Below are 66,056 nucleotides of genomic sequence, written 5' to 3' on the forward strand. Positions count from 1 at the left end.
AAAGACCTGCAGAGAGCTGGGACCAAAGTAACAAAGCCTACCATCAGCAAGGGCATTGAAGATGAAACGTGGCTGGGTCTTTCAGCATGACAATGATCCCAAACACACCGCCCGAGCAACAAAGGAGTGGCTTCGTAAGAAGCATTTCAAAGTCCTGGAGTGGCCTAGCCAGTCTCCAGATCTCAACCCCATAGAAAATCTTTGGAGGGAGTTGAAAGTCCGTGTTGCCCAGCAACAGCCCCAAAACATCACTGCTCTAGAGGAGATCTGCATGGAGGAATGGGCCAAAATAAAGAAACCGCCCAGGGATTTCACCACTTACAGAGTTTAATGGCTGTAATAGGAATGCTATTTTATTTTATTTTTATCAATTTTAGAATAAGGTTGTAACGTAACAAAATGTGGAAAAAGTCAAGGGTTCTAAATACTTTCAGAATGCACCGTATATACAGTACCAGTCAAAAGTTTGGACACACCTACTCATTCAAGGATTTGTCTTTATTTTTTACTATTTTATACATTGTAGAATAATAGTGAAGACATGAACAGTATGAAATAGCACATATGCAATCATGTAGTAAGCAAAAAATATTGAACAAATCAAAATATATTTTAGATTCTTCAAAGTAGCCACCCTTGTCTTTGCACACTATTGGCATTCTCTCAACCAGCTTCACCTGGAATGCTTTTCCAACAGTCTTGAAGTCTCATCCCAAATCAACAGTCTCATCCCAAACCATCACCCGTTGAGGTCGGGTGATTGTGGAGGCCAGGTCATCTGATGCAGCATACCATTATTCTCCTTCTTGGTCAAATAGCCCTTACACAGCCTGGAGGTGTGTTGGGTCATTGTCTTGTTGAAAAACAAATGATAGTCCCATTAAGCACAAACCAGATGGGATGGTATATCGGTGCAGAATGCTGTGGTAGGCATGCTGGTTAAGTGTGCCTTGAATTCAAAATAAATCACAGACAGTGTCACCAGCAAAGCACCCCCACACCATGATACCTCCTCCTCCATGCTCAGTGGAACCACAAATACGGAGATCATCCGTCTCACAAAGACACAGCGGTTGGAACCAAAAATCTCAAATTTGGACTAATTGCAGAAGTATTGTCATCATGGCACATTTGCTGCACAGTGATGATCATCACATTAGTATATGTGTGGAAACAGCACCAGATATGGAATGCCAACCCCGAACAATCATCCCTGCAGTATCCTCTGTCTGTCCACTTGATCATCCTACACCTGGTAAACTGGCTTTAGTAGAAAGCTGAGAAGGGCTCTGTTTAAGGTTGTTAACTATGGCAGACTGATCCTGAATGAAGAGCTGGGTCTGGAGAGCAAAATACATTCAGATTTTACTGTAAGCAAATTATTTTGCCCTCTACTTTACATCACTGTGACATCACTAACCTTCTCTAACTGTAACATCAATGTGACATCACTAACCTTCTCCAGCTCTGACATCACCGTGACATATGCCATGTTCAAATGCTAAGAAACTCTAAAATTTCCAATTTGCTGATTTGTTGACCGTGGCACTTGTATAACTACAACCAGTTAGCAAGTCGGAAATGCCAGAGTTTCCTAGTTCCGACTAGCAAGTTAACGTGGCAATAGCTGACCTTTAGCTGTCATCACTAACCTCCTCTATCTGTAACATCACTGTGACATCACTGACCTTTTCCAGCTGTGACATCACACACTGTGTCACTGTGTCATCGATGGCTACTCCCTCTTCCTACCCTGCGGTCCCACCCATCATGTGGTAAAGATTAAAGGTTACCACTTTGGTTTGGCCCAATAGAAGTGTATCCTTCCCTGCTTTGATTTGGATGTGGTACCATGTGCTCACCTGAACCCCCCCCCCCCCTCCCCACGGTTTATAGTCTGTATAGAGACACATGGACTGTACTATATGGTAAATCTGGGACCCATCTAAAGGACTGTGAGTGTGTGATCAGAGAGTGTTGACGCGTATCTGGTCCAGCTCTGTCTGTAGCTGAGACAACAGGTTTTTCTTCTGCAGAATACCGCAGCTCTGCTGGTCTGTGTATCTCTGTTGTGCCCCCCGGTTGGCCGTCAGCCTGATTGTGCACCTGGACCCTCTGCTGCAACTGCTCTCTGATGGATAGCAGCGTGGCAAACCTCCCCAGCAGCAGCAATATCTCTTCATACTAAATATACAGTTGAAGTCGGAAGTTTACATACACTTCGGTTGGAGTCATTAAAACTAGTTTTTCAACCACTCCACAAATGTCTTGTTAACAAACTATCATTTTGGCAAGTCAGTTAGGACATCTACAAGCCATTGTATTTACAGAAATATCATTTCACTTATCATTCACTGTATCACAATTCCAATGGGTCAGACGTTTACATACAATAAGTTCACTGTGCATTTAAACAGCTTGGAAAATTTCAGAAAATTATGTCATGGCTTTAGAAGCTTCTGATGGGCTAATTGACATAATTGGAGTAAATTGGAGGTGTACCTGTGGATGTATTTCAAGGACTACCTTCAAACTCAGTGCCTCTTTGATTGACATCATGGGAAAATCAAAAGAAATCAGCCAAGACCTCAGAAAAAAAATTGTAGACCTCCACAAGTCTGGTTCATCATTGGGAGCAATTTCCAAACACCTGAAGGTACCACGTTCATCTATACAAACAATAATACGCAAGTATAAACACCCTGGTACCACGTAGCCGTCAAACCGCTCAGGAAGGAGAGGTGTTCTGTCTCCTAGAGATTAACTTACTTTGGTGCGAAAAGTGTAAATCAATCCCAGAACAACAGCAAAGGACCTTGTGAAGATGCTGGAGGAAACAGGTACCAAAGTATTTCTATCCACAGTAAAACAAGTCCTATATCGGCACAACCTGAAAGGCCGCTCAGCAAGGAAGAAGCCACTGCTCCAAAACAGCCATAAAAAAGCCAGACTACGGTTTGCATCTGCACATGGTGACATTTTTGGAGAAATGTCCTCTGGTCTGATGAAACAAAAATAGAACTGTTTGGCCATAATGACCATCGTTATGTTTGGAGGAAAAAGGGGGAGACTTGCAAGCCGAAGAACACCATCGCAACCATGAAGCATGGGGGTGACAGCATCATGTTGTGGGGGTGCTTTGCTGCAGGAGGGACTGGTACACTTCACAAAATATATGGCATCATGAGGCAGGAAAATGATGTGGATATATTGAAGCAACATCTCAAAACATCAGTCAGGAAGTTAAAGCTTGGTCACAAATGGGTCTTCCAAATGGACAATGACCCCAAGCATACTTCCAAAGTTGTGGCAAAATGGCTTAAGGACAACAAAGTCAAGTTGTTGCCATCACAAAGCCCTGACCTCAATCCCATAGAAGATGTGTGGGCAGAACTGAAAAAGTATGTGCGAGCAAGAGGCCTACAAACCTGACTCAGTTACACCAGCTCTGTCAGGAGGAATGGGCCAAAATTCACCCAACTTACTGTGGGAAGCTTGTGGAAGGCTAGCCGAAATGTTTGACCCAAGTTAAACAATTTAAAGGCAATGCTACCAAATACTAATTGAGTGTATGTAAACTTCTGACCCACTGGGAACGTGATGAAAGAAATAAAAGCTGAAATAAATAATTCTTTCTACTATTATTCTGACATTTCACATTCTTAAAATAAAGTGGTGATCCTAACTGACCTAAGACAGGGACTTTTTACTAGGATTAAATGTCAGGAATTGTGAAAAACTGAGTTTAAATGTATTTGGTTAAGGTGTATGTAAACTTCCGGCTTCAACTGTACACATGCACACATTATACATTTGAACATGAAGCTAGGTTTAGGGTTGTGGTTGAGGATTAGGTTTGAACCAGGATGTGGACATGAAGTTGGGGTTAGGGTTGTGGTTGAAGCTGGGATTTGGGTTGAACCAGGATGTGGAAATTCCATTTGCAACAAAAATGAGCTGGTAGATTAATCAGCCCACATTTCCAAGAGAAAGCAAGTGTGCTAATCACACAAGAAATATGGATGTTTTTTTTAAAGTTAAGAATGTTAGCGGCATGTCCAGAGACCTAAAAGTTTAATAGATAAACACTTTTCTCAGGAGGGATGAATTGTGAAGGTTTAGCCATTATAACTTTTCAGGTCATTAACTGTAACTTTCCCAGAAACTTCAAACTTCAAATTGGCACAAATGAACATCCTGATATTATCAATTTTCCAGGTCATTTTCCCAGGTAACTTTCCCGAAAACTTTCTAGGTAATTTTCCCGGAAATCTCTCAGGCGCTGCATCCTCAGCTTAGTTGGTCAGAGTAGTAGTGTGAAAAGGCCTTAGTGAGTGCCAGTCTTGGGTACCTTGATCAGTCTGAGGACCTGTTCCAGGAAGGTCCAGTAGAGGGCAATCTTCTCCACCATGCACTGCTCAGTTTTCAAGCCTCCAGGAGCGCACTCTGTCTCTCCCTCCCTCTTTCTGACGCACAGCATCCCTCTCTCTTTCCGACTTCTTCTCAACATGGCCTCGCTTTGCCTCGTTCTCCTGCAAGATGGAAAATGTGACTATGATGGGTTTTCCAGTGTCTGTGTGTGTGTGTGTGTTAGCCCCCCAATGTGAGGAATTTGTCAAATTTGAGCAGACTCCTTCAGTTTCTCCTCCTTATCTCTCTGCCTTTCTTCAAACGCTCCATCTTAAACTCCTGTGAAACACACTATCCCAGGTACATACAGTATGTTAACTCCGATTGTCACATTTTTGTCACTTTGTTTTTATGAATGCTATGAATATTATCTGGAGCTGTTGATCCACCTCTCTGATCTGTGTCTGTTTCTCAATCATCTGTGTGATACACTCATCAGATCTTTGTCTCACACACACACGCACGCACGCACGCACGCACGCACGCACGCACGCACGCACACACACACACACACACACACACACACACACACACACACACACACACACACACACACACACACACACACACACACACACACACACACACACACACTTCCTATATAAACGTGGGCTTCAGGAAACAGCAGAGGGAGCACCCCCCCTATTAAGTTCCTTGGCGTACACATCACAGACGAACTGAAATGGTCCATCCACACAGACCGTGTGGTGAAGACGGCACAACAGCAACAGTGCCTCTTCAACCTCAGGAAGCTGAAGAAATTTGGCTTGTCACCTTTAAACCCTCACAAACTTTTATAGATGCACAATTGAGAGCATCTTGTCAGGCTGTATCACCGTCGGGTATGGCAACTGCACCACCCACAACCCCAAGACTCTCCAGAGGGTAGTGAGGTCTGCACAACGCATCACAGGGGGCAAACTACCTGCTCTCCAGGACACCTACAGCATGTCACAGGAAAGCCCAAAAAATCATCAATGACAACAACCACCCAAGCCACTGCTTGTTCACCTCGCCATTATCCAGAAGGCAGGAGGTCAGTACAGGTGCATCAAAACTGGGACCGAGAGACTGAAAAACAGCTTCTATCTCAATGCCATAGACTGTTAAACAGCCATCACTAACATAGAGAGGCTACTGCCAACATACAGACTTGAAATCATTGGCCACTTTAATAATGTTTACACATCTTACATATTCATCTCATATGTGTATACTATATTTTATACCATCTATGTCATCTTGCCTATGCCACTCGGTCATCGCTCATCCATATAGATTTGTGTGTATTAAGTAGATGTTGTGGAATTGTTAGATTACTTGTTAGATATTACTGCACTGTCAGAACTAGAGGCACAAACATTTCACTGCACTCGCATTAACATCTGCTAACCATGTGTATGTGACCAATACATTTTTGATTTATTTGATAAACAAAGACAAACACATACAAACACACACAAACACATACACACACATACAAACACATACAAATGCACATTAAGAGTTGTTCCTCAACAGTCTGAAAATAATCCTCTTGATCCAAGGTAATTTTATCTGGTGGGAGTTTCTGATTAGCAGTTAGAAACTTGAGAAACGTTCCCTTCGGACTGCCCTCTACCCTGCTGTACTATCCTGACTCTATGGCAATACATGGACAAAGCCTCTGTTGCCCCCAATGGCAAACTACTGACATAGAAGCTCCACTACAGTGTGTGTGTGTGTGTGTGTGTGTGTGTGTGTGTGTGTGTGTGTGTGTGTGTGTGTGTGTGTGTGTGTGTGTGTGTGTGTGTGTGTGTGTGTGTGTGTGTGCGTGCGTGCGTGCGTGCGTGCGTGTGTGTGTGTCTGATAAGGCATGTGGTCTGTTTTCCATTCTGTATCTCTGTGTCTCTCTCTACTTCTATTTATAGCCTACCTACATATCTATAAGGTCTGTATTTAGCCTATATAAACTCAGCAGAAAATGAAACGTCCTCTCACTGTCAACTGGGTTTATTTTCAGCAAAATTAATATGTGTAAATACTTGGATGAACATGACAAGATTCAACAACTGCGACATACACTGAACAAGTTACACAGACATGTGACTAACAGAAATGGTATAATGTGTCCCTGAACAAAGGGGGGTCAAAATCAAAAGTAACAGTCAGTATCTGGTGTGGCCACCAGCTGCATTAAGTACTGCAGTGCATCTCCTCCTCATGGACTGCACCAGATTTGACAGTTCTTGTTGTGAGATGTTACCCCACTCTTCCACCAAGGCACCTACAAGTTCCCAGACATTTCTGGGGGGAATGGCCCTAGCCCTCACCCTCAGATCCAACAGGTTCCAGAAGTGCTCAATGGGATTGAGATCCGGGCTCTTCGCTGGCCATGGCAGGAAATCATGCACAGAACGAGCAGTATGGCTGGTGGCATTGTCATGCTCGAGGGTCATGTCAGGATGAGCCTGCAGGAAGGGTACCACATGAGGGAGGAAGATGAGTTCTCTGTAACGCACAGCGTTGAGATTGCCTGCAATGACAACAAGCTCAGTCCGATGATGCTGTGACACATCGCCCCAGACCATGACGGACCCTCCAACTCCAAATCGATCACGCTCCAGAGTACAGGCTTCGTGTAACGCTCATTCCTTTGACGATAAATGCAAATTCGACCATTACCCCTGGTGAGACAAAACCGCCACTCGTCAGTGAAGAGCACTTTTTGCTAGTTCTGTCTGGTCCAGCAATGGTGGGTTTGTGCCCATAGGCAACGTTGTTGCCGGTGATGTCTGGTGAGGACCTGCCTTACAATAGGCCTACAAGCCCTCAGTCCAGCCTCTCTCAGCCTATTGCTGACAGTCTGAGCACTAATGGAGGGATTGTGCATTCCTGGTGTAACTTGGGCAGTTGTTGTTGCCATCCTGTACCTGTCCTGCAGGTGTGATGTTCGGATGTACCGATCCTGTGCAGGTGTTGTTACACGTGGTCTGCCACTGCGAGGATGATCAGCTGTCCGTCCTGTCTCTCTGTAGCGCTGTCTTAGCCGTCTCACAGTACGGACATTGCAATTTATTGCCCTGGCCACCTCTGCAGTCCTCATGCGTCCTTGCAGCATGCCTAAGGCACGTTCACACAGATGAGCAGGGACCCTGAGCATCTTTCTTTTGGTGTTTTCAGAAAGGCCTCTTTAGTGTCCAAAGTTTTCATAACTGTGACCTTAATTGCCTACCGTCTGTAAGCTGTTAGTGTCTTAATGACCATGCTACATGTGCATATACATGAACTGTTTATGGTTCATTGAACAAGCATGGGAAACAGTGTTTAAACCCTTTATAATTAAGATCTGTGAAGTTATTTGGATGTTTACGAATTATCTTTGGAGGACAGGGTCCTGGAAAAGGGACATTTCTTTTTTTGCTGAGTTTATTTCTCACAACACAGAATCTTTTCAGATCACCACAGATGTGCGTGTGTGTGCGTGTGCATTTTCCCCATCTGACCAACGGCTGCTGACAAAGCGGGAGAAGTGTAATCTCGTGATTTCAAGCTGTCTCACACCTGATATCACACATTTCTCTGTGGACTGTGCCACAGCTAATACATCCAGTCGTTTTTAGTGATTATAACTGATCTTCACTGACTAGTTGCTACTTGTGATCCAAAGAGCATTGTCATCTTCAGACTGAAGACAGTAAACAGCTCAGTCGTCACCTTTGTTAGACTACATTACAACATAACAGGAGACAGATGGGACTAATGTATCAGATGGGACTAACAATCATCTATTGTAGCTAATGGAAATACAGTATGATGTTATGCCTACCAGTTGACTGTAACTCTACTGATCATATTGTGTTGAAGATGGTGAGACAGACGAGAGGAGAGCAGCAGAACCAGGAAAATGCATCTACAAATGCAAACGTGACACACACACACACACACACACACACACACACACACACACACACACACACACACACACACACACACACACACACACACACACACACACACACACACACACACACACACACACACACGCGCGCATATTGTCGTGACCTAGAGCCATTGGAGGGAAAAAATAACAATATAGCGATGGAGGGAATAGGGAGACGCAGCTGTATGTATTTTTGATGAAATACACACTCACAGGCCACTCATGCATGGAGATGCCACACACACACTCATACGGACACACACACACATGATACATACAAAGTTGTTAATGCTAATGTAGCGATGCTATTAAAATAAAAGTGTGTTGTCGGGGATGACAGTGTGAGGTTGAGGAGATGGGGACCTCACACCCATGTAAACGCCACCAGACCTTTTAACAGCTGATTAATATTTGAAGGCCTCCTCTTGACTCTCAGGCTGATCATCTGTTATTGTTTGTCGTTTTCTGCTCCATCCATCCCTGGGTCTCCCTCTGTCACTCTGCTGTCCCTTGGGAGAGGAGAGGAGGGGCAGACACCACACACATCAACCTCCAGCCATGAATATACACACACTTCAGAGACACACATCACACATCCCTTTTTTTTTAAATATTTTATTTAACTTATTATATATTTTTTTGAACAATACATGGTCAAAAATAATAGACAACATAACATTTACATACATACATTACCACAAACATGAAAGCCATCACACTTGCTCAGACCCACATGTTCCCACAGTAACCACACCCAATGTTGTTTCTAATGCTTGTAAGACTGTGGCCCATATGACTTCAAATTGTTTTATGTTGTTTCTGTCTGTAGCCAGATTTTTTACAATTGATATTGAAATAATAAAGAATGTGATTCTTCCATTCACTTTACGTTGGAGTATCGTTTGACTTCCAGTGTTTAAGTAATAGCTTCTTCAATACTTATTGTCCGACTCATTGGGTGTCTTTAAATATGCAGATAGACAGATTAAAAGTAGATTTACATTATTCAACTTCTGACAGCCAGCTTTCTAACTGCCCATAACTTTTGGACTATATAGCACTCCCAGAAAGCAGGAATCATTGACTCATTGTTAGTTCTACACGTGATGTGACTCTGAAGATGTGCTGTGGGCCAATTTATCTGTGATTTCTGTAAAGCTATCCAAGGATTGTTCCAAAACGGTGTGTTTTTAGGGGGTGATATTGGTTATTGTAGAATGTGTTTCATTTCCTTCCATGTTGTTATCGTGTTCTTTACTATGAAGTTGTTCATGTTCTTAGCTCCATCTTTTGAAAACAGACAAGTGAAAAGATTCTGGGGATGAACATGCAAATCTTCCATTTGTACCCTTGGTTTGTCTTTAGTGCATTTCAATATATTTTGCAAGTAAAAGCCACCTAATGAGAATATGTACATATAAATATATGGATGAGCGATGGCCGAGCGCCATAGGCAAGGTGCAATAGATGGTATAAAATACAGTATATACATATGATATGAGTAATGCAAGATATGTAAACACTATTAAACTGGCATTATTTGAAGTGGCATTGTTGAAAGTGACTAGTGATCAATTTAATAAAGTGGGCAGTGATTGGGTCTCAATGTAGGCAGCAGACTCTCTGAGTTAGTGATGTCTGTTTAACAGTCTGATTGCCTTGAGAGAGAAGCTATTTTTCAGTCTCTCGGTCCCAGCTTTGATGCACCTGTACTGACCTCTCCTTCTGGATGGTACCGGTGTGAACAGGCAGGGGCTTGGGTGGTTGTTGTCCTTGATGATCTTTTCGGCCTTCCTGTGACATCAGGCCCTCTAGGTGTCATGGAGGGCAGGTAATTTGCCCCCGGCGATGCGTTGTGCAGACCACACAACCCTCTGGAGAGTCATGCGGTTGAAGGTGGTATAGTTGCCGTACCAGGCTGTGATACAGCCGGACAGGATGCTCTTGATTGTGCATCTGTAGAAGTTTGTCAGGGTTTTGGGTGACAAGCCAAATTTCTTAAGCCTCCTGAGGTTGAAGAGGCGTTGTTGCGGCTTCTTCACCACACTGCCTGTGTGGGTGGACCATTTCAGTGTGTCTGTGATGTGTACGCTGAGGAACTTAAAACTTTATACCTTCTCCACTGCTGTCCCTTCGATGTGGATAGGGGGTGCTCCCTCTGCTGTTGCTTGAAGTCCACAATCATCTCCTTTGTTTTGTTGAATTTGAATGAGAGGTTGTTTTCCTGACACCACACTACGAGGGCCCTCACCTCCTCCCTTAGGCTGCCTCGCAGTTGTTGGTAATCAAGCCTACCACTGTTGTGTCGTCTGTAAACTTGATGATTGAGTTGGAGGCATTCACAGGCATTCTACCTGTCCCAGACCTGCTGTTTTCAACTCTCTAGAGACAGCAGGAGCAGTAGAGATACTCTAAATGATCGGCTAAGAAAAGCCAACTGACATTTACTCCTGAGGTGCTGACTTGTTGCACCCATGACAAGCACTGTGATTATTATTATTTGACCCTGCTGGTATTCTATGATCATTTGAACATCTTGGCCATGTTCTGTTATAATTTCCACCCGGCACAGCCAGAAGAGGACTGACCACCCCTCATAGCCTGGTTTCTCTCTAGGTTCTTCCTAGGTTCTGGCCTTTCTAGGGAGTTTTTCCTAGCCACCGTGCTTCTACACCTGCAATGCTTGCTGTTTGGGGTTTGAGGCTGGGTTTCTGTACAGCACTTTGTGACATCAGCTGATGTAAGAAGGGATTTATAAATACATTTGATATGATTTGATTTGATGGCCATGCAGTCGTGGGTGAACAGGGAGTACAGGAGGGGGCTGAGCACGCACCATTGTGGTTGAGGGTCAGCGAAGTGGGGATGTTGTTTCCTACCTTCACCACCTGGGGACTGCCCGTCAGAAAGTCCAGGACCCAATTGCACAGGGCGGGGTTGAGACCCAGGGCCTCCAGCTTGATGATGAGCTTGAGGGTACTGTGGTGTTGAATGCTGAGCTGTAGTCAATGAACAGCATTCTTACATAGGTATTCCTCTTGTTCAGATGGGATAGGGCAGTGTGCAGTGTGATGGCGATTGCATCGTCTGTGGACCTGTTGGGGCGGTATGCAAACTGAAGTGGGTCTCGAAGCACTTCATGATGACAGAAGTGAGTGCTGCGCCCAGTGTTGCCAACTAATTTTCAGGGGGAGTTGCTAGAGGCAGGTCGATTTGTTGCTAAAAGTTGCTAAATGACGTTGCGATATCATTGCGTAATAACGTAAAACTGCGTCATTACGTAGAATACACAATAACGTTACTCAGATTGACTGGCTATCTCGGCGAAAAATATGATTTGACATTTGTTAGTTTAGATTTGTTTGTTTATCACATATTTTTATTTGTAAAAGTAATATAAACACAACGCATTTTATATGATCGGATAGTTTTATTTTTAAACACAACACATTTCATTTTTGAACAATTACATTTGATTTATTTTCTTTTTATCTAGTAAACCTACACATTCTGAACAATTATAGTTTTAAGCAGTGTATTGGTAGTTAGTTATCGTGACTGGCTGCAAAAATGCATTGTGAGTGACGTCAGCAGCAGACGCTTAGCTCCTGCACAGGCAGCTGCAGTCAGCCAACAATGATTTGCAATTTGCGGAAATTGCTGCTGGCCTGTGCATGAGCTGAGCACCTGCTGCTGAAGTCACTCACAACACACTTTTGAAGCCAGTGGCACTGTATTATCCTCAAAGCGGGCAAAAAAGGTGTTTCGTTTGTCTGGAAGCGTGACATCGGTGTCGTTTGTCTGGAAGCGTGGCGTGGTATTCTTTTTGTAATCCGTGATTTCGTGTAGAAATCTGCCACATAAATCTCCTGTCTGACCTGTTGAATTGCGACTCCTTGCGGAGGGAATAACTACATGGTTTATATTCAGCCATATTCCCAGACCTCTTTTCATGGTTAAATGCGGTGGTTCGCGCTTTCAGTTTTGCGCGAATGCCGACATCCATCCACTGTTTCTGGTTAGGGTAGGTTTTAATAATCACAGTGGGAAATGGATTTTGTAACCCAGTACATTGTAGTCGATTCTTGAATAGCTTTTCTTACTTTGAGAAAAAAAGGAGTAGCCTTTTGTAGTTGGGAATAATAATCCGGGTGTCCGGGTGTCCTGGAAAATATTGTATATTGATGGAATTGGTCAGCCTCTTTGGAGGCTTCTTGAATGTCCCTTTTCCATTTCTCTGTCTAACTGGCTGAATGCTTGATTTAGGTCACCTGCTAAACGAATAGTTCCAGTGTGGGTCTGATCTAATATAGCTTCAATTCTATCTAAAAACACCAGATTTGCCCATGGGGGATATACAATTAAATCAATTGCATTTTCCCCCCCTTGTAAGCTACAATTCAACATTTTAAAATGGCCTTGGTCCATGTGCTGGGATATAAGGGAAAAGGGTGTATTCTTATTTATCAGGATGCCTAAACATATTCTGTTACTACAGTAGGTGGCTGCAAAGGCCCCTCCAACCAAGCTCCTCTTTGAGTATTACATTTCTCATTGTTTGAAGTCTAGCTCTTGCGGGAAAACCACATCTGCTGACAATCCCTTTAAATGTTCAATAACCTTTTTTTTGGCATCATGAAGCCTGTGCACATTCCATATAATAAATTGGATTTTGTTGGCCTTCACTTATATAGAATCAAAGTCTAGAATCAAAACCTTGTCTGTTTCGTCTGTCATTGAAGAACCAGATAAAACATTTTATCAGACATGTCATATGAGGGCGGTGGACATCGCATGGATATGGAAGAGTTGAAGTATGAATACATTACATTTATAAAACGTGTGAACATGTAGGCTAAGCAAACATTTAACAGAGAACACACACAAAACAAAATGCAAGTACCTCTTTGTACTTTTGGGCACAATGCCCTTTTAGGGCTTTTAATAAGCTCCCACTCCTTCCCTAATGTACCAACGTCTGTGGATGATGTCATTGTAAATACATTGGAGAAAGACTGCCACTTAAATACTGTGGTCAGTTTGTAATACCTTGTGAATGTAATTAAAGTATAGTGGCTGGTGGGGCTCTACTTGTGGAGAGTGGGTCCACCAAGAGACCGAAGTGAGATGAGTGGAGGCACCACACACACTTCAGGGAAGTTTTTGATGCCCTCACAGCTGCCCCGTCCTGATCCTTCGGATTGAACCCATCTCCACTCTTGCCAATAACCATCATTGGATCTTAACTATAATGGCAAACAAGGAATAATAATGACTTTACTTCCTCTCCTAATTTGGCCAGAACTCTTATTCATTTTAAGCAGGTTTGCAAGTCTCAAAAATAAATTCAATTACATTTGCAGTATAGAGAAATCCTTCCTTCCCTTTTTCCCATCAAAGCTTGTCCCTCTCCACCTCATCACACATCTCAGCTCCAGCTACTTTGATGGATGCACAAACACAAAGCCTAAATCTGCAGTAACTAACAAGAAGTGAAGACAAACAAAGTGGATCTTCCTTAAAGATGCTTCCCTCTCTCCTCCTCTCTCTCTCCCCCACTGAGCGGAGGTGATAAACATTTAGATATCCATTATTAAAGGTCAACAGGACAGCCCAAACAAAGCGTGTATGTCCCTGAGAGGAAGTCTGTGTTTATGGTAATGATGCTCTTTGGGCTCATCGATTAGTGATGAGAGACCATATTTAAGGGACGCATGGAGTGTATGTGTGTGTATGTTTGGGGAGGGGAGGGGGGAGTAGGGGAAAATATGGCCAACAATGGGATGGTAAATAGGGAAGGCGTGTGTGTGCATTGGGGGATGTGTGTAGGGGTGTGTTTATGCGTTTGTTTGTTTATTGATGTTTTTGTTGTGTGTTAGTGTCTCTGCGGGGGTCTTGTCGGGCTGTTTGCCAACATCATGGAACATGGGTAACAACAAACCTCCAGGGAACACCTGGGGAATGCTGGGGAAGGAGCCTGCTGGCTGCATGTGCTGCCTGGCTGCTGAAGTAGGGCCTGAGGCCTGGACGTTACAGTCTCATCTGCAGTTGCTTTAAAGTTGATTGACATGAGACGTTATAATATAATAAATAATATAATTAAATACAATTATTTGAAGTCGCACTTGCTGGTTTTCTAGATGGTGAAAGAGGGTTGTGTGTATGTGTGTGTATGGGTGTATGGGTGGAGGGGGATGGGTGGATTAGCATGCCTCTCAACTCCCCTGTCTGTAATGAGACTGGACACTGGCTCCACGTCGACCCCCAACCCTCCAACTACTCACTGGGGGGTGCGTCTCCACTCGCTTTCCTCGCTTTCGTGTGTGTGTGTGTGTGTGTGTGTGTGTGTGTGTGTGTGTGTGTGTGTGTGTGTGTGTGTGTGTGTGTGTGTGTGTGTGTGTGTGTGTGTGTGTGTGTGTGTGTGTGTGTGTGTGTGTGTGTGTGTGTGTGTGTGTGTGTGTGTGTGTGTGTGTGTGTGTGTGTGTGTGTGTGTGTGCCTGCCAGTCTGTCTGTCTGTGCCTATTCATGTGTTTATGCGAGGGACGTTTCTGGGGTCTAATAGTAGTTTGTTTGAGTTTCTGGGCTGGTGAACAGAGCATGACTCTATTAGAGGTGGTTTGTCTTTTTGTGCATTAGGGGATCTCCTCATGGAGCGCCGCACTGTAGACATGCAGGCTGATCACTGGGCCTCCTCATGGAGCGCCGCGCTGGAGACATGCAGGCTGGTCACTGGGCCTCCTCATGGAGCGCCGTACAAGAGACATGCAGGCTGGTCACTGGGCCTCCTCATGGAGCGCCGCACTGGAGACATGCAGGCTGGTCACTGGGCCTCCTCATGGAGCGCCATACTAGAGACATGCAGGCTGGTCACTGGGCCTCCTCATGGAGCGCCGCGCTGGAGACATGCAGGCTGGTCACTGGACCTCCTCATGGAGCGCCGTACTAGAGACATGCAGGCTGGTCACTGGACCTCCTCATGGAGCGCCACGCTGGAGACATGCAGGCTGGTCACTGGGCCTCCTCATGGAGCGCCGTACTAGAGACATGCAGGCTGGTCACTGGGCCTCCTCATGGAGCGCCGCACTGGATCCATGCCGGCTGGTCACTGGGCCTCCTCACAGAGCTCCATGCTGCAAACAGATGGGAAATTAGGATGGATCTCAGTCCACCACTTGAACAGCCTTTGACCCTCTAAACCTGCAGGATTAGGGTTGTTTAACACATACATGCATCTATACTGCAGACTGTATGGACTATATAGAGCACTTGACCAGTGGCGGCCTGCTCCATTAGGGCCTTAGGGGTGGCGCCCCACTTGTGATTGGTAAAGATAAGTACACATATTTAAAAAATATATATATTATATAATTGATGGGTTATGTTTTAAATGCTCATAAAAGTGCAGTAAATGTGTACTTTTTCCTCTTTCAAAACTATATTGTTCAATACAAGCTGTTCAGTTACTTACTATTCTGCTCTTCAGTGACTGGCTGCAGCAGCTCCACCTCCGGGGCGCATAGGCCGTGAGAACATTACTTGGATTGTTTTGCCAACTATTTGCTCTGAGTGGGAACTGCCCCAATGAAATTGCAGGATTTCACAGCATAAATTATAGCAGTAAAAAGTAAATGGATCATCCTGGGACGCTCAAATGTGCTTTCAGTCAGAACTTTTGGGTCTGCTCTAGTCTCCCTCCAAATGAGTCTCTCGTGCCAGATGGTTTACTTCCTTCCGCACGCGAGACTAGATCTGCTCTATCAGGTACAGATGGCGCTAAAGCAAAAAGATACTTGTAATTTACTTGTAAATGAATAATCATAACAGTCATGGGAGCCTGGGTCTTGATAAACTAGACATCTAGATAAACCAGACATCTACATCCAACAAGAGTTGAAAGACAGAGAGATACAAAAGCTGGAACCTTTGTGGATCTGGTAGGACAGAAAAACATGACGGTGGCTGGCCAATTATATTGTGTCCCCCCATGTTGTTTATCAGGTTCTACTGTAGGTGACAGGGAAACATAGTGTGGACTAAAACAGCATAAAACCAGGTGTATCACAAAGCATGATCAATTAATTAGCCAGCTACAGTAATTTTGAGAAACATTTAGAAATAGTTTGCAAAATGTTAGAACCAGTTATCTACCTTTTTATAAGCAGCTAGCTAGCTATAGCTATCTGGCAGCTTGCTAGCTAGTTAGCTCACATGCCAATTTCAAGTCTTTCTAAACTAATATCTGAATAACTTATGACATATTACGTTATTTCAGAATGAAAGTTAGCTGGCTAGGTCATAATGATTTGTGACATTATGTAAGCTAGCTATCCCCAGTTAGATAATGTGTTTTCAATGATTGTATCTGCATGTTTGTTGCGTTCTCCTTCGTGCACTCGTTTGTTCGTGAGCTGGCTGCTCATTCTAAATAGTGTAATCTGATCTGTTCAAAACAGTGTCAGCATGTGCCGCAGTAGTCATTCGGGTTTTGACATGCAAAAGTGAAATATGCTGTTGTTCAAATGCCCAGATCGCGTTATACACTGAGTGTATAAAACGTTGAGAACACTTTAGGAGTTGCACCCCCTTTTGCCTTCAGAACAGCCTCAATTCGTCGGGGCATGGACTCTACAGGGATGCTGGCCCATGTTGACTCCAATGCTTCCCACAGTTGTGTCAAATTGGTTGGATGTCCTTTGGGTGGTGGACCATTCTTGATACATTCAGGAAACTGTTGAGCGTGAAAAACACAGCAGCGTTCCAGTTCATGACACACTCAAACCGGTGCGCCTGGCAAACCTGTGCGCCTACTACCAGACCCTGTTCAAAGGCACTTAAATCTTTTGTCTGGCACACATTCACCTTCTGAATGGCACACATACACAATTAATTTCTCAATTACCCTCAAGGCTTAAAAATCATTCTTTAACCTCTCCTCCCCTTCATCTACACTGATTGAAGTGGATTTTACAGGTGACATCAAGAAAGGATCATGGCTTTCACCTGGATTGACCTGGTCAGTCTATGTCATGGAAAGAGCAGGTGTACCTAATGTTTTGTACACTCAGTGTATATCTTCCCAAAGAAACTACCGGTAGTTCTAAAAACTTGGCATCATATTTCTGTCATGCTGCTTTTTTGACAACTCCAACCACGTCAAAGCCTGGGTATTTAGTGACCACCACTGCACTAGACCAGTGGTGAGGTATTACAACAGCCTTTCTAGATTCTCTAATGAAGTTAGTCTGACCTCCCTGACCTGTCTGATTGACCTGCAACCCCTCCTATTGTCTTCATGCTGCAGCTCACACAGTGTATCTGTGAGAGAGAGAGAGAGAGAGATTACAAGTTTATATAGCATCTCCATGGTTCCAGAGTTGTGTTTGTGTGCCAGACTGAGCCAGTGTGTGTGTGAGAGAAAGAGAGAGTGTGTCTGTGTGTGAGAGAGCGAGAGAGAGGGGGAGGACTAATGATGAGTTCAGCGTAATGATGATCAGTATTTATCTATCCTGTGCACAATTTACCAGATCTCACCCCCACTATGTTTTGTGTTTTTGTCTGTTTGTGTGCATCTTTATCCTTATAGGGGTAGTTTGGGATTTTGGCAATGAAGCCCCTTCTACATTTACATTTACATTTAAGTCATTTAGCAGAGATGAACTCATGGATAACATTTTTATGTATCTGTGTTCAGTTTAAAGGAAGTTGCTAAATAGCGTTAGTGCAATTGCTAATTACTGTTAGCGCAATGATTGGAACTGGAAGTCTATGGGAACAGTTAGCATGCTAGTAGATTTCCTTATTGTCAAAATCCAGAACAATCCCATTAACCCTACTCACAGAAACACAAATAGACGAGAGCTTCTGTATGAGCATCTTGTAATGGAGCTAAAAGTCTGAAAATGAAGTCCCGTCTCCCTGCCAGGGCGCAGTGCATCAGTCCACCTGCATCATATCTCAGTACAGCTACAATACACATGCACGTCTGCATGCCCAATGACAACTGCTTGTGTGTACACCCACCCCTGTGCTCTTTGCCCTCTCTTATCCCTGACAGCTTTGTATCCATATGAAGATCTACTCCAGAACAACCAAGACTATTTCAGCCATAAAGTCTCATTTGGGGTTATTAGCCTGAGTCTGGGGCTCGTTACTATGAACAGCTTAATGACATTACCACTCTCAGGGCTTTTAAACCATGGAATTAGAATTTATAGAACAGACATTATCCTTCTAATCAACTTTGCCTGGTGGGTGTACCATATTTGATACATACCGTTTGGAATGTTTGGTCGAATGATGTGGAACTGCCATCGTCATGGTACTGTAAGCAGGATATCATTGTTGCATGCAGCAGCTGTCGTGACTAACTGTAAAATATGTGTATAGCTACTAGCTAGCTAATGTAGCCTGGGTAACTGTTGGCAGATACAACTTACTTACGAGCAGTTACTTTTGTTCCAGCCTTACTGTAGCACACCTGTTTCTCTTACGCTCTATCCATGCTAATTCTATGTTTTAAACACACAGAGCCTGAGTTAGACGCCAAAGCCAGACGACCACCAGACCACTCTACTTCTGTAAGTGACTGACTCCTAGGACCTACTGCTGTAAGTGGAACATAATCAGCTTTTTCAATTACACTCCATTTCTAATGACTTATTTCCCCCAAATGATGTCATTAAGGACTGAACATCGCACAAATGCCTGTGTTCTTAAAGAGGATGGGTAAAACTGAAGATATTGATGTCAGATTATAATTAGATCTAATACTTGTGTAAAACCAAAACCAAGGAAGGTGGGAGAGGGGGATGTAGAGGGGAAGGAGGAGAGGGGGATGTAGAGGGGAAGGAGGAGAGGGGGATGTAGAGGGGAAGGAGGAGAGGGGGATGTAGAGGGGAAGGAGGAGAGGGGGATGTAGAGGGGAAGGAGGAGAGGGGATGTAGAGGGGAAGGAGGAGAGGGGGATGTAGAGGGGAAGGAGGAGAGGGGGATGTAGAGGGGAAGGAGGAGAGGGGGATGTAGAGGGAAGGAGGAGAGGGGGATGGAGGGGGATGTAGAGGGGATGTAGAGGGGAAGGAGGGAGAGGGGATGTAGAGGGGAAGGAGGAGAGGGGATGTAGAGGGGGATGTAGAGGGGGATGTAGAGGGGAAGGAGGAGAGGGGGATGTAGAGGGGAAGGAGGAGAGGGGGATGTAGAGGGGAAGGAGGAGAGGGGGATGTAGAGGGGAAGGAGGAGAGGGGGATGTAGAGGGGAAGGAGGAGAGGGGGATGTAGAGGGGAAGGTGGGAGAGGGGGATGTAGAGGGGAAGGAGGAGAGGGGGATGTAGAGGGGAAGGAGGAGAGGGGGATGTAGAGGGGAAGGAGGAGAGGGGGATGTAGAGGGAAGGAGGAGAGGGGGATGTAGAGGGGAAGGAGGAGGGGGGATGTAGAGGGGGATGTAGAGGGGGATGTAGAGGGGAAGGAGGAGAGGGGATGTAGAGGGGAAGGAGGAGAGGGGGATGTAGAGGGGAAGGAGGAGAGGGGGATGTAGAGGGGAAGGAGGAGAGGGGATGTAGAGGGGAAGGAGGAGAGGGGGATGGAGAGGGGAAGGAGGAGAGGGGGATGTAGAGGGGAAGGTGGGAGAGGGGGATGTAGAGGGGAAGGAGGAGAGGGGGATGTAGAGGGAAGGAGGAGAGGGGGATGTAGAGGGAAGGAGGAGAGGGGGATGTAGAGGGGGATGTAGAGGGGAAGGAGGAGAGGGGGGATGTAGAGGGGAAGGAGGAGAGGGGGATGTAGAGGGGAAGGAGGAGAGGGGGATGTAGAGGGGGATGTAGAGGGGGATGTAGAGGGGAAGGAGGAGAGGGGGATGTAGAGGGGAAGGAGGAGAGGGGATGTAGAGGGGAAGGAGGAGAGGGGGATGTAGAGGGGAAGGAGGAGAGGGGGATGTAGAGGGGAAGGAGGAGAGGGGGATGTAGAGGGGAAGGAGGAGAGGGGGATGTAGAGGGAAGGTGGGAGAGGGGGATGTAGAGGGGAAGGAGGAGAGGGGGATGTAGAGGGGAAGGAGGAGAGGGGATGTAGAGGGGAAGGAGGAGAGGGGGATGTAGAGGGGAAGGAGGAGAGGGGATGTAGAGGGGAAGGAGGAGAGGGGATGTAGAGGGGAAGGAGGGAGGGGGATGTAGAGGGGAAGGAGGAGAGGGGGATGTAGAGGGGAAGGAGGAGAGGGGATGTAGAGGGGAAGGAGGAGAGGGGGATGTAGAGGGGAAGGAGGAGAGGGGGATGTAGAGGGAAGGAGGAGAGGGGGATGTAGAGGGGAAGGTGGGAGAGGGGGATGTAGAGGGGAAGGAGGAGAGGGGGATGTAGAGGGGAAGGAGGAGAGGGGGATGTAGAGGGGAAGGTGGGAGAGGGGGATGTAGAGGGGAAGGAGGAGAGGGGGATGTAGAGGGGAAGGAGGAGAGGGGGATGTAGAGGGGAAGGTGGGAGAGGGGGATGTAGAGGGGAAGGAGGAGAGGGGGATGTAGAGGGGAAGGAGGAGAGGGGGATGTAGAGGGGAAGGTGGGAGAGGGGGATGTAGAGGGGAAGGAGGAGAGGGGGATGTAGAGGGGAAGGAGGAGAGGGGGATGTAGAGGGTAAGGTGGCAGAGGGGATGTAGAGGGGAAGGAGGAGAGGGGGATGTAGAGGGAAGGAGGAGAGGGGGATGAGGGGAAGGTGGGAGAGGGGGATGTAGAGGGGAAGGAGGAGAGGGGATGTAGAGGGGAAGGTGGGAGAGGGGGATGTAGAGGGGAAGGAGGAGAGGGGGATGTAGAGGGGAAGGTGGGAGAGGGGATGTAGAGGGGAAGGAGGGAGGGGGATGTAGAGGGGAAGGAGGAGAGGGGGATGTAGAGGGGAAGGAGGAGAGGGGGATGTAGAGGGAAGGAGGAGAGGGGGATGTAGAGGGGAAGGAGGAGAGGGGGATGTAGAGGGAAGGAGGAGAGGGGGATGTAGAGGGGAAGGAGGAGAGGGGGATGTAGAGGGAAGGTGGGAGAGGGGGATGTAGAGGGGAAGGAGGAGAGGGGATGTAGAGGGGAAGGAGGAGAGGGGGATGTAGAGGGGAAGGTGGGAGAGGGGGATGTAGAGGGGAAGGAGGAGAGGGGGATGTAGAGGGGAAGGTAGGAGAGGGGGATGTAGAGGGAAGGAGGAGAGGGGGATGTAGAGGGGAAGGAGGAGAGGGGGATGTAGAGGGGAAGGAGGAGAGGGGATGTAGAGGGGAAGGTGGAGAGGGGGATGTAGAGGGAAGGAGGAGAGGGGGATGTAGAGGGGAAGGAGGAGAGGGGATGTAGAGGGGAAGGTGGGAGAGGGGATGTAGAGGGGAAGGAGGGAGAGGGGGATGTAGAGGGGAAGGAGGAGAGGGGGATGTAGAGGGGAAGGTGGGAGAGGGGGATGTAGAGGGAAGGAGGAGAGGGGGATGTAGAGGGGAAGGAGGAGAGGGGGATGTAGAGGGAAGGAGGAGAGGGGGATGTAGAGGGGAAGGAGGAGAGGGGGATGTAGAGGGGAAGGTGGGAGAGGGGGATGTAGAGGGGAAGGAGGAGAGGGGGATGTAGAGGGGAAGGAGGAGAGGGGGATGTAGAGGGGAAGGAGGAGAGGGGGATGTAGAGGGGAAGGAGGAGAGGGGGATGTAGAGGGGAAGGAGGAGAGGGGGATGTAGAGGGGAAGGAGGAGAGGGGATGTAGAGGGGAAGGAGGAGAGGGGGATGTAGAGGGGAAGGGGGAGAGGGGGATGTAGAGGGGAAGGAGGAGAGGGGGATGTAGAGGGGAAGGAGGAGAGGGGGATGTAGAGGGGAAGGAGGAGAGGGGATGTAGAGGGGAAGGAGGAGAGGGGGATGTAGAGGGGAAGGAGGAGAGGGGGATGTAGAGGGAAGGAGGAGAGGGGGATGTAGAGGGGAAGGAGGAGAGGGGGATGTAGAGGGGAAGGAGGAGAGGGGATGTAGAGGGGGATGTAGAGGGGAAGGAGGAGAGGGGGATGTAGAGGGGAAGGTGGAGAGGGGATGTAGAGGGGAAGGAGGAGAGGGGGATGTAGAGGGGGATGTAGAGGGGAAGGAGGAGGGGGATGTAGAGGGGAAGGTGGAGAGGGGGATGTAGAGGGGGATGTAGAGGGGGGATGTAGAGGGGAAGGAGGAGAGGGGGATGTAGAGGGGAAGGAGGAGAGGGGATGTAGAGGGGGATGTAGAGGGGAAGGAGGAGAGGGGATGAGAGGGGGGAAGGAGGAGAGGGGATGTAGAGGGGAAGGTGGGAGAGGGATGTAGAGGGGGATGTAGAGGGGAAGGAGGAGAGGGGGATGTAGAGGGGAAGGAGGAGAGGGGGATGTAGAGGGGAAGGTGGGAGAGGGGGGATGTAGAGGGGAAGGAGGAGAGGGGGATGTAGAGGGAAGGTGGGAGAGGGTGATGTAGAGGGGAAGGTGGGAGAGGGGATGTAGAGGGGAAGGTGGGAGAGGGGGGATGTAGAGGGAAGGTGGGAGAGGGGGATGTAGAGGGGAAGGAGGAGAGGGGGATGTAGAGGGGAAGGAGGAGAGGGGGATGTAGAGGGGAAGGTGGGAGAGGGGGATGTAGAGGGGAAGGAGGAGAGGGGGATGTAGAGGGAAGGTGGGAGAGGGGGATGTAGAGGGGAAGGAGGAGAGGGGGATGTAGAGGGGAAGGTGGGAGAGGGGGATGTAGAGGGGAAGGAGGAGAGGGGGATGTAGAGGGGAAGGGAGGAGAGGGGGATGTAGAGGGAAGGAGGAGAGGGGGCTGTAGAGGGGAAGGAGGAGAGGGGGATGTAGAGGGGAAGGTGGGGAGAGGGGGATGTAGAGGGGAAGGAGGAGAGGGGATGTAGAGGGGGAAGGAGGAGAGGGGGATGTAGAGGGGAAGGTGGGAGAGGGGGATGTAGAGGGGAAGGAGGAGAGGGGGATGTAGAGGGGAAGGAGGAGAGGGGGATGTAGAGGGGAAGGAGGAGAGGGGGATGTAGAGGGGAAGGAGGAGAGGGGGATGTAGAGGGGAAGGTGGGAGAGGGGGATGTAGAGGGGAAGGAGGAGAGGGGGATGTAGAGGGGAAGGAGGAGAGGGGGATGTAGAGGGGAAGGTGGGAGAGGGGGATGTAGAGGGGAAGGAGGAGAGGGGGATGTAGAGGGGAAGGAGGAGAGGGGGATGTAGAGGGGAAGGTGGGAGAGGGGGATGTAGAGGGGAAGGAGGAGAGGGGGATGTAGAGGGGAAGGAGGGAGAGGGGGATGTAGAGGGGAAGGAGGAGAGGGGGGATGTAGAGGGAAGGAGGAGAGGGGGATGTAGAGGGAAGGTGGGAGAGGGGGATGTAGAGGGAAGGAGGAGAGGGGGATGTAGAGGGGAAGGAGGAGAGGGGGATGTAGAGGGGAAGGAGGAGAGGGGGATGTAGAGGGGAAGGAGGAGAGGGGGATGTAGAGGGGAAGGAGGAGAGGGGGATGTAGAGGGGAAGGAGGAGAGGGGGATGTAGAGGGGAAGGAGGAGAGGGGGATGTAGAGGGGAAGGAGGAGAGGGGGATGTAGAGGGGAAGGAGGAGAGGGGGATGTAGAGGGGAAGGAGGAGAGGGGGATGAGAGGGGGATGTAGAGGGGAAGGAGGAGAGGGGGATGTAGAGGGGAAGGTGGAGAGGGGGATGTAGAGGGGAAGGAGGAGAGGGGGATGTAGAGGGGGATGTAGAGGGGAAGGAGGAGAGGGGGATGTAGAGGGGAAGGTGGGAGAGGGGGATGTAGAGGGGAAGGTGGAGAGGGGGATGTAGAGGGGGATGTAGAGGGGGATGTAGAGGGGAAGGAGGAGAGGGGGATGTAGAGGAGGATGTAGAGGGGAAGGAGGAGAGGGGGATGTAGAGGGGGATGAGAGGGGAAGGAGGAGAGGGGATGTAGAGGGGAAGGTGGGAGAGGGGGATGTAGAGGGGGATGTAGAGGGGAAGGAGGAGAGGGGGATGTAGAGGGGAAGGAGGAGAGGGGGATGTAGAGGGGAAGGTGGGAGAGGGGGATGTAGAGGGGAAGGTGGAGAGGGGGATGTAGAGGGGAAGGAGGAGAGGGGATGTAGAGGGGAAGGAGGAGAGGGGGATGTAGAGGGGAAGGAGGAGAGGGGGGATGTAGAGGGGAAGGAGGAGAGGGGATGTAGAGGGGAAGGAGGAGAGGGGGATGTAGAGGGGAAGGAGGAGAGGGGGATGTAGAGGGGAAGGAGGAGGGGGATGTAGAGGGGAAGGAGGAGAGGGGGATGTAGAGGGAAGGAGGAGAGGGGGATGTAGAGGGGAAGGTGGAGAGGGGGATGTAGAGGGGAAGAAAGAGAAGGAAGGAGGAGAGGGGGATGTAGAGGGGAAGGTGGGAGAGGGGGATGTAGAGGGAAGGAGGAGAGGGGGATGTAGAGGGGAAGGTGGAGAGGGGGATGTAGAGGGGAAGAAAGAGAAGGAAGGAGGAGAGGGGGATGTAGAGGGGAAGGAGGAGAGGGGGATGTAGAGGGGAAGAAAGAGAAGGAAGGAGGAGAGGGGGATGTAGAGGGGAAGGAGGAGAGGGGGATGTAGAGGGGAAGGAGGAGAGGGGGATGTAGAGGGGAAGAAAGAGAAGGAAGGAGGAGAGGGGGATGTAGAGGGGAAGGAGGAGAGGGGGATGTAGAGGGGAAGGAGGAGAGGGGATGTAGAGGGGAAGAAAGGGAAGGAAGGAGGAGAGGGGGATGTAGAGGGGAAGGAGGAGAGGGGGATGTAGAGGGGAAGGAGGAGAGGGGGATGTAGAGGGGAAGAAAGAGAAGGAAGGAGGAGAGGGGGATGTAGAGGGGGATGTAGAGGGGGATGTAGAGGGGAAGGAGGAGAGGGGGATGTAGAGGGGAAGGAGGAGAGGGGGATGTAGAGGGGAAGGAGGAGAGGGGGATGTAGAGGGGAAGGAGGAGAGGGGGATGTAGAGGGGAAGGAGGAGAGGGGGATGTAGAGGGGAAGGAGGAGAGGGGGATGTAGAGGGGAAGGAGGAGAGGGGGATGTAGAGGGGAAGGAGGAGAGGGGGATGTAGGGGAAGGAGGAGAGAGGGGGATGTAGAGGGGAAGGAGGAGAGGGGGATGTAGAGGGGAAGGAGGAGAGGGGGATGTAGAGGGGAAGGTGGAGAGGGGATGAGAGGGGATGTAGAGGGGAAGGAGAGGGGGATGTAGAGGGGAAGGAGGAGAGGGGGATGTAGAGGGGAAGGAGGAGGGGGATGTAGAGGGGAAGGAGGAGAGGGGGATGTAGAGGGGAAGGAGGAGAGGGGATGTAGAGGGAAGGAGGAGAGGGGGATGTAGAGGGGGAAGGAGGAGAGGGGATGTAGAGGGGAAGGAGGAGAGGGGATGTAGAGGGGAAGGAGGAGAGGGGGATGTAGAGGGGAAGGTGGAGAGGGGGATGTAGAGGGGGATGTAGAGGGGGATGTAGAGGGGAAGGTGGAGAGGGGGATGTAGAGGGGAAGGAGGAGAGGGGGATGTAGAGGGGAAGGTGGAGAGGGGGATGTAGAGGGGGATGTAGAGGGGGATGTAGAGGGGGATGTAGAGGGGAAGGAGGAGAGGGGGATGTAGAGGGGAAGGAGGAGAGGGGGATGTAGAGGGGAAGGAGGAGAGGGGGATGTAGAGGGGAAGGAGGAGAGGGGGATGAAGAGGGGGAGGTGGGAGAGGGGGATGTAGAGGGGAAGGAGGAGAGGGGGATGTAGAGGGGAAGGAGGAGAGGGGGATGTAGAGGGGAAGGAGGAGAGGGGGATGTAGAGGGGGAGGTAGAGGGGAAGGTGGAGAGGGGGATGTAGAGGGGGAGGAGGAGAGGGGGATGTAGAGGGGAAGGAGGAGAGGGGGATGTAGAGGGGAAGGAGGAGAGGGGGAGGTAGAGGGGAAGGAGGAGAGGGGGATGTAGAGGGGAAGGAGGAGAGGGGGATGTAGAGGGGAAGGAGGAGAGGGGGATGTAGAGGGGAAGGAGGAGAGGGGGATGTAGAGGGGAAGAAAGAAGGAAGGAGGAGAGGGGGATGTAGAGGGGAAGAAAGAGAAGGAAGGAGGAGAGGGGGATGTAGAGGGGAAGAAAGAAGGAAGGAGGAGAGGGGGATGTAGAGGGGAAGGAGGAGAGGGGGATGTAGAGGGGAAGAAAGAAGGAAGGAGGAGAGGGGGATGTAGAGGGGAAGGAGGAGAGGGGGATGTAGAGGGGAAGAAAGAAGGAAGGAGGAGAGGGGGATGTAGAGGGGAAGAAAGAGAAGGAAGGAGGAGAGGGGGATGTAGAGGGGAAGGTGGAGAGGGGAAGAAAGAGAAGGAAGGAGGAGAGGGGGATGTAGAGGGGAAGGAGGAGAGGGGAATAAAGAGAAGGAAGGAGGAGAGGGGGATGTAGAGGGGAAGGAGGAGAGGGGGATGTAGAGGGGAAGAAAGAGAAGGAAGGAGGAGAGGGGGATGTAGAGGGGAAGAAAGAGAAGGAAGGAGGAGAGGGCTGGAGAGAGGAAGAGGGGGAAGGAAGGAGGAGAGGGGGATGTAGAGGGGAAGAAAGAGAAGGAAGGAGGAGAGGGCTGGAGAGAGGGGAAGAGGGGGAAGAGAGAGAGGGATGAAGGAGGAATGGAGGGGGAAAGGGGAAGTAAGAGAGGGAAGAAGTAAGGGAGTATAGAGGGAGAGGGGAATAAAGAGGGAGCGAGGAAGGGAGGGAAGAGGCAGGGAGAGATAACCAACTAGCTCTCAGTCTCACGTTAGAATTAGACTTTCATCCATGCTTCTCAAACGTCAAATTTTGATGTTGGAAACGTCAAATTTTGAAGTGTTTAAGGTTAGGCATTAACTCAGATTTTTTAAGGTTAGGGTTAAGTTTAGGCATTAACTCCTACATCTTAAGGTTAGTCATTAACTCTGAATGGTTAAGGTAAGAGTTAAGGTTTGGGATAGGCTTAAAACAAAATCTACAAACCAACTTTCTATCGCTGGATTCCAACTTGCAACCTTCAGAATCAGAGGCAAATGCTTACACCCATCCACCATCCCCATCCACAATAGAACATCTCTTTGAAGGTAACCGTGCTCACTGTTGCCCCTAGTGGCTGGTTTCCACATCATCTCCCGACATCCTCAGACATGGATGAACGTCGAATACTGATTTGTATCATGGGTGACCTGGCTGGAGATACCGATAAGCACCACTTAGGCTCTTTGATCATAAGACAGTCTCCAGACTGAACATTCAGCTTTTATAATATACACATGCACACAAGCATGCACACACACACACACACACACATACACAATCTTTGATGGTCTCAACAGTTACAGAGAGACATTTCTCATTCATAATCTGGTTGTTTCTTATCTCTGTCTGGAGAGCCCTGTTGTATTATTACGGTAGTGTACTGAACATTCCTCTAGGAGCTTGTGGTAGGGTGATTCATCTCCACTGTGTTTGTTTAACAGATGGATCAGGGGCCTCTCCACTCCCCCGCTCCTCCTTTCAGCACTCTCTAACACAGGAGAGGAAGGGTTAAGGAGGTACGGACCTTCAAAGGAGCTGTGTGCTTAACCCCGACCCCAGAGAGAGAAAGAGAGAGAGGGAGAAAGAGGGAGAGAGAGACACAGAGAGTAAGAGTGTGTTTACATTTTGGCTGTGGCAAAGTCTTGCAGAGAAAGCTGGGGAAAGTCAAGCTGACACACACGCAAGTGCGCATGCACGCACGTACGTACACGTTTCTCCCCCATGCACTGTGTGTGTCTGAGTGTCTTTGTGTGTGCTGTAACGGTCTCATCCTTTCCATGCACTGTGTGTGTCTGAGTGTCTTTGTGTGTGCTGTAACGGTCTCATCCTTTCCATGAGGTGTGGGCAGGTGTGAGGAGTCCTTAACCCCACTGAGGAGCAGAAACACGACACCTTAATGAGAATCACTTCAGGAGGCAAGAGAGAGGGACAAGAGAGTGAGATGGAGGACCACCAACAGTCCTCATGGTGATGCCCGCTCCTGCCCAGTCATCCCCACTCCTCTCTGGGCAGCAGGTCATCTGTGTGAGGGGGTACAGCTGGAGGAGAATGGAGAGGCCAAACAAACTGTCAGATAAGAGAAAACACACACACACAGCTGCACTCGAACTAGACTACTCTGTTTAACTTCCTTTATCAACACAGCTCAGCTCAATGTTCTTTAACCTGCACTGTAGGAGTTACTCCCTCCTCAGCCTTAGTGTGTGTGTGTGTGTGTGTGTGTGTGTGTGTGTGTGTGTGTGTGTGTGTGTGTGTGTGTGTGTGTGTGTGTGTGTGTGTGTGTGTGTGTGTGTGTGTGTGTGTGTGTGTGTGTGTGTGTGTGTGTGTGTGTGTGTGTGTGTGTGTGATGCATGTCTCTTCAGAAAGAACATAAACATGTCAGCAGATTGAGTAATTTGAAATTCTCTTCAAATGTATTTAAGTTCTGTAAATACATTTGTATATATACACACACACACATCAGAACAGAAAAAGTAACAAGCCATTTATTACAACCATGATAAATATTGTATTCAAAAGGAAATGACGGGAGGCAGAAAAGCAAAAAAATTAAAACTTCAATGGGAAACAAACAACTTGAACAATTCAACCAACACTGTAATTTCACCATCTTACAACAAAACCAGCCAAAATATCAAGGCCAATAAATACTATAAACAACAACAACACAATAAAGTACAAACACTTCTCAAATGATCACAGGACGTCTCTTTTTAAAGTATTGCTTTCACACACACACACACACACACACACACACACACACACACACACACACACACACACACACACACACACACACACACACACACACACACACACACACACACACACACACACACACACACACACACACACACACACACACACAAACCGCTCTCTGCACATACAGTGCTTACGTACTGATCCTCTGTGAACCAATATGAACTCTTCCTGTGTTAGTGTAAAACACCAGGCCATCACCTGGTTCCAACTAATGCACCCGCTGACTCTCAAGGAAAATAAAACAATATCTAGACAAGAACAATAATCATATGATGTCTAAATATGTTTTAAAATGTGACTATACACAACCTTCTGTGACTATATGACTCCCTTCTACTGGCTTGAAAGGGGGGTAGAAACCCAGACAGAGAGAGAGGGGCAGAGAGAGACAGAAATGTAGTGTTGATCGAGTGTTTATTGGTCAGTTCGGGGTAAAGGACAGTGTTGATTGATAGGTCAGTTTAGAGAAACGGAAAGTGTTAATTGGTCAGTTCAGAGAGTTTTGTTTGGTCAGTTCAGGGGTAAAGGAGAGGCCAGCAGTGACAGCTGCATGATGATGAGATGTGCATATACCCAAAATGCAATGGGAGTGTGTACAGGTCTTCTGCCATGCGGCAGCCTCTAAACAAGTTCTCTGTGTTTGTCAGTGTGTGTGCAGGTCTTCCTCCCTGCAGCCTGGTGTAAACTAACAGTTTATCTCTCTTCTGCTCTGCCTGTGGCCTCCGCAGCCCCTCTCAGCCGACATTAACTCACAGCAGCCCTGAGCTGAGCTGACACACAGATTAGAAATATGGTTTTGTCTGTTGGATCACAGGGATTTCGGTGGGTCACAAACCAACTGGGAACCACGGCCATAGAGAGACAGTCTCACATCTTCAGGTGACAGGGTGACAGGGTGACAGACAGGTCACATACTGTATTAAAAACAGTCTCAGGAATGCAGCTTGGAACGTTTTAGTTGATGGCATCATCTTTCTTCCTGTCCCTCTGGTTTGAATGCTTATCCACCAAGTTCCTCTAACATCAGTTCCTTCCAGAGAGGTCCCAGTCAGAGGAGGATGGACTTAAACATAACACACAGACCATCTAACGTTCCACCCATGGCACAGGGAAACACACAACTGGACAATTAAATATCTTCACACATAAAATGAGAACACCTCACATAAACATAACCCCAAGCCACCAATCAGAGTCTTTCCCCTACACCTGTGGTCCAATCAGGTGGCCTCGCTCCATTCGGAGACCCCTCCACTGACATGTGTGTGAAGGGTGTGGTACTGAGGAGGAGATGGGGAGGAGGGGTAGCGGTGGTACTCTGTGAGGGGTGGGCTGGGGTGTTGGGGTGTCTGGTGTGGTCCGGAGCTCTGGGTCTGGCCGTGCGAGAGAGAGTCCCCCAGAGGATGAGAGCCTTGGTGGGCTATGGAGCTCAGCTGAGCGTTCCGGGGACTGGAGGAGTAGGGCTGGTGGGGGAAGGTTGTGTAGGGGTCAGTAGGGGTCATGGGGGCCATGGGTGGAGTCAATGGGCAGCTGTAGGACCAGGATGTACAGCTGAGGTTGTCCAGTCTGGGCTCTGAGCCAGCAAACATACACGCCTGCCGCTGCCCCGCCTCTGACCTGTATGGGGAGTCAGAGAGACCAGGGGGAGGGGGGTGGACGGAGGGAGGGAGAGGGGGATGAGGGTAAGCAGACGGCTGATAGTAAGACTCGTCGTTGCTGGGAGAACTGACGATGTAGGGCTTCCTGTACTGGTGATTCTCTGCTGTAGGACAGCTATCATCCGCTGTGTGGAGAGAGAGGGGGGGTGTAAGATTGAGTAACACACTATAAAGGGGACTGGTCTTCCACTAACAATGACATAGAAACAAATCACTTCAGAGACTAAGGGGCAATACAAACTGCTCCAGAGACTAGGGGGCAATACAAACTGCTCCAGAGACTAAGGGGCAATACAAACTGCTCCAGAGACTAGGGGGCAATACAAACTGCTCCAGAGACTAGGGGCAATACAAACTGCTCCAGAGACTAGGGGGCAATACAAACTGCTCCAGAGACTAGGGGGCAATACAAACTGCTCCAGTGTTTACAGTGACAGTAATCGTACAAATGCAGCGCAGCGTACCTTTTCTCTTGTTGCAGTGGTACACCTGCATGTGTTCCTGTGTGTCTGGTTGGGGGAGGGTGTAGGGGGCTGGAGGGGGGATGAGGAGGTCCTGGGTGGTGCTGCTCACCCCATTCTCACAGGAATAGGGGTGCAAACCCAACCCCCTCGCCTCCCCCCCAAACGGACTCCCACTAGGACACACCCTCTGACGCACTGAGCTACGAGGAACCACCGGATACTCCTTACTGAGAGAGAGAGAGGGCGAGAGAGAGAGACAGAGAGAGCAAGAGAGAGAGGGCGAGAGAGAGAGACAGAGAGAGCAAGAGAGAGAGGGCGAGAGAGAGAGACAGAGAGAGCAAGAGAGAGAGAGAGAGAGAGAGAGAGAGAGAGAGAGAGAGAGAGAGGGCGAGAGAGCAAGAGAGAGAGGGCGAGAGAGAAAGAGAGAGAGACAGAGAGAGCAAGAGAGAGAGAGAGAGAGAGCAAGAGAGAGAGGGCGAGAGAGAGAGCAAGAGAGAGAGACAGAGAGAGCAAGAGAGAGAGGGCGAGAGAGAGAGCAAGAGAGAGAGACAGAGAGAGCAAGAGAGAGAGGGCGAGAGAGAGAGCAAGAGAGAGCAAGAGTGAGAGAGCAAGAGAGAGAGGGCGAGAGAGAGAGACAGAGAGAGAGACAGAGAGAGGGCGAGAGAGAGAGCAAGAGAGAGAGACAGAGAGAGCAAGAGAGAGAGGGCGAGAGAGAGAGACAGAGAGAGCAAGAGAGAGAGGGCGAGAGAGAGAGAGACAGAGAGAGCAAGAGAGAGAGAGAGAGAGAGAGAGAGAGAGAGAGAGAGAGAGAGAGAGAGAGAGAGAGAGAGAGAGAGAGAGAGAGAGAGAGAGAGAGGGCGAGAGAGCAAGAGAGAGAGCAAGAGAGAGCAAGAGAGAGAGACAGAGAGAGCAAGAGAGAGAGGGCGAGAGAGAGAGCAAGAGAGAGAGACAGAGAGAGCAAGAGAGAGAGAGGGGCGAGAGAGAGAGCAAGAGAGAGAGACAGAGAGAGCAAGAGAGAGAGCAAGAGAGAGAGCAAGAGAGAGAGACAGAGAGAGCAAGAGTGAGAGACAGAGAGAGAGACAGAGAGAGAGACAGAGAGAGAGACAGAGAGAGGGCGAGAGAGAGAGCAAGAGAGAGAGACAGAGAGAGCAAGAGAGAGAGGGCGAGAGAGAGAGCAAGAGAGAGAGAGAGACAGAGAGAGCAAGAGAGAGAGAGCAAGAGAGAGAGACAGAGAGAGCAAGAGAGAGAGGGTGAGAGAGAGAGCAAGAGAGAGAGACAGAGAGAGCAAGAGAGAGAGGGCGAGAGAGAGAGCAAGAGAGAGAGACAGAGAGAGCAAGAGAGAGAGGGCGAGAGAGAGAGAGCAAGAGAGAGAGACAGAGAGAGACAGAGAGAGAGACAGAGAGAGGGCGAGAGAGAGAGCAAGAGAGAGAGACAGAGAGAGCAAGAGAGAGAGGGCGAGAGAGAGAGCAAGAGAGAGAGACAGAGAGAGCAAGAGAGAGAGAGCAAGAGAGAGAGACAGAGAGAGCAAGAGAGAGAGGGCGAGAGAGAGAGCAAGAGAGAGAGACAGAGAGAGCAAGAGAGAGAGGGCGAGAGAGAGAGCAAGAGAGAGAGACAGAGAGAGCAAGAGAGAGAGGGCGAGAGAGAGAGCAGAGAGAGAGACAGAGAGAGCAAGAGAGAGAGGGCGAGAGAGAGAGCAAGAGAGAGAGACAGAGAGAGCAAGAGAGAGAGGGCGAGAGAGCAAGAGAGAGAGACAGAGAGAGGGGGGGGGGAGCAGAGATATATACTATTTGCAACATATATTCAAATCATCTTTTAGTCCAAGCACAGTAATGAGACAGCCTCCAGTATTAAGAAAACTAAACCACCACCCACTGGGCACACACTGGTTAAATTAACCTTCAATGTAATTTATCAATGTATTATGACGTGGAATCAATGTGGACAATACATTAGATTTGAAAAAAGTCATCAACCAGTATTGTTTTTATCTCATTTCAACCAGCATTATAAAAATTGAAATTAGGGAAAAACTTCAACTTAAATATATTGACATAACCTGACTAACAGGTTGTTACATCAATCTAATTTCAACATAATCATCAGAAATATGTATACATTTAAATTGCCTTTGACCTCGTTTCAATGATAGTAAAATGGTATGTTTCAATAAACATCATTGTTTCAACGGTTAAAGCTATCAACCTAAATAAAGAGGTATATTGAAATAAAATGTGAAGTCACAGTCCAGTGATTTCTGTCTGAACAGTGACTCTTTAAATGGTATATGAGGGGTAATGCACTTGATAACAAGTCTACCATGCAGATGCCTACCTCTATGTACCCTGCTTAGCTTTGGAAACAAGCTGTGCTTGTTTCAGATGAGCTATTATTTCAACACATTCAGACATTAATCAGCTTCCGTAGTCATTTCCGTAGACTACCTAAATAACATTGAATAGTTGAAGGTAACTCCTCTAACCTTTCTTACGCAATCTGTATGTGAAAGTAAATTCGAGTGAGGTTGCGTTGATGTAGGCTACATTGACATCTGATTTGCCCAACAAAGGACACCATCATTTCTACATGTAGGTAGGTATACTATCATTTATCCATGGTTGATTGGATCTTTGAAAGTTTAGAAGTAGTTATCATTAGCCCACGTGGATGCCAAATTCATAATATTAATAATACACTTTTATTGATGTACCATCTGTTAGTCAGGTTAAGTCAATGTATTTAAGTTGAAGTTTTACCCTAATTTCAATGTTTATAATGCTGGTTGAAATTAGATGTTAACAGTGCTGGTTGATTACTTTTTTCCAATCCAATGTATTTTCCACATTGATTCCACGTCATAATACATTGACAAATTACGTTGGAACTACGTTGATTCAACGAGTGTGTGCCCAGTGAGCAGATATATGAATATATTTTAGGCAAACAGTCTAATTAACGTAGATTTGAAAATATTGTCTAAGCTGCTTGCTAAAATATTACACAATAATTTACTTCCACCCGTTCTTCAATATCCTGTATATTTCCATATTTGTGATTCAAAAACCTCAATTACACACTCAGTATTCCTTTCTTTTTGTAGTCTCCCTCCCAGTTTACACACTCAGTATTCCTTTCTTTTTGTAGTCTCCCTCCCAGTTTACACACTCAGTATTCCTTTCTTTTTGTAGTCTCCCTCCCAGTTTACACACTCAGTATTCCTTTCTTTTGTAGTCTCCCTCCCAGTTTACACACTCAGTATTCCTTTCTTTTTGTATTCTCCCTCCCAGTTTACACACTCAGTATTCCTTTCTTTTTGTAGTCTCCCTCCCAGTTTACACACTCAGTATTCCTTTCTTTTTGTAGTCTCCCTCCCAGTTTACACACTCAGTATTCCTTTCTTTTTGTATTCTCCCTCCCAGTTTACACACTCAGTATTCCTTTCTTTTTGTAGTCTCCCTCCCAGTTTACACACTCAGTATTCCTTTCTTTTGTATTCTCCTCCCAGTTTACACACTCAGTATTCCTTTCTTTTTGTAGTCTCCCTCCCAGTTTACACACTCAGTATTCCTTTCTTTTTGTAGTCTCCCTCCCAGTTTACACACTCAGTATTCCTTTCTTTTTGTATTCTCCCTCCCAGTTTACACACTCAGTATTCCTTTCTTTTTGTAGTCTCCTCCCAGTTTACACACTCAGTATTCCTTTCTTTTGTAGTCTCCCTCCCAGTTTACACACTCAGTATTCCTTTCTTTTTGTAGTCTCCTCCCAGTTTACACACTCAGTATTACTTTCTTTTTGTAGTCTCCTCCCAGTTTACACACTCAGTATTCCTTTGTTTTTATAGTCTCCCTCCCAGTTTACACACTCAGTATTCCTTTCTTTTGTAGTCTCCCTCCCAGTTTACACACTCAGTATTCCTTTCTTTTTGTAGTCTCCTCCCAGTTTACACACTCAGTATTCCTTTCTTTTTGTAGTCTCCCTCCCAGTTTGATCATTATTTTTCTATTAAAGATTTGCATGTTATGATAGAATTTTACTCTCTCCCTCTCTTGAACACTGGCCTCTCGGTGACCTCAGTGGTATGTAGGGGACACACACACACACACACACACACACACACACACACACACACACACACACACACACACACACACACACACACACAGTGCTGAAAGATAAAATGCTACTCTAAAAATAAACTCTCATCCGCATGCCACTCCAGATACTCTCCCTCATCTCTCTCTCTGCTCTCATCGTCTCTCTAACACCCCAGTCCATTCCCTCTCTTCTTTTCACCTCCCTCAGTCTTCACCTAGAGCAGTACAGTGACTCCCCAGTCCTCCCTCCTCATCCCCTCTCCTCCCCTCCTCATCCCCTCTCCTCCCCTCCTCTTCCCTTCTCCTAAGTTTACAGTCGATTTCTGAGAGGACACTTACTCAAACCGCCTCACACAATATGCACAAAATAGACTGTCCTTTTCAGAGAGAGAGAGCGAGAAGGAGAGAGGGAGAGAGAGCGAAAGAGAGAAAGAGAGAGAGGGAGAGAATCTGTACTCACCCCTGTATCTTAGCCATGCGGTGCAGCTCCATGTCATCACTGCCTCTGAAGCCCTTAGCGAATGGGTTGTTCTCTATCTTCAGCTGGGTGATCTGACAGGGACACAACACACTGCCTTAGATCACCAAACACCCTGCCCAGCCCTTTGTGTTACTGTGCTGATCCATGAGACACTAAATGTTGAATCTAGACCTGAACAGTTGCTCGAATCTGGGATTCTGGAACACAACATGGAAATTCCACAGACACTAACCATGTACTGAAAGTATTCATTTTGAACCAGCAGAATCGCAGTGTAAACTGTTTCCCTAAACAGTTGGCAGGTCTAGAGATGGAATCCGCATTAGGAGAAACAGCGCCGCTGTTGGCCCACAGCACCTTTGTTATTGTTTCATGGACAAAACAGAGGTGAGGGGAAAAGAACTAAACAAAGTTAGTTGTTTGCTGTAATTCCTTTGTTGTTGTAATATCCCAAATGAACGTAGCAGTTTCACCAAGGACTCCAGCTTTAAAGTCCTTAAGTGAAATATAGTTGTTCTAGGAACATTTAGTTGTTCTAGGAGCATTTGGGGTGAAAAATAGGTATTTTCATTGACAATGACACGGTGGGAAACTTGCCGTTGGTTTGTGTTTTTCTTGTTAGACGTGGTGATGTGTTTATCACAGTGCAATTTGTGGTCAGGAATTCAATTTGCATTCAATAGTTTAGAATTTTGTATTGCACAAAATTTGAACTTGTATTTCATGTGTTTCAGTGTGTGTTTCAGTGTGTGTGTGTGTGTGTGTGTGTGTGTGTGGACAGAGAGAGAGAGAAACTACAGGTAACTGCCAAAATATAGTGCATTCGGAAAGTATTTGGACCCCTTCACTTTTTCCACATTCTGTTACTTTACAGCCTTATTCTAAAATGGATGAAGTAAAACAATGTCCTCATTAACCAACACACAATACCCCATAAGGACAAAGCAAAAACACGTTTAAAAAAAACAGAAATACCTTATTTACATAAGTATTTATACAAGTATTCAGAGCCTTTGCTATAAGACTTGAAATTGAGCTCAGGTGCATCCTGTTTCCACTGATCATCATTGAGATGTTTCTACAACTTGATTGGAGTCCACCTGTGGTAAATTCAATTGATTGGACAGGATTTGGAAAGGCACATGCCTGTCTATATAACGGTCACACAGTTGACAGTGCATGTCAGAGCAAAATCCAAGCTATGAGGTCAAAGGAATTGTCCGTAGAACTCAGAGACAGGATTGTGTCAAGGCACAGATCTGGGGAAGGGTACCAAAACATTTCTGCAGCATTGAAGCCACTCCTCAATAAAAGGCACATGACAGCCCACTTGGAGTTTGCCTAAAGGCACCTAAAGAACAAGATTCTCCGGTCTGATGAAACCAAGATTGAACTCTTTGGCCTGAATGCCAAGTGTCACGTCTGGAGGAAACCTGGCACCATCCCTATGGTGAAGCATGGTGGTGGCAGCATCATGCTGTGGAGATGTTTTTCTGCGGCATGGACTAGGAAACTAGTCAGGATCGAGGGAAAGATGAACGGAGCAAAGTACATAGAGATCCTTGATGAACACCTGCTCCAGACCGTTCAGGACCTCAGACTGGGGTGAAGGTTCACCTTCTAACAGGACAACGACCCTAAGCACACAGCCAAGACAACGCAGGAGTGACTCCGGGACAAGTCTCTGAATGTCCTTGTGTCCCAGCCAGAGTCCAGACTTGAACCTCATCAAACATCTCTGGAAAGACCTGAAAATATCTGTGCAGCGACGCTCCCCATCCAACCTGACAGAGCTTGAGAGGATCTGCAGAGAAGAATGGGAGAAACTCCCCAAATACATGTGTGCCAAGCTTGTAGCGTCATACTCAAGAAGCCGTCAGTGTGTAATCATTGCCAAATGTGCTTCAACAAAGTACAAAGTAAAGGGTCTGAATACTTATGTAAATGTGATATTTCCGTTTTTTAATTTGTAATAAATTTGCCAAAAAAATATAAAACCTCTTTTTGCTTTGTCATTTTGGGGTATTGTGTGTAGATTGATGAGATATATTTTTTTTAATTCATTTTAGAATAAGGTTGTAACGGAACAAAATGTGAATAAAAGTGAAGGGGTCTAAATACTTTCCGAATGCACTGTGAAGGAAACACCAACATAAACTGCCTCAATAGGGCGTTGGGCCACCACGAGCCGCCAGAACAGCTTCAATGCATCTTGCTGAAGATTCTACAAGTGTCTGGAATTCTATTGGAAGGATGCAACACCTTTCTTTAATGAGCAATTCTATCATTTGGTGTTTTGTTGATGGTGGTGGAAAGCGCTGTCTCCATAAACAGCCATAAGTGTTCAATTTGGTTGAGATCTGGTGACTGAGACACACATACACACACCATTTAAACCCCCTATGCTCCTTTGAGACCCCTCTTTCAAAGTCACTGAGATCTCTTCTTCCAGCCATGGTAGCCAAAATAACAGGCAACTGGGCATATTGATACATGACTCTAAGCATAATGGGATGTTAATTGCGTAATTCACTCAGGACCCACACCTGTGTGAAAGCATCTGCTTTCAATATACTTCGTATCTCTCATTTACTCAAGTGTTTCCTTTATTTTGGCAGTTACCTGTATGTGTGTGAGAGTGATTTCACTATGGCGCTGGAACAATAACATATATGATCAAAGGAAAGGAACAGGTCAGAGCTGCCCTGTGATGCGTAAACACTGGGATGTAATCAAACTGGACATGTTGAGTTGAGAACAGTGATCGCGGGGGAAAATGCACTGATTCACATGGCTAACACAAATCTATATACCCATAAGATAACTCTGGCCTGTACAACAGGACCTGGACAATTTAACTGTATCTATGCAAAAATAATCCAGAAATATCTGATCAAATAAGATGAACAAAAATGTGACTTCAATTTTTTTATTTTTTTTATCATTATTTTGTGTGTTCAGTGTTTTGGTACCTTGTGGTTCTGGTATGATGTCACGGCGATGAAGGCGGTCTCTGAGAACACGTGCGTGCAGAAGGCAGTGTTCTTGGAACCAAACCTGTTGTATTCGTCTGCTTTGACGATATGGAGGCGGGGCTGGTATTTATGCATGGAGTTTAATATGATCTGCAATAAAACAAAAACAAATACATTAAACCAATGCTCTAACTCAATCCCACTTGTAGAAGGATATATTCAATAGGCCAATCCATAAATGTGCCCTTGTGTCTGGGCGCATGCTATGCTGAAGCTAAATAGTTTATTTCCAAATGTGTGTCTTTATGTACCAATGCACTGTGCATATGTTTGTCGTGTCAGTGATTTTGTTCCCTCTCTGGTAGCCATGCTCCGTGTGTAATAGTAAAGTATTAACAGATAATAGGCCTAGCAGAAAGCAGATAATAGTGTGTGTGTGCGCGTGCGTGTGCGTTCATCGAGAGCCCTAATCCTAATTGGTGTGACGGTCCCACCAGGCATGGATGAGCTAATGACCCTTAACGTACCTAACATCATTATTGAGGTTACCACTGTTCTAACAGAACCACAGCAGACAGCAGCACTATCCCTTCACACACACACACACACACACACACACACACACACACACACACACACACACAGGGTAGAGAGGTTGAGGACTAACGTGTCCGAAGGGGTCCAGATGGTTGTTGGTGAGTTTGAGTTTCTGGAAGGAGACAAGCTGACGTGTCCAGTGGCTTCCGGTGGCCGGAGAGTCAGGATGGACGTACAACCTCCCTGGCATGGCCGGCTCCGCCTTCCCCGTCACAGACCTGACACACACATACACACAAAATTCACACATTGACAACTCAACCAAATATCAATCACAATTGGATGCTAATGTGAGAGTCAGTTGGCCCTGGTCTGACCCAGCCCTGTCCTTTTACCTGGCCCTCGTACTGTGTGTCTCGCTCTCTCTCTCTCACACACACACACACACACACACACACACACACACACACACACACACACACACACACACACACACACACACACACACACACACACACACTAACCTGGCCATGCTATTTACTGTGTTCGTCGTGCTGTCACAGGAGAGACATAGATCTGACATGCCATGTTGCGCCGCTGGCTGTATCTATTATTATTACTAGACCAACATCCTCCTCACACTTCAACTGCTTTTATTACAAAGAGACACCGCTGGCCCCTGTCTGTTACATCAGGATATGTTCATACCAATACAGGTGTTAATCAGAGCAATGAGGTACAAGCAAATTCCATGCATGTGAACATGTTTCCAAAAACTATTGCCCATGTAGGAAAAATATAAACGCAACATGTAGTGTTGGTCCCATGTTTCATGAGCTGAAAGATTCCAGAAATGTTCCATAAGCACAAAAAGCTTATTTCTCTCATTTTGTGCAGAAATTTGTTTACATCCCTGTTATTGAGTATTTCTCCTTTGCCAAGATAAACCATCCACCTGACAGGTGTGGCATATCAAAAAGCTGATTAAACAGTATAATCCTTACACAGGTGCACCTTGTGCTGGGGACAATAAAATGGCACTATAAAATGTGCAGTTTTGTCATACAACACAATGCCACATATGTCTCAAGTTTTGAGGAAGCGTGTAATTGGCATGCTGACTGCAGGAATGTCTACCAGAGCTGTTGCCAGATAATTTAATGTTAACTTCTCTACCATAAGCCGCCTCCAACGTCATTTTTGAGAATATGGCAGTACGTCCAACAGCCTCACAACCGCATATCATGTGTAACCACTCCACCCCAGGACCCCCACATTCGGCTTCTTCACCTGTGGGATTGTCTGAGACCAGCCACCCGGACAGCTGAAGAAACTGAGGAGGATTTCTGTCTGTAATAAAGCCCTTTTGTGGGGAAAAACATATTCCGATTGGCTGGACCTGGCTCCCCAGTGGGTGGGGCTATGCCCTCCCAGGCCCACCCTTGGCTGCACCACTGCCCATATGAAATCCATAGATTAGGGCCAAATTAATTAATTGACTGATTTCCTTATATGAACTGTAACTCAGTAAAATCATTGAAATTGTTGCATGTTTATATTTATGTTCAGTATATTTAAAACATGCTAAATGTTCTGTTTTGTTTTATAGTATTCCAGGCAAATCAGAAAGTAAACCAAATTGAACCAATTGAAAAGCGTTGACGACAATTGGAATTTCAGTGTACTTCCTGAATTGACTGGAATTTCAGTGTACTTCCTGAATTGACTGGAATTTCAGTGTACTTCCTGAATTGACTGGAATTTAATTGAATTGATCCCAACCTTGCCACTTTAATGACAATAGCCTATGCCGTGTTGTGCTTGTTATTGTCATGTGTATGACTCCTTAAGTTGGAATCTGTCAGAGAAGAATGTCCTCCAACAGGCAACAACTGGACCGAGCTGGCAAACATGTTCGCTGAAGTTATTCCACTTCTGTCAAATATGGCAGGGAAATGACAGAGCACCGCTGATATTTACAAACAAATAATCTACCCATGCATAACAACATTCACATTAGGCATTAACATAGTCCCTTGTCTAAACATATGACTGAAAATGGAGCGCCCATCGTCTGTTGTATCAGATGAATGACGTGTCCTTAAGGGTGCCAAGGGGCTCCATCATGTGACCAGGGAGAGGAGACATACGCAGCACGAGAGGGTTTATGCCGCATTCAAGTCATGTTAGAAACCTGGGACCTCCTAGTTAAAATGAGCGTAAATTATTAGCATAGAAATTCATATTGGTTGTATCTGATACTTCCCAGGAGGGAAACTCGGGTAAGATCTTTCTACAACGAGTAGTTGGAAATGCAAGTTGGAAATGTCTGAGTTTATGAGTATCCCACATCTGCCTTGCAGCCTGGTGCTGACCTCAGTGAAACCTAGCCTTTAATCTGCCCGCCACATGAACCCATGGTACTGAGACTGAACCCGGCAGTCAGGGGCAGGAGGTGTGATGCGCGGGCAGCAGGCTTACACAGGAAACTAGGCCACAGAGCACAGGGCACTGAGAGGGACCGTGACGTCACGGCAGCGGGTAAGCAGGCCGAAACATCCACATCCCTGCTCTGTGTTATGTTTCTCTCTCTATAATGCTGTTCAAATATATACTGTTTTTTATATTTCTTTTTAGCAGCTCAAAACACACAACATAGGCTATTTAAATATACAAAGTTTTGATATATAGCTAGCTTACCATTTATTATCTGCAAACTTGTAGCGGTGGTCATCCGCTGGCACGATATCCATGAGGAGGATGTACTTGGCTTTAGGGTTGAGGCCCGTAACCTTCACCTTGTAGCAGGGGAACATCCGCCTGGCGAGACAGCAACACCACAGACAGTCGGGATCATGGCAATATCAGTAGCCTATCACTGAGGCATAGCAGCCATTGCTGCAGTTGTGAGCAAAACCCGAAACGAAATGAGAAACATCGAAACAATTTATGGAGTGGCTGCGGTTCCAGATTTTCTGGAGGCCCAATTTGTTCTGGCTAAAGATACTGAGATTTCTGCCCTCCTAAAAAAAGATGTAGCTGCTGCCCACTGCTCTGTTGCCGCTTCCCCCTCCTTAAATCGGCGATGAACGACTGTCTGGTGTAGCCTACAAACTTCATGTTGTACACAAAGGATATGGTCGACATGTTCTCTCTATTGAATTCCATGCCTCAGTAGGATAATTAAGCATAAACATGATTTCATGTTCTTTTTTCCGGAGAGGAGTTAAGCAACATGCAGCTATTTACATGTTGAACACAAAAGACATGATCAACATGTTCGTACAAACCCAAGTGGGGAGTTGCATGCAGCTATCTAGGCAGCATATCAAACACAAGCAAGACACAGTCATAGTCCAATTAGCGTTTTAAAGTTATTTTCAATCATCATCGTAAACATTGGCTAAGCAGGAAGCAGACAGGCAGTCAAAGTAGCAGTGTTTTTTTCAGCAACTCTGGCTAGTGGCTTCCGTATGACAACTACAAAGATTAGCCTCCATCATCACACAACATGCAAATGGTTTTTTCTCCAATGCAATGTGTAGGGACTGCGTCCCTCTTGTGCAAGTGCAATATCCAATACAACAGACAGATATGGCTGTAGGCAGTCTTCATAAATCACTGCAGAGTTTTTATTTAAACTGTTCAGAAGTATGAGGCAGATACATAGCCCGCTGGGCACACCATGTCACTTCAATGTGGAAATGTGGGTAATATTTGGTTGAGGTGTTGATCAATGAGATTTCAACCTTTATTCACCCACTCAAAAAGACAGACAGAAGTTTGTTGAATTGCCAACGTGTCATCACTATGCTTTCAACACTTCTGAAATCACAGCCAAATTCCAATGGAAAAACAATGTCAGATGTTTGGTTTAGTGATCATCTACATGTGTTATCGCTGCTATCTTGATCATGCACGCTTTCTAAGATGACATAAAAATACATGTATAGTTACGTTAGGCTAAGCTCAAAATGTGACCATTTTAAGATAGAAAAAATACTGTTACTTTAGTTTCTAAAATAGTTTTAGCTTTAGGCTATTGACAACACAACCAAATATTAATATTTAAAGGATATTGAATGCTTGGATAGTTTCATCTGAGCCACAGCCTTAATCCTATTCTTTAAAGTTTATTTTTGGTTTAGTCGGAGATGTGAATCCAAACTTCAGGATCATTTGTTAACAAGTTAAAAGGCTATTTATTGCATTACAAAAGTGATATTGAATTGTGTTTTGTTGTCAATGCAACTAAATATCAACATTTGTATCTTTTGTGCCACTGATTTAGACTGGTATTAATTCCAGTATTGTCTACAAATTATTCATTGATCAATTGGATTCACATCTCCATCTCAACAAAGAATCAAAGTTAAAGAACATGACTAAATCAAATCTAACTTTATTTAAAGTGTATTTCAAATTTGATTGGATTTAGTACTATTGTTTAACTTAGATTTTTGTTTGAGATGCAGAAGTGGATCCAACATATCAATGAATAATTTGTAGACAAACTGGAATTAGTCAGTGGCACAGATGGAACTATCCAAGCAGAAGATACATCTCCTTCAAATGTTGATACTTGGTTACGTTGGCACAATTCAATATCCAGATAGTCTACAAATTGATATAGACGTCTTCACCTCAACCAAAAATCTATGTTAAATAATAGGACTAAATCTAATCAAACATTAAATGCACTTGAAATAAAGTTTGATTTAGTCCTATTCTTTTGCCTTGATTTTTGATTAAGATAGAGACTTGAATCCAATGATTAATTTGAAGATTACATTTCAAATCAACCAAAGCTTGAAACCCTAGGCCTATACCGTGCCTATACCGTGCCTATACCGTGCCTATACCGTGCCTATACCGTGCCCATACCGTGCCTATACCGTGCCTATACCGTGCCTATACCGTGCCTATACCGTGCCTATACCGTGCCCATACCGTGCCCATACCGTGCCCATACCGTGCCTATACCGTGCCTATACCGTGCCTATACCGTGCCTATACCGTGCCTATACAGTGCCTATACCGTGCCTATACAGTGCCTATACTGTGCCTATACAGGGCCTATACCGTGCCTATACTGTGCCTATACAGTGCCTATACAGTGCCTATACCGTGCCTATACAGTGCCTATACAGTGCCTATACCGTGCCTATACCGTGCCTATACCGTGCCTATACAGTGCCTATACCGTGCCTATACCGTGCCTATACCGTGCCTATACCGTGCCTATACAGTGCCTATACAGTGCCTATACCGTGCCTATACAGTGCCTATACTGTGCCTATACTGTGCCTATACAGTGCCTATACCGTGCCTATACAGTGCCTATACTGTGCCTATACCGTGCCTATACAGTGCCTATACCGTGCCTATACCGTGCCTATACAGTGCCTATACCGTGCCTATACCGTGCCTATACCGTGCCTATACAGTGCCTATACTGTGCCTATACCGTGCCTATACCGTGCCTATACCGTGCCTATACAGTGCCTATACTGTGCCTATACAGTGCCTATACTGTGCCTATACTGTGCCTATACCGTGCCTATACAGTGCCTATACAGTGCCTATACCGTGCCTATACAGTGCCTATACAGTGCCTATACAGTGCCTATACCGTGCCTATACAGTGCCTATACCGTGCCTATACAGTGCCTATACCGTGCCTATACTGTGCCTATACCGTGCCTATACAGTGCCTATACCGTGCCTATACCGTGCCTATACCGTGCCTATACAGTGCCTATACCGTGCCTATACCGTGCCTATACAGTGCCTATACCGTGCCTATACAGTGCCTATACTGTGCCTATACAGTGCCTATACCGTGCCTATACAGTGCCTATACTGTGCCTATACCGTGCCTATACAGTGCCTATACCGTGCCTATACAGTGCCTATACCGTGCCTATACCGAGCCTATACCGTGCCTATACAGTGCCTATACCGTGCCTATACAGTGCCTATACCGTGCCTATACAGTGCCTATACCGTGCCTATACCGTGCCTATACAGTGCCTATACCGTGCCTATACAGTGCCTATACAGTGCCTATACCGTGCCTATACAGTGCCTATACTGTGCCTATACTGTGCCTATACAGTGCCTATACCGTGCCTATACAGTGCCTATACTGTGCCTATACCGTGCCTTATTCACACCCATTTACTTATTCCACATTTGGTTGTGTTACAGCCTGTATTTAAAATGAATGAACCTTTCTTTAGATGTTATGTCACTGATCTACACACAATACCCCATAAGGTCATAGTGGAATTACGTGTTTAGACATTTTTACAAATAAATAAAATGAACAGCTGAAATGTCTTGAGTCAATACGTATGTAACAGTATAGCTTCCGTCCCTCTCCTCGCCCCTACCTGGGTTCGAACCAGGAACCCTTTGCACACATCAACAGCTGCCTACCACGAAGCATCGTTACCCTTCACTCTAGCCTATTGTTTTTTTTCTGATGGCGGATATACAGTGAGCTCCAAAAGGGACAAAAAGTACTGGGACAAATTAACTTATATGTATGTGTATTAAAGTAGTCATGCCTCTGTAACTTTCTAACTCATCAATATTCACAATTAATTCAGGATTATCAGTCATCATGGTAGCATCCACATTAATGTAGAAGTATTTTTAATCACATTCTTATTTACAATAAAAGTGAGTAAAAAATGACACAACACATTATTTACTGTTAATTTCTATTGGGCACAAAATAATCTGAAACACAACCAAAGCAAACAGCAAATGTATCCAACAAGTTTGTAGAGTCACAGGCTTGATGGAATCATTGCGTGCAAGGAATATGGGACTAAATATTATACTTTTGACTACCTTAATACACATAAGTGAATTTGTCCCAATACTTTTGGTCCCCTAAAATTGGGCGACTATGTACAAAAAGTGCTGTACTTTCTGAATGGTTCACCCGATATGGATGAACATTTCCTCAAATTAAAGCTGACAGTCTACACTTTAACCTCGTCGTCATCATATCATTTCAAATCCAAAGTGCTAGAGCACAGAGCCAAAACAACAAAGATTTGTCACAGTCCTCATACACAGCATATTGGCCAACTATGATTTTTCAGTGTAAACATGTTCCTGTTGATTCAGGAGTTAAACTCACTCTGTAGGAGTGAAATGAACCCTAAGTGGTGTAAAATAACCCCCAGCGTTGGTGTTAATAACCAGAGTTGTTTTGTACAGTGTGAAGAGTAAAACAGTCCCACCAAAACCCCGCTTATCATTTCATATCTCCAAGCATGCTCTACTGCAGGTAGATTTTTTAAAGATTATTTTTAATATCTGTGTTTTTGCTTTTGGTTTTGATTGATTTATTAATCTTATGCTACACAAAGATAAATAACATACAATCAATTAGTTAGATGTATTGTACCTGTTACTGAAATGGTTGTTCCAGTTTAAATGGTTTAGGTAGTCTTCTTCTCAACTTTCCTAAACCTGAAAGTCATTCTGAATGCAGGTTGCAGGTGATAAAAAAATTCCAGCTGTTGAATATCCTAACTCTGACTGGATTCCAATAGGAATTACACATCACTTTGCAAGCCAGCATAATGTGACTTGCAGGCCTGATGTGGCCTGTAAACCAGCAGTATCCTAACGCCACTGTGTACAGGTAAGCCATCATAGTAAGGCCTTATGATATATGTATTGTATTGTCATAGAGTTTAATTTGAATGATCACATATGACTAGGTACTCACTTGGTGAATGCCACAGGCCTTTAAAATGAAATAATGAAACAACCATGTCTCTGTCACTAACAAATACAGTCATGGGTGGAAACTCTACAATTCACTCAAAGAAAAGGCACCCGGGAAATATGCAAATTAGGCGTTTACACCATAGTGTTAAAACAACACCTAAAAAGTATCTACTGTAACACTAGAGGTGTTCATTTCTAACACTGAGAAAGTTTAACAGCATCAGCACTAAGCAAAGTGAGTCCAGTTTACTCTAAATGAAGTGTTTTACACTGTAGGTGTTGCATATGACTCTACAGTAGAGCTATGCAAACACCACAACCAAGTTCATTTGAACACTTTAAGATTTCAATTGGGAACAATGTAACAGAGTTAAATCTTTAACGCTTTCAAACGTGTTATTTTAACACTAGTTCAGTGGGACTCATATGTTCACTGAAATTAGTGTACATTTAACACTTTCAGAGTTAAATGTATTCCATTGATATTGCTGTATACTTTTGGAGCTCACTGTAAATTGAAGCTCCAAAGCTGTTTCAAAGGTACATATTCAACATATTTTAAACATGGTTTGTCTATGTGTTGAAGATATAACGTTGTTTCAAAGGTACATATTCAACATATTTTAAACAGGGTTTGTCTATGTGTTGAAGATATAACGTTGTTTCAAAGGTACATATTCAACATATTTTAAACAGGGTTTGTCTATGTGTTGAAGATATAACGTTGTTTCAAAGGTACATATTCAACATATTTTAAACAGGGTTTGTCTATGTGTTGAAGATATAACGTTGTTTCAAAGGTACAAATTCAACATATTTTAAACAGGGTTTGTCTATGTGTTGAAGATATAACGTTGTTTCAAAGGTACATATTCAACATATTTTAAACAGGGTTTGTCTATGTGTTGAAGATATAACGTTGTTTCAAAGGTACATATTCAACATATTTTAAACAGGGTTTGTCTATGTGTTGAAGATATAACGTTGTTTCAAAGGTACATATTCAACATATTTTAAACAGGGTTTGTCTATGTGTTGAAGATATAACGTTGTTTCAAAGGTACATATTCAACATATTTTAAACAGGGTTTGTCTATGTGTTGAAGATATAACTTTGTTTCAAAGGTACAAATTCAACATATTTCATACAAGTTTGTCTATGTTGAAAACTGGTTACAATGATGACATAATCCTGTGGTTGAAATGTCACCTTCCAAACAACAGTTGATTACTTTTTTTTCTCAAATCCTATTTCACGTAGATTCCACGTCACAATACATTGACAAGTTACTAGCTACGTTGATTCAACCAATCAGTTTGTGACAAGTGGGAGGATACATCATCATGGTTCGATCAGAAGAGGGTGAGTAAAGAGAGAAACGTGAAGGGGGGTGAAGTGTGAGCAGCAAGACAAAATGTGTGCGTAGAATAACACGTACAGGAGGTGATTTGGAGGCGTAGCTTTGAGAAAGAGGTTTCCCCAATCATTTATTAGGCTAATGAGAAAATTGTATTACTTGATAATGTGTACCCGGCCAATAGCCTATTTGTTATGGGCCTAATTATAAATACAAAACGTTATAAACAGTAGGCTTAATCACACAAATGTTACATGTTTAACAGGTCTAGGCCTAGTGGACACTTTTTTTCCCCCTAAATGTTCAGTTGTTAATTAACGGAAGCTCAAAAAACATATAGCCTAAGTAAGCCTAACGTAAAAAGAGAGAAAACCATATATACTCGTTTATAGGCTTAATTGTAGCCTATAATGGACACGAATGTTCATTCTCCTCTAATGCAAAAACACATAGAGCACGCATTTACCTTCCCGCTTTAGTGATAATCATCTCTGTTCCGACCTCATGGAACTTCTCCCACAGCTCGCGCTCGTGCAGGTAGACTTTTATTCCCTCCATCCCCTGAGAACAGAGAACAGATGAGATAAGATATATATATATACTAAATATTTCAACCAAAGTCCCGATCCCTCCTTGAAGGACGATCCTACCGATAGGCCTACATAAACTTAACTGAACATTGTAAAAACAGTTTAAAAAACAAACAAACGTAAGCCTTTACAGCCTGACCAATAACAATGTATTTTATCTTAATGAGACTGTTGAACTATTGGAACGGTTTGATTAAAATGACAATACGTTTGGCCATATATTCATATTAATAACAATAACTATTGTAAGCCTATTTATTAGATGCTGCATAGGCCTACACTGTTAAATATGCTACTGAAGGTTTCACATTTATAAGAAAAGCCCGATATTTTCACTAACTGAGTTTGACACAGATTTAACCAGAGAGTCAGTCAGTCAGTGTTGCTCTGGGCATGTTCTAGGTAACCAACCCACTGTTTAGAAACCAAATCTAGGTCATATTCAGCCCCGCGTTCCTAAAATTGGCTATTTGTTTCTGCTTTGAAATGAAATGCGCTATTTCGTCGACTTTAGTTTTTAAATTGGGGGAATAATCGTTTAAATTAGTGGCCTATATTATTCAGAGTATTTTCATTTGTTCTCTTCAATAGGCTATGGGTCTACTATAGACTATTAACTGAATTACATTATTTTCAACAATTACTTTCCCACTTCGCTTTAGAAGACAAAATCATGCATAAATCGTGATCACCCACAATTAAAAAAAATATACAAGTGCATCGTTTTCATGTTTTGAAAAATGTTACATTTACACACTCACAAACCGGAAGTTACCTGCTGTGTGCACGAGGTCTCCGGTGACGGTGGAGAGCTGGAGCTAGTGTGGTTCTCGGGTTGGTTCTCTTTCGGTGATTCGGTGTCTGTGTCCATGCGCTCTGTGATGGCGAACGGGTCCCCGCCGTTAGCCATCACACACTCTACAGTACCTGACACCAAGGGACACACTGACGGGATAGACACAACACACACACACACACACACTATTATCTGATAGGCCTAAAATACAGTATGTTAATACTTTATTATTAACCTATCAGGCCTGGGATAACAGAGCTGATAATAATTATTTGAATTCAATATAAACCTCAGTCTAATTTCACAGAAAATAGGACAAAATTCAAACAAAACTATATTACAAAATAAGCTGTGTTGTGCATTTGAAAACATATTGGGCCTAAAGAAATATGCTCACACATAAATGGTCTAGATAATCAAATGAAACAAATGAGAAAAAATAAGCATAATTAAAATATACATTTAAATAAACATTTAAATGTATATTTAGATAGTCAGTGAAATGTATATAATTCTAACTTAGATAGTCATCTGCAACATGTAGTCTTGTTAAATATCAGTAGGCTAAGGCTTTATCTATTATTAATCTATTATTTAAAATGTGTTTTGGCTAAATCACAGCGTGGGCACATTTAACAACGTGTAATAATAACAATAGTAATAATCATTATCATCATCATAATAATAGAATAACAGTCGTAATTAATAATAAGATAACAATAATAGGAATAGGCTTAGTGATCATAATATTGTATGTAGCATATCGTTACTAATAATGCGTAACAATATCCTACTAGTGATTAAATATGCTATTGGTAAGCTAATAGATAGACGGTTATATAAAGATGCTATTATTATAAGCTGTGAATGATCAGGGCCCACTGGTAAAACATAGTTTTGTTTTCTATAAATTATTGACAATAAAATTTACAATGACACTAAATCCAAACAGTGTTTCTAGACGAGCGAAGAGGGGTCCAGTTTGGCTTATTGTTGGTAAAATCCCGGACTGCACCTCACTGTACCAGACCTGGCCTCAAATACATGCGTATTTACAAGGCCTATTTGTTATTGAAATACTTATTTTCCCTGTATTTGAGTATTTTCAAATAATGTGGCCAAATTAGCTACTTATATTGGAATTATTTGAAAGTATTTGCAAGTAAATTCATGTAAATAGCCCGAAACTACACTATTTTGAAATAGGATACTTGTTTCCATTATTTCAAATACCACTTGAAGCAAACGGACCTTGGTTAAAATGCTATTTAAATATTTGTATTTGAAAATACACTTGTCTGTGTATTTGTGTATTTTCAAACACTTTCCAAGTGTTTCCAAAAACATTCCAATATTCAACTAGCCTACTTATATTTTCAAATAAAAATGATCCAAATACTTACTTCGAAATGTCTTTAGGCTATTTCAATTACTTTCAAAGAATTTGAACACAGGTCTGCACTCTACATTAACTCTGGACCCGAATATTGAAGACATAGAGACAGTCTAAAGCTAAGCCGTTGAGTCTAAACAACACCTCATCCAGCCGCACACATTCACTTAAACACTCCTCACACACTCTTCGGGTCTGTGTACCTCATGCGCTGTTCTGTTTCAGTCCTGGAGACCAGAGTTCCACGGGCATCCTGGTGTGTGTGTGTGTTTGTTAGATCAGGGTCCAGAGTCGCTGTGTCACCTAATCCGAAATTCTCCAAACAAGCAGACCCACAGAGTTCACCGAATTAAATAGAACACTCCGTCAGACCTCCGTCAGTAACGCATTATTATGGGGAATAATCACACTGGACGAAGGTTAGGCTATATACGTTTAGTATTTTAAAACTGGATTGTACCATGCATCTGAATGAATTTCCCTATGTCTGACTCTAACCGTTGACGGTTGCCGAAGCCAGCCTGGTCCACCAGAGACCCCCAGTCTTTTCCCGCATTCCCCACTCCTCTCCCTCTATCTCCATGCAGCAGTCTATCGTGTGCGGAGCTGGAGCTCGGTTTGACCCTCAAATCAGGAATTACCCATTTCAAGGCACCCCCTACGTTTTTCAGCCCCCACCCCCCATCATACCCTCGCGTCATAGCCAGTTACTGAAATCATGTAGGCCTATAAGATTGCTCTACCTCCCTCCCTCCCTCCCACACCCCACCCCCCTTTCGCTCAGACACAGAGAGCGCAGTGGCCTTGTCATTCATGCTAATAAAGATGCTATGAATCTGAGAGACAGACCGAGAGACGGAGAGAGAGACGGAGAGAGAGGAGAGAGAGGAGAGAGAGACGGAGAGAGAGGAGAGAGAGGAGAGAGAGATTAATTTATTTCCTGCATGGTCAGGGATTATTTTAAGAAAATGGAGGTCGGTTTATGAGGATTTGGTTTGATGTAAAGAGCATGAAGGTACTATTATCCCTATTTAAGAGGGGAGCAATTTCTGTAAATACATGCATGCATGATCTCAGGATATAAATACTATAATAAACTGTGTGGTTTGAACCCTGAATACTCATTGACTGGCAGCTGTGGTATCAGACCTACACCACTGAGATAACAAAATATGTGTTTTCCTGCTCTAATTACGTTGGTAACCAGTTTATAATAGCAATAAGCAATAAGCAATAAGGCACCTCGGGAGTTTGTGGTATATGGCCAATATTGCACGGCTAAGGGCTGTGTCCAGGCAGTCCGCTTTGCGTCGTGTGTAAAGAACAGCCCTTAAACGTGGTATAATGGCCATATACCACACCCCCTTGGGCCTTATTGCTTAATTATACTCTTTCCCTTTATTATATAATAGCTAGGATAACCTACATGTATATTAGCTCAAATGCTACCATCCTCCACACATCATTTCACTGCAGGGCGCTGCGTCTGTATTAAGAATCGAGATAATCAACCGGTCGCATCCATTACAGTGCAGCTCTTGAGCAGAGTCAACTGGAGTTGAAGGGGTCAGCATGAGGTAAACAGGCGCTCGTTTGAGCTCTGCTCTCTCCGTTAGGTGGAATATACTTGACTCTGACTTTAATAAAATAATCAATCCACGAGCACACACACACACACACACACACACACACACACACACACACACACACACACACACACACACACACACACACACACACACACACACACACACACACACACACACACACACACACACACACACACACACACACACACACTGAAATAGGATAGGCTTGCAGCAATACAGCCTATTACTTTAGTGTGAAATTATAGCCTGGACTCATTGGTGTAAGAAAATAGGCCAACATCGCGTAAACATAGCCTAATTATAACCTAATCTGATTTGCTTTTCACACATGTTCTTGGCTACGGCTCATAGGTTACCGATGATGAATCTGTAGCCTTGACATTCTGATTCGATAATGCTCTTGTTCCTCAAAACGGTCATTTGTCACAGCAATAAACTCGTTATTACAGGAGTGTCACCAGAATTTAGGCTTTTACGCATGCAGTGTCCCGAGTGCTCTAAATCGCAAGGTTTTCTTCAATCCAACAATTATTTCCTAAAGTGATAGCCTAGCATATGATTTTAGGCATATTAGTAAAAGGCCTGACACTATTTTTAAAAATAAAAAGACAAACACCTTTAGCCAGTCGATCATGCATGGTCTCCAAAACAGATCAGTAGTAGGTTATTTCAACAATTGTTGTATTTTACCGTGTTCGGATGGCAGTTCCGCGCTGGGACATTTACTGTATACTCGGTCTGTAGCGGAGGTCTAGTGTGTCAACAGTCCTCAATGGTCTCATATGAAGCAATCCATGCGTATGTGCTTCGGGGCATGCACATATGCCTAGAGCATGTGCTGTCGTGTAGTGGCATTGAGATTGTGGCTCTTGTGGAGTTGGCATTGATTTCCGTCGCTGCGTGCACCACACACGTCACTGCTCACATAACTGACCCCACTGTGAATAATCACAAAGATATAAAGTCAACATTAAGCCTACACTATACTGCCACCAGTATGTGGCATTTCAACTGCCAGAGAAATGAATGGAAATGACTGATGGACAAAGATCAACATTCTATTGATAACCGGGTGATGTGAGAGTGTTCTGCGAATATCAGACGACAACTGTTTCTAAACGTAATGTGCAGTGGAACTCAGGCCTCTGTCTCGCCCCTCTCTCCTCACGCCCTCTGACTTGTACGTGTTCTCTTTTATATTTGGGGCCTTGGGCCCTGAGAAAGAAAGAGACCCACTAACATCTACAATCCCAATCCTGCGCTGCGAATCAGAAACATCAGCCTCGGTGTGATATACAAAAATCTTGAAATATTTTGTGTATAATATTTTGAATTCCGTTAAACAATCGTTTCGAGATAGTTGGCCTACACTCACAGTATATTTATAGAATAGGCATTTTTCATGTTTGGTCAAGTGATGGTCGGTCGTCTTTTCTGGCTGCGGTTGCATGTGCAGTTGTGAACGGGTATGATTTGTATGATTCAGATGAAATAAAGTCTCATTCTTTCTCAGTACTTTCTAGACCGATGGTTTACATTCATAGCTATAATTGTAGGCCTCCATGTGTAATCACATTCTGATCTAATTTCGAACAAAAACATTCATTACGAACAGCAACTGTTTGTGAGAATATTTTTTGACAGGCTATAGTTTGACATGCGTGTTGGCTTGAGGGACGCGCATTTCCAATTCATCTTTTTAATAATGTGTTTTATAAAACAAATAAATGGCATAATTCGAAAACTGTTGTTCTTTATAACCAAATATATCAGATTGTTATAAACGAATGTAGGGGCCTATCACTAAATTCAAAGAGGTATCTTAAATAAAATCAGATTAGGAATTAAGCCTAAACTTTTTTTTTTTTCAATGGTAGGCTATATTTTTAGATTTAGGTATATATTAATGCAATGTATTTATTTAATCTTAAACTGACTGGCAGGGAGTGAAACATCCCATAACCAAATCATAAATGTAGAAAGCCTATTAACTTGAATACCACTTAACATGTTTGAAAAATATTTTCTAATACTCATCAAGTGCTGTTTTGTACAATTTAGTTGTCTTAAGTGACATCTAAAATACTATGATTTTAAAGAGATTTTAGTTTAGGAATTTATAATTGCAGATAATATAACCTATATTTCGTCTCTGTGTGTAGAAATCGAATAAAGTACACTAATAGTTGAAGGCTACATTGTTTGAAAAAAAAGGCAAATGAATCAATTCAAATTATTTATTGACTTTATGACAAATATTTGTCTCAAACAGAATTTGATTGTTTTGAACTTGCCATATTGATCTTTTACTTAAGACTTCTAGAACATCATCTCAGTCGATAAATAGAAGGTTAGGTCAGGCCTATGTGATAGGGCCTATGTCATTTCACTCCAGTAGGCATGTTTTCAACTCTCCAACAGTGAGAGTATAGAAGCTGAGTAACCAAACGAACTGCTCCATGTTAGAACTAACATTCTAGAACTAAGAAGCTGAGAGAGACATAGATAGACAGAGGTAAAATACATGCCTTTTTGTGGCCATGGTTGGACTACACTGTCCCATCCTTACTTCTACATTTCCTCTATCAAGTCATTAAAAAACAACGTTTTAGTCATTTTGCAGACACTCTTATCCAGAGCGACTTAAAGGAGCAATTGGGGTTAAGTGGCTTGCTCAAGGGCACATCAGCTGATTTTTCAAGTAGTTGGCCTTGGGATTCGAACCAGCGACCTTTCGGTTACGCCAGTAACTGGTTCAACGCTCCTAACCGCTAGGTCTGTATAGAGGATGTGGTTCCAAGTGTTCCAGCACTCCACAGCTTTGTCCCACACACCTACAGCCAGACCAAAGGGAATGAGTGTGTGTGTGACTGTGTGTATGTCTGTGTGGTAGCAATGGACAAGGTCAACCCATTTCTCTGCAAACAATCACATCACACAGGGTAAGTCACATTCCTGCCCCCCTCTCTCTCTCGGTCAGGTGGTCTCTCTCATGTCCTATTTTGTGGAAAAGAGAGGGACCCTCACATGATAAACTACATAAAGAATAACTACAAGCTGTCCTGATTGGATTCCAATGAGAGATGCCGAATGGCACAGAGACTCAAGGAAGTGTTGTTTCACTGTGTTATTACTTTATATTGGGGTTGGAATGCAGAACATAGTTTTCTGGCACCAGATCCCAAGCTGCAAAACACACTTTGTTAGCACACTCTACTGTCTATTAGCCCCCACTACACGATTGTTCAATAAAACAACATCACTACTGTAAATTACTCGTATTATTAGTCTGTGTGTGCAGTGTGTTCCTCAGACAGGGCTAGTCTCTTCTAGGGTCACTGTCCTGATAGAGATGTGTCTGGCCCTCCATCGCCCTCTAGTGTTGGCCCTCTGCTCTGACAGACACAGCAGAACAGGGACTAACATCACAATAGCACACAGAAACACGGTGCTCAAATTCTGAGGAGTTCCAAACCATCAGGTCACGCACTCCTAAACACGCTCACACACACAGACGGCAGAGTTTCTCTGCAGAATAAATGGCCATTATTTTATCCGCTGGCATTTGACCAATAATGTCGCAGGTGTCGAGTTTGAGGGGACAGAAAGGGCCTGAGGTTAGGGTGAGAGGGGGGCACAGAGGTGTCCATGTGGTAACATTAACATTTAGGATACCAGCCTCTGTGCCTGCGTGTATGTCCAGAGAGGAACATTTCACTCACAAGCGTCACTCTGAAGTGTTACTAAACACAAGTGACCTTCTTTACGCACTGATGGCCATTGGCCACACGAGAGAGATGGAGAGAAAGAGAGCGAGCAACAGAGAATGGCTTAGAGCTTCATCAGAAATGAACTACTACAGGATTAACTACTTTATGCATTAAAACCTCATATTTTCCATATACTGCTTGCTGGCCTAGACATTATCCTCCTCACCTAGACACCATAATCCTCATCCTCACATAGACAACATTATCCTCCTCCTCACATATCATTATCTTCCTCCTCCTCACCTAGACATTGTCTTCCTCCTCTCCTAGATATCATTACCCTCCTCCCAACCTAGACATCATTATCCTCCTCCTCTCCTATACATTTTTGGATCCAAGATGGCATAGCAGTAAGTCGTCCTGTGGTATCGTCTCTCTGTAAATATCGTCTCTTTTTCATTTTAGATATTTTTCTTCGCATATCTTTAAAAACATTTTGCTAAACCTAAGCTTCCAAATACTCTCCTGCAATCCGCCTCACCCAATGTAGCTACTTTTCCTAAAGTATTTATATTTACTTCGGAACCGGAACCCCTCAACTGAAGCTAGCCAGCTAACCACCAGCTATGCTAGCGGTCTTCAGCTAACCGGTCATCAGCGAACCTTTAGCTCGGAAAGCTCTCGCCAGTTCGAACAACGCGACGCTAACCAGAGCATAACGGACCTATTTATTTTTTATCCCCGGATTCCCTCCGCAAACGGAATTTTTTTTTCAGCTGGATCTTCACAACTAGCTATCGAGCTAAACCGCAACCCTGGTTGATTACTCCTGGCTAGCGTTTCCACCCACGTAGCTTGAAGCTAGCCCGGCCAGAGCTCCTGTGTTCCTAGCATACTCCTGGGCTTCTATACCCGGATCCACGACCGGTCTATCGATGTCACTGCATGAAGAGGAATAAACAGACTCACCCCGTCGCGACGTCCTCCAAAGGCTAACTCTCTAGCCCTCGCTATCTCCTTGCTTGCTAATTCGGCATGCTAACTGCTCGCTTGTTTAGCCCAGGTCCGCTAACTACTACCTTGTTTACCCCGGCCTGCTAATCTGTTAGCTTGTTAGCACAGGCCTGCTAACCGTCTGCATCGCAGTGGCCCATATGTACTTTCTATCTCTTCCAGATTTTTAAAATGTGTTTATACCTTCCGAAAACCTGCCTCACCCAATGTGATACGGAATCGCTATTATTTTTAAAACACACTCAAGAACCTCCAGAAGCTAACCAGCTAACTAGCTACAAGCTATTTAGTCATTGTTAGTTTTTTTTAACCTGGATAACACTCGCCAGTCCAGCCCCCCTGCCCCATCCACCGCTGCCCCTGGACTCTGATCACTTGGCTACATAGCTGATGCACGCTGGACTGTCCATTAATCACGGTACTCCATTCTGCTTGTTTGTTTTATCTGTCGGCCCCGTTGCCTAGTCAATGCCATTTTACCTGCTGTTGTTATGCTAGCTGATTAGCTGTTGTCTCACCCACTGTTTTAGCTAGCTTTCCCAATTCAACACCTGTGATTACTGTATGCCTCGCTGTATGTCTCTCTCAAATGTCAATATGCCTTGTATACTGTTGCTCAGGTTAGTTATCATTGTTTTAGTTCACAATGGAGCCCCTAGTCCCACTCCTCATACCCCTGATACCTCCTTTGTCCCACCTCCCACATATGCGGTGACCTCACCCATTACAACCAGCATGTCCAGAGATAAAACCTCTCTCATCATCACCCAGTGCCTGGGCTTACCTCCGCCGTACCCGCACCCCACCATACCCCTGTCTGCGCATTATGCCCTGAATATATTCTACCATGCCCAGAAACCTGCTCCTCTTATTCTCTGTCCCCAACGCTCTAGGCGACCAGTTTTGATAGCCTTTAGCCGCACCCTCATACTACTCCTTCTCTGTTCCGCGGGTGATGTGGAGGTAAACCCAGGCCCTGCATGTCCCCAGGCACCCTCATTTGTTGACTTCTGTGATCGAAAAAGCCTTGGTTTCATGCATGTCAACATCAGAAGCCTCCTCCCTAAGTTTGTTTTACTCACTGCTTTAGCACACTCTGCTAACCCTGATGTCCTTGCCGTGTCTGAATCCTGGCTCAGGAAGGCCACCAAAAATTCAGAGATTTCCATACCCAACTATAACATCTTCCATCAAGATAGAACTGCCAAAGGGGGAGGAGTTGCAGTCTACTGCAGAGATAGCCTGCAAAGTAATGTCATACTTTCCAGGTCCATACCCAAACAGTTCGAACTACTAATTCTGAAAATTACTCTCTCCAGAAATAACTCTCTCACTGTTGCCGCCTGCTACCGACCCCCCTCAGCTCCCAGCTGTGCCCTGGACACCATTTGTGAATTGATTGCCCCCCATCTAGCTTCAGAGTTTGTTCTGTTAGGTGACCTAAACTGGGATATGCTTAACACCCCGGCAGTCCTACAATCTAAGCTAGATGCCCTCAATCTCACACAAATCACCAAGGAACCCACCAGGTACAACCCTAACTCTGTAAGCAAGGGCACCCTCATAGACGTCATCCTGACCAACTGGCCCTCCAAATACACCTCCGCTGTCTTCAACCAAGATCTCAGCGACCACTGCCTCATTGCCTGTATCCGCTACGGTGCCGCAGTCAAACGATCACCCCTCATCACTGTCAAACGCTCCCTAAAACACTTCTGTGAGCAGGCCTTTCTAATCGACCTGGCCCGGGTATCCTGGAAGGACATTGACCTCATCCCGTCAGTTGAGGATGCCTGGTCATTCTTTAAGAGTAACTTCCTCACCATTTTAGATAAGCATGCTCCGTTCAAAAAATGCAGAACTAAGAACAGATACAGCCCTTGGTTCACTCCAGACCTGACTGCCCTCGACCAGCACAAAAACATCCTGTGGCGGACTGCAATAGCATCGAACAGTCCCCGCGATATGCAACTGTTCAGGGAAGTCAGGAACCAATACACGCAGTCAGTCAGGAAAGCTAAGGCCAGCTTCTTCAGGCAGAAGTTTGCATCCTGTAGCTCCAACTCCAAAATGTTCTGGGACACTGTGAAGTCCATGGAGAACAAGAGCACCTCCTCCCAGCTGCCCACTGCACTGAGGCTAGGGAACACGGTCACCACCGACAAATCCATGATTATCGAAAACTTCAACAAGCATTTCTCAACGGCTGGCCATGTCTTCCGCCTGGCTACTCCTACCTCGGCCAACAGCTCCGGCCCCCCGACGCAGCTCCTCGCCCAAGCCTCTCCAGGTTCTCCTTTACCCAAATCCAGATAACAGATGTTCTGAAAGAGCTGCAAAACTTGGACCCGTATAAATCAGCTGGGCTTGACAATCTGGACCCTCTATTTCTGAAACTATCCGCCGCCATTGTCGCAACCCCTATTACCAGCCTGTTCAACCTCTCTTTCATATCGTCTGAGATCTCCAAGGATTGAAAGCTGCTGCAGTCATCCCCTCTTCAAAGGGGAGACACCCTGGACCCAAACTGTTACAGACCTATATCCATTCTGCCCTGCCTATCTAAGGTCTTCGAAAGCCAAGTCAACAAACAGGTCACTGACAATCTCGAATCCCACCGTACCTTCTCCGCTATGCAATCTGGTTTCCGAGCCGGTCACGGGTGTACCTCAGCCACACTCAAGGTACTAAACGACATCATAACCGCCATCGATAAAAGACAGTACTGTGCAGCCGTCTTCATCGACCTTGCCACGGCTTTCGACTCTGTCAATTACCAGATTCTTTTCGGCAGACTCAGTAGCCTCGGTTTTTCAGATGACTGCCTTGCCTGGTTCACCAATTACTTTGCAGACAGAGTTCAGTGTGTCAAATCAGAGGGCATGCTGTCCGGTCCTCTGGCAGTCTCTATGGGGGTGCCACAGGGTTCAATTCTCGGGCAGACTCTTTTCTCTGTATATATCAATGATGTTGGTCTTGCTGCGGGCGATTCCCTGATCCACCTCTACGCAGAGGACACCATTCTATATACTTTCGGCCCGTCATTGGACACTGTGCTATCTAACCTCCAAACGAGCTTCAATGCCATACAACACTCCTTCCGTGGCCTCCAACTGCTCTTAAACGCTAGTAAAACCAAATGCATGCTTTTCAACCGATCGCTGCCTGCACCCGCATGCCCGACTAGCATCACCACACTGGATGGTTCCGACCTTGAATATGTGGACACCTATAAGTACCTAGGTGTCTGGCTAGACTGCAAACTCTCCTTCCAGACCCATATCAAACATCTCCAATCGAAAATCAAATCAAGAGTCGGCTTTCTATTCCACAACAAAGCCTCCTTCACTCACGCTGCCAAGCTTACCCTAGTAAAACTGACTATCCTACCGATCCTCGACTTTGGCAATGTCATCTACAAAATCGCTTCCAACACTCTACTCAGCAAACTGGATGCAGTTTATCACAGTGCCATCCGTTTTGTCACTAAAGCACCTTATACTACCCACCACTGCGACTTGTATGCTCTAGTCGGCTGGCCCTCGCTACATATTCGTCGCCAGACCCACTGGCTCCAGGTCATCTACAAGGCCATGCTAGGTAAAGCTCCGCCTTATCTCAGTTCACTGGTCACGATGGCAACACCCATCCGTAGCACGCGCTCCAGCAGGTGTATCTCACTGATCATCCCTAAAGCCAACACCTCATTCGGCCGCCTTTCGTTCCAGTACTCTGCTGCCTGTGACTGGAACGAATTGCAAAAATCGCTGAAGTTGGAGACTTTTATCTCCCTCACCAACTTCAAACATCAGCTATCTGAGCAGCTAACCGATCGCTGCAGCTGTACATAACCTATTGGTAAATAGTCCACCCATTTTCACCTACCTCATCCCCACAGTTTTTATTTATTTACTTTTATGCTCTTTTGCACACCAATATATCTACCTGTACATGATCATTTATCACTCCAGTGTTAATCTGCAATATTGTAATTATTCGCCTACCTCCTCATGCCTTTTGCACACATTGTATATAGACTCCCCTTTTTTTCTACTGTGTTATTGACTTGTTAATTGTTTACTCCATGTGTAACTCTGTGTTGTCTGTTCACACTGCTATGCTTTATCTTGGCCAGGTCGCAGTTGCAAATGAGAACTTGTTCTCAACTAGCCTACCTGGTTAAATAAAGGTGAAATAAAAAAATAAAAAAACATTATTATCCTCCTCTCATAGACATCATTATCCTCCTCCTCTCCTAGACATCATTATCATCCTCCTCTCCTAGACATTATTATCCCCCTCCTCTCCTGGACATCATTATCTCCTCCTCTCCTAGACATCATTATCTCCTCCTCTCCTAGACATTATTGTCCCCCTCCTCTCCTAGACATCATTATCTCCTCCTCTCCTAGACATCATCATCTCCTCCTCTCCTAGATATTATTATCCCCCTCCTCTCCTAGACATCATTATCTCCTCCTCTCCTAGATATTATCATCCCCCTCCTCTCCTAGACATCATCATCTCCTCCTCTCCTAGACATCATCATCTCCTCCTCTCCTAGACATCATTATCTCCTCCTCTCCTAGATATTATTATCCCCCTCCTCTCCTAGACATCATTATCTCCTCCTCTCCTAGATATTATCATCCCCCTCCTCTCCTAGACATCATCTCCTCCTCCTCTCCTAGATATCATTATCCTCCTCCCCACTTAGATATCATTATCCTCCTCTCCTAGAAATCATGATCTCCTCTCCCAGACATTATCCCCTCCTCTCCTAGACATCATTATCCTCCTCTCCTAGAAATCATTATCTCCTCTCCCAGACATTATCCCCTCCTCTCCTAGATATCATTATCCTCCTCTCCTAGAAATCATTATCTCCTCTCCCAGACATTATCCCCTCCTCTCCTAGATATCATTATCCTCCTCCCCACTTAGATATCATTATCCTCCTCTCCTAGAAATCATTATCTCCTCTCCCAGACATTATCCCCCTCCTCTCCTAGACATCATTATCCCCTCCTCTCCTAGATATCATTATCCTCCTCTCCTAGACATCATTATCTCCACCTCTCCTAAACATTATTATCCTCCTCCTCTCCGAGACATTATTCTCCTCCTCACCTAGACATTATCTCCTCCTCAACCTTCCTTGTCCTCCATCAGCCAGTCCTGTTTAACTGCTACCTTTAAAAAGCCTCTTCCTTCCAGTTGGATACTTTATCACTTCTGGGATGTCAGTCTTTAAAGGCTGAAAACTCATGTCAACACAGCTGACATTTGTGATGCTCTAAGGCCCTTTACTGTGTTAATGTGGCCTTTACTGTGGCTCACACCTTTCCCCACCATGGTACAGAGCTCAGGAGGCATGTCCCCAGGCGGGGTGGTCTGGGTTAGCATTGGGTCACAGGTTTCAGCACTGGACGTGTGAAAGACTTCACTTAACACAGCCTCTGGCGGGGCCGGCCAGGGTGGACGGTCCGGGGTCACTTCATCTCACCTCTAGGAGAGAGGTAGGAAAAAGAGAAGAAGAGAGAGACGAGAAGGAGAGAAGAGGAGATACAATAGGAGAGAAAAATTGTATTTCTGTCTGTCTTTTTCTCACACCATCTGTTAAGTTCTTTGTGTTGCTTGTATCCAGCACACCAGTGACACTGTCAGATCACAGGATGACAAACAGTTACTATTATAGCAGGACTGAGTGGGTCATACACTCACTTCACATCAAAAGTACTGGCCGAAACTAGATTGGTTTCAAATCAGACAACTTTACAACAGAACTAAAAAGCTTTTGTCTTATTATTTAATGCACTTGCTTATAAGTCAAAAAACAACAACACCATTATGATCAGGTAGGTGAGTGGACACCAGGTACGAGGTAGAAGGCAGTCCATTACATCTGAAATACTGTACCACAGGAATTCATCAGAGAAAACAGTAACCAGAAGAGCAAAATACATGAAATTGCATTAGAAATAGCAGACTTTAGCATTTAACCTTTCTCTTTCCGGAATTACAGTACTGCAAAATGCTAAAAGAGCATATTTTTTTTTTTTTTTTTTTTTTTTTAACCTTTATTTAACCAGGCAAGTCAGTTAAGAACATATTCTTATTTTCAATGACGGCCTGGGAACAGTGGGTTAACTGCCTGTTCAGGGGCAGAACGACAGATTTGTACCTTGTCAGCTCGGGGGTTTGAACTCGCAACCTTCCGGTTACTAGTCCAACGCTCTAACCACTAGGCTACGCTGCCGCCCCTAGTAGATATACAGAAATCAAAGATGCCTTAACTTAAAAACAAACATTATCCTGTCTCTAATATGTTTGACCAGCCAGTCAACCATGATAAACTCAACACACAGATACACACACACTCTGGATTCAAATACATGTGTATTTGGGCATTTGTTATTTAACTACTTTTTTTCTGTGTATTTCAGTGTTTTCAAATACACAGCCCAAAACAGGTACTTTTATTTTAGTTATTTGTAAAAACAAATAGCCGACCAAATTGTATTTTAAAAGTATATTCAAATACTATTTTCAAATAACTGGGTTAAATGTATGTGTCACGTTCTGACCTTTATTTTCTGTGTTTTGTGTTTAGTTAGTATGGTCAGGGCGTGAGTTGGGTGGGCAGTCTATGTTTGTTTGTCTAGGTTTTGGGAAATTCTATGTTTCGGCCTAGTATGGTTCTCAATCAGAGGCAGGTGTCATTAGTTGTCTCTGATTGAGAATCATACTTAGGTGGCCTGGGTTTCACTGTGTGTTTGTGGGTGATTGTTTCCTGTCTCTGTGTATGCACCAGATAGGACTGTAATTTGAGTTTTCACGTTTTCTTGTTTTGTTAGTTTGTTCATGTGTACCTTATCGCATTAAAAAGTACCATGGAAAATTACCACGCCGCGTATTGGTCCTCTGATCCGTTTCGCCTCTCCTCTTCGGAAGAAGAGGAGGAAACTCGTTACAGAATCACCCACCACAATCGGACCAAGCGGCGTGGTAAAGGACAGCGACGACAGCAGCAAGCATCAACAACAGAGGCCACCATCACAGGACTCCTGGACATGGGAGCAGATATGGAACGAAGAGGGACCCTGGGCACGGGCTGGGGAAAATCGCAGCCCCAAAGCAGAGCTGGAGGCAGCGAAAGCTGATCGGCGGCAATATGAGGAGCCAGCACGGCAGTGCGACAAGAGGCAGCCCCAAATTTTTTTTTTTTTGGGGGGCACACGAGGGTGGTACTAAGCCAGGTAGCAGACCTGAGCTCACTCCTCGTGCTTATTATGAGCAGCGCATTAGTGGTCAGGCACCGTGTTATGCGGTTGAGCGCACGGTGTCGCCAGTGCGTGTCCATAGCCCGGTGCGCTATAGGGCAGCCCCGAGAGTGCCATGCGAGTGTGGGCATTGAGCCAGGGCGTATGGTGCCTGCTCAGCGGGTCTGGTCGCCGGTACGCAGTCTGGGTCCAGGTTATCCTGCGCCGGCTCTGCGTGCTGTGTCTCCGGGGCGCTGGGAGGGTGCAGTGCGTCCTCTGCCTGCGCTCCGCTCGTACCGGGCAACTGTGGGAGTGGAGCCTAGGGGAGAGGTGCGTGTAGTAAGCACTAGATCTCCCGTGCTTACCCACAGCCCGGTTCAACCTGTGCCTGCACTTTTGAGGGTCCGGGCTCGAGTAGTTGTCCAGCCTGGGGAAGTGGTGCCAAGGTTGCGCACCAGAGCTCCAGTGCTCCCCACAGCCCGGTCTTTCAGGCTCCTCCTAACACCAAGCCTCCTGAAAGTCTCCCCAGCCTGGTAGTTCCTGTGGCAGCCCCACGCACCAGGCTGTCTCTCAGTCTCCTCCCTGCAGGTGCTCCCGCCTGTCCGGCGCCGCTGCCGGAGCCTCCCGCCTGTCCGGCGCCGCTGCCGGAGCCTCCCGCCTGTCCGGCGCCGCTGCCGGAGCCTCCCGCCTGTCCGGAGCCTCCCGCCTGTCCGGCGCCGCTGCCGGAGCCTCCCGCCTGTCCGGCGCCGCTGCCGGAGCCTCCCGCCTGTCCGGCGCCGCTGCCGGAGCCTCCCGCCTGTCCGGCGCGCTGCCGGAGCCTCCCGCCTGTCCGGAGCCTCCCGCCTGTCCGGCGCCGCTGCCGGAGCCTCCCGCCTGTCCGGCGCCGCTGCGGAGCCTCCCGCCTGTCCGGCGCCGCTGCCGGAGCCTCCCGCCTGTCCGGGCGCCGCTGCCGGAGCCTCCCGCCTGTCCGGGCGCCGCTGCCGGAGCGTCCCGCCTGTCCGGCGCCGCTGCCGGAGCGTCCCGCCTGTCCGGCGCCGCTGCCGGAGCCCCTCAGCCCAGAGGCGCCAGAGCCCTCAGCCCAAGAGCCCTCAGCCCAGAGGCGCCAGAGCCCCTCAGCCCAGAGGCGCCAGAGCCCCTCAGCCCAGAGGCGCCAGAGCCCCTCAGCCCAGAGGCGCCAGAGCCCCTCAGCCCAGAGGCGCCAGAGCCCCTCAGCCCAGAGGCGCCAGAGCCCTCAGCCCAGAGGCGCCAGAGCCCCTGTCCCTCTGTCCAGAGCCCCTGTCCCTCTGTCCAGAGCCCCTGCCCCTCTGTCCCGAGCTGCCCCTCTGTCCAGTGGGGTCATTGAGAGGGGTTGCC

The 66,056-nt window shown here is 45.8% G+C and overlaps 1 protein-coding gene across 4 annotated transcripts; it reads right to left on the bottom strand.

Moving 5' to 3' along the window:
* Positions 1-29,362: 29,362 nt before the first annotated feature.
* On the bottom strand, positions 29,363-53,559 carry LOC118393290 (T-box transcription factor TBX5-like). Of its 4 annotated transcripts, XM_052461599.1 has the most exons (10): positions 53,408-53,553; positions 51,311-51,423; positions 49,694-49,863; positions 48,795-48,889; positions 41,916-42,035; positions 39,346-39,493; positions 38,676-38,828; positions 35,683-35,774; positions 31,132-31,358; positions 29,363-30,792 (listed from the first exon to the last, which is right to left on the bottom strand). In XM_052461599.1, exons 3-10 carry the CDS (start codon positions 49,826-49,828, stop codon positions 30,230-30,232), a joined length of 1,533 nt encoding a protein of 510 aa, XP_052317559.1. In that variant the 5' UTR covers positions 49,829-49,863; positions 51,311-51,423; positions 53,408-53,553; the 3' UTR covers positions 29,363-30,229. The 4 variants fall into 4 exon arrangements, with proteins under 4 accessions (XP_052317559.1, XP_052317560.1, XP_052317558.1 ...); XM_052461600.1 differs by lacking the exon at positions 51,311-51,423 and having other exon boundaries at positions 53,408-53,559; XM_052461598.1 differs by lacking the exon at positions 53,408-53,553 and having other exon boundaries at positions 51,311-51,736.
* Between the last annotated feature and the right edge of the window lie 12,497 nt (positions 53,560-66,056).

The sequence above is a fragment of the Oncorhynchus keta genome, chromosome 14 (assembly GCF_023373465.1).
Source record: "Oncorhynchus keta strain PuntledgeMale-10-30-2019 chromosome 14, Oket_V2, whole genome shotgun sequence".
Taxonomy (NCBI): Eukaryota; Metazoa; Chordata; class Actinopteri; order Salmoniformes; family Salmonidae; genus Oncorhynchus; species Oncorhynchus keta.

Coding starts and splice junctions, on each gene's coding strand:
- LOC118393290 (XM_052461600.1), bottom strand. CDS start 49,828: ATGGCTAACGGCGGGGACCCGTTCGCCATCACAGAGCGCATGGACACA. Junction 48,890..49,693: donor AGACCTCGTGCACACAGCAG/GTAACTTCCGGT, acceptor CTCTGTTCTCAG/GGGATGGAGGGAATAAAAGT. Junction 38,829..39,345: donor ATCTGGACCCCTTCGGACAC/GTTAGTCCTCAA, acceptor GTTTTATTGCAG/ATCATATTAAACTCCATGCA.